At 43.7% G+C, this 65772-nt stretch overlaps 1 protein-coding gene across 1 annotated transcript; it reads right to left on the bottom strand.

Annotated features, from left to right (window-relative positions):
* Positions 1-5749: 5749 nt before the first annotated feature.
* On the bottom strand, positions 5750-50410 carry LOC138369404 (uncharacterized). The gene is made up of 3 exons (XM_069332641.1): positions 50273-50410; positions 6358-6581; positions 5750-5919 (listed from the first exon to the last, which is right to left on the bottom strand). Exons 1-3 carry the CDS (start codon positions 50315-50317, stop codon positions 5787-5789), a joined length of 402 nt encoding a protein of 133 aa, XP_069188742.1. The 5' UTR covers positions 50318-50410; the 3' UTR covers positions 5750-5786.
* Positions 50411-65772: the final 15362 nt, after the last annotated feature.

Here is a 65772-nt window from a genome sequence, read left to right as displayed (position 1 = left end):
ACACTAGAGCGCGTTTCGTAAAACTTATTACATTTTCAAAGACTTTAGCTTACACATACACAACTGAATAGAACTTACACATCTTCGATTTGTTTATATCTTCATTTAAGTGAGGTGGATGGGGTGAGTTGGTATTAATAGGGTATTAAATTCCTAAACACAAGACAGAACACGAAACAATGGGAATTGAATGGAAGTGATCTGTAGAAAGCCTATTGGTCCATATTTCTTGATGCTTCTATATTGGAGCGGAGTCTTGAGGTGGGTAGAATATAGTTGTGCATTAATTGGCTGTTGATTGCTGGTGTTAACTTCTTGATGTGTAGAGCCTCCTAGACGTCAAGCTGCCTGCTATCGCTGTATCTATCGATGATTTCTGTGTTGTTTACTAGGATTTCTCTGGCGATGGTTTGGTTGTGGGAAGAGATTATATGTTCCTTAATGGAGCCCTGTTGCTTATGCATCCTTAAACGCCTAGAAAGAGATGTTGTTGTCTTGCCTATATACTGGGTTTTTTGGAGCTTACAGTCCCCAAGAGGGCATTTGAACGCATAGACGACGTTGGTCTCTTTTAAAGCGTTCTGCTTTGTGTCTGGAGAGTTTCTCATGAGTAGGCTGGCCGTTTTTCTGGTTTTATAGTAAATCGTCAGTTGTATCCTCTGATTTTTGTCTGTAGGGATAACGTTTCTATTAACAATATCTTTCAGGACCCTTTCCTCCGTTTTATGAGCTGTGGAAAAGAAGTTCCTGTAAAATAGTCTAATAGGGGGTATAGGTGTTGTGTTAGTTGTCTCTTCAGAGGTTGCATGGCGTTTCACTTTCCTTCTTTTGATGTCTTCGACGAAACCATTGGAGAAGCCGTTGTTGACTAGGACCTGCCTTACCCTACAGAGTTCTTCGTCGACTTGCTTCAATTCTGAGCTATGGCTGAGAGCTCGGTCAACATAAGCGTTAACAACACTCCTCTTGTACCTGTCTGGGCAGTCGCTGTTGGCATTTAGGCACATTCCTATGTTTGTTTCCCTAGTGTAGACTGCAGTGTGGAAACCTCCGCTCCATCCCATCACTGTTACATCTAGAAGATGTAGCAGTCATGGAAAGCCAATCAGTCTTTCATGGAAAGCCTGACAGTCAGTCAGCCAAAATAGAAGCATGAAGAAATATGGGTCAATAGGCCCTTTGCAGTTACTTCCATTCTTCCCTTTAATTTACCCAATTTGTACCCATTGTTTCGTGTTCTGTCTTGTGTTGAAAGTGTGCTCTATCTTGTGTTGAAGGTTTTGTTCTCCTCATCCAAAACTGTTGTAACATATCACCTCACAAAAATGTGTGTGTGTGTGTGTGTGTGTGTGTGTGTGTGTGTGTGTGTGTGTGTGTGTGTGTGTGTGTGTGTGTGTGTAGGTGTGTGTGTGTGTGTGTGTGTGTGTGTGTGTGTGTGTGTGTGACGTTGTGTTGGAATTGAGCTGAGTAGTTTACTATCCTGTTCATTTCATAAGTATAAGTATAGATGCCACACCTGTGACAGGTAAAACTATGCTTTTCTTGAAAAACAATGCCATCTTTTGCATGTAAGAGCAACACACATGCTATACTAAATGTGTTACAATTCAATTTCAATGTTTCTGATTGCATTGATAAATTTAATTTTCATAGATTTTGATTTATTTTAATTTTCATTTTCATTTTCATTTAATTATTTTGTGTGAATTGCATTAGAATTGAGATGTTATTTACCATTCTGTTCATTTAGTGAGTATAGTTTATTTTTTTATTTTTTCATATTTTCATTATATTTGTTAACTGTTTTTCATATATTTCAGTGATGGGACCATCAGATCACTTGATGTTCCCAATTTTCTGATGGGAACATCAGACGATTTGGGAAGGCATCGGACTAAAAAGTGGGGAATAGAGAGGACGACGAGGAGACGGAAGTGAGAGATAGTGGGGAGGACGAGAGAACAAGAGAGGGGGGTAATGGTGGGGATGGACGGGGGACAGGGGAGTTTGGGATGGTGGAGACGAGGAGATGGGGGAATGGAGAATGTGGGGAGGACAAAGGGACAGGGGAGGGGGGAATGGTTGGGAAGCCAATCAGACGGGTGAGGGGGAAATGGTGGGGAGGACTGGGGGACAGGGAAGGTTGCTGTGGCTCAGCAACGCGTGGCCGGGTACATGCTAGTAATTCAATAAAAAATAAAATAAATCGAAATCTATGAAAATAAAATATATCAATGCAATCGGAAAAATTGAAATGAAATTGGTGACATATTTAGTATAGCATGCATATTGCTATTATGTGCAACAGACATAATGTGGCACTGTTTTTCAAAAACGCATGTTTTAACCTATCACAAGGGTAGCATCTATATAGTAGGAACATATAAAAAGTTGCGCCTATTCAAATGCAACATTGTGTCAAAATTTCAAGGCACTCAGTGAAGAACTTTCCGAGATTACAGCGTGTGTTGCTCTTCCGTCCAACAGATTTCTCTGGTTTAAATAATAAAAAATGTTTTTTTCCTGTCACAGGTGAGGCATTTATTTAGTAGATATATATACAGACGCGGCTATTCGAATGAAACGTGTGTCAAAATTTTAAAGTAATCGATAAAGAGGTTTTGAAGATTTCACTCACATGAAAAAACACATGAAAAACACAGTTTTCAGAAAAAGCATGTTTTTTTTTAGTCACAAACGTGACATCTATATGGTATGTATATATAAACTTGGCCTGACACGAATGGAACGTTGTGTGAAAATTTCAAAGCAATCGGTGAAGAACTTTCGGAGATTAGCGGTTATGCACAAACGAACATTTCCATTTTTATTTATATAGGCTAGCTGAACCCGCCCACGCATTGCTTTGACTCAACAATGAATGTGCGTTGTTGAGCCACAGCAACCTTCCCGTGTCCCCCATTCCTCCCCACCATTTCCCCTTCCCCTATCCCCTCGTCCTCCCATTTATTCCCCCACTCCCCCATTCCCTTGTACTTCCTACCATTGCCCCCCTCTTCTGTCCCCTCTTCCTCCCTCCACCCTCCTGTCCTCTTGTCCTTTCTACCATTCTCCATTCCTCCCCTACTCTCGTCTCCCACCATCACCAACTCCCCCGTCCCCTCGTCCTCCCCACCATTACCCCCTTCCCTGTCCCCTCGTCCTCCCCACCATTACCCCCTTCCCTGTCCCCTCGTCCTCTTTTTTTTTTAGGGGGGGGGGGGGGAAGAGTAAAGAGGATGGAAAGGCATAGGTGAAGGAAAGTTTAGAAGTGGGAAATACAGTGAGAGTTATGAAAGCAGGTGAACTGTCCACCTTACTGACACGATGTGTGGGAGTTGACAGCTAAGCTAAGCTTGCTCTCTATTGTCAGGGAGCTGTGAGTGACAGGAGAGAGCAAGTTTAGCTCCACTCCCCTATCCCTTCGTTCTCCATACTATTCCTTCCTCCCCGGTCCCCTTGTCTTCCCCACTATCCCCCACTCCACCGTCCCCTCGTCCTCCTCACTATTCCTCACTCCACCATCCCCTCATCCTCCCCACCACTCTCCCACTCCCCCATCCCCTCGTTCTTCCTACCATTGCCCCCTCCCCTGTCCCCTCTTTTTCCCCCACCATCCCTCACTCTCCCGTCCACGCGTCCTCCCCACCATTCCCCACTCCCTTGTCTGATGCATTTCCAAATGATCTGGTAGTCGTTTCCGAAAATTGAGAACATCAAATCATTTGATGTTCCCAATTGGGAAATTCTGTAATGGGAACATCAAATCATTTGATGTTCCCATTACAGAAAAATATGAAGAACAGTTAAAAACCAAATGAACAACAATTAATAAATAAAAAATAAACTATACTCATGAAATGAACAGTATGGTATACAACACAGCTCAATTCCAATTCAATGGCACACCAAATAATGAAATGAAAATCGAAATAAATCGAAATCACTGAAAATTCAATTTATCAATGCAATCGGAAACACTGAAATGGAATCGAAACATATTTAGTATAACGAGTGTAGCTCATACGTGCAACAGATGGCACTGTTTTTCAAACAAAGCATGGTTTTACCTATCACAGGTGTGGCATCTATATTTATACTCACGAAATGATCGGTATGGTAAACAACACAACTCAATTCCAATGCAATGTTCCACAAAATAATTAAATCAAAATTAAAATAAATCGAAATCTATTAATATTCCATTTATCAATGCAATTGGAAACACTGAAATGGAATCATAAGATATTTAGCATAGCATGTGTTGTTCTTGCAAGCAACAGATGGCGCTGTTTAAAAAAAAAAATGTTTTTACCTTTCACAGGTGATGCATCTATATAGTAGGTATATAAAATCCTGTGCATGTTTGAATGGAACGTTAAGTCAAAGTTTCAAAGCAATCGATGAAGAACTCTCGGAGATTACAGCATGTATAATAATAATAATAATAATAATTTTATTTAGGTAAGGTACATACATAAAGAGATTTTACAAAGTTTGTTGGCTTTATAGATAGAGCTAGTACATACAATGCCTAAAGCCACTATTACGCCACTATATAAAGCCACTATTACGCCACTATCACTATTATTATGTGTTGCATTTACGTCCAACAGATGGCACTGTTTTCCAAAAATAATATGTTTTTTCCTGTCACAGGTGAGGCATGTATATAGTAGGTATATAAAAACACGCGCCTATTCGAATGCAACGTTGTGTCAAAATTTCAAAGCAATCGGTAAAGAGGTTTTGAAGATTTCACTCGCATGAAAAACAGTTTTCAAAAAACGTGTTTTTTCCCGTCTCAGACCTGACATCTATATAGTATGTATATAAAAATCCGCCCGGATGCGAATGGAATGTTGTGTGAAAATGTCAAAGCAATCGGTGAAGAACTTTCGGAGATTAGCGATATTGAACAAACGAACATTTACATTTTAATTTATATAGATAATTATTATTATTATTATTATTATTGAGAAAATTAATTGGTTATATAAGCTTAGTATAAGTTATACTGAGCTTGTAACCTAATATAACTTATATACCTTATGTAATTATGGAACTCATATAATTATATAACTTATATATCATTTTGCAACTTATATAATTGTGGTATAACTTATACCGTGAAATAGTATAAGTTACATAACTTGGGACTTCACTGAATTGACAGGAAGTCTGGAGACTTCTACTAAAGCCAGTCCAAGTTTAACATACAACCCCTGAGTACTATATTGCAGATAAAGTTGTTAATAAACCATATGCTCCAACTTCTCCTGCAGAACTAAATCACACTAAATTGATTTATCAATGAGAAAATCAATTGGAACAACACGATGACTCAAACCAGCAGTCAGTGAACTCACATCCGTGCATCTTACTCTTGTACCACGACATGGTACAGGGGTAAGGTGGATTAAGTGAACTCTATGCTTGCATAACTTACACCATGCTGTGGTACAGGGTTGCGGTGCATGGCTGGGTGTTCCGCGGGTCGCTGGTTGACTCTATGGGTCACCTCATTGCTCCAAATGGTTTTATCGTCGATATATCTCGTTATTGTGATTTCTTTGTGTATTATTAATAGTATTCATATATTCCACACTTGGGAGCAATTGAAGACTTAACCTGGGTTTCAAAAATTTCATATGTTTTTGTTAATGGTCCTTTTAAATAAAATTTTAACATTGCTCAGTATGGGAGCGGTGTAAATAACAAAAGATGATGGTAAAAGTGAAAAATTCAATAATGCCAGAGCTTTATTTCTTACAATTTCTTGACACTCACTTAGAGAACTTGTCGGGGAAGAGCGGGAGGCTGGAGGTGAGAGCGAGGCCTTGGTGGGGCGTCCAGGAGGCCACCTTCAGCGCCTGGGCGCCCCGGGGACTGTACGGAAGGTGAAGGTACACTCCACACCTGTGACATAATATGTTCACAACTTTTGCAGGCACAGTTAAGTCTTATAATTTTCAGATTTGTCTGTATGTCTTGGATGAGCGACCACAGACAGGTATCCACCAATCATGGTATTATGGGACAGGTATCACTGGGTCAGGTCTCGTGGGATGATCGTGCAGGTAAAGATCTTACTGTGATAGGAAGCATGTTTAGTGAAGAAATTTCACTGAGAGAGATCATTTGTAATGTAACTGATAGAGACAGAGAACTGGTGAAGGGAAGAAGTTAATTCAAGACAGAAGACTTGAATTAAAAAGATAAATTGATAATTAATGTGAGGTAAACAAGTACACAGAGTCCTGTCTTCAGAGTAGATATACCAGGAACGTCTTTAAGGAATAATCGAGAATAGCTTCATATAACTTGTTTGAGACAAATGAAAACAATGACGCTAACCTGGAAGATTTCTTCGAGTTTATTGCAACGAGCATGACGGCGTTCATCTTGGAGTAGGTCCTGCTGAGGTCTGGATTATTGACCAAGGAAGCGTTGGTGACAGCGAGGAGCCTGGTTGCTGGACCCACCAAGCGGCCATTGAGGGACCACTGGGCGAAGGCGGCGAGGAAGGCGAGGTCGTCGCTCACCACCACCACCGTCACGCACCACGACACCTGCCGCAGCTGTTGACGTTAACATGGTAGACGTTATGTTGGAGTGACCTGCCTGCCTCAGTGGTGGTGTGAGAGTGACCTGCCCGCCTCAGTAGTGATGTGAGAGTGACCTGCCCGCCTCAGTAGTGATGTGAGAGTGACTTGCCCGCCTCAATAGTGATCTGAGAGTGACCTGCCCACGTAAACAGTAATATGACAGTGACCTACCCACGTCAGCAGTAAAGTGAGAGTGACCTACTCACGTCTGCAGTAATGAGAGAGTGACCTACCCACGTCAGCAGTAATGTGAGAGTGACCTGCCCACATCAGCAGGAATTTGAGAGTGACCTACCCACGTCAGCAGTAATATGACAGTGACCTACCCACGTCAGCAGTAATGTGAGAGTTATCTACCCACGTCAGCAGTAATGTGAGAGTTATCTACCCACGTCAGCAGTAATGTGAGAGTTATCTACCCACGTCAGCAGTAATGTGAGAGTTATCTACCCACGTCAGCAGTAATGTGAGAGTGACTTACCCACGTCAGCAGTAATGTGAGAGTGACCTACCCATGTCAGAAGTAATGTGAATGATCTACCGACATCAGCACTATTGTCAGAGTGTGTCCAACCCACGTCAGCAGTAATACGAGAGTAACTTACCTTTGTCACTAATAATGTGAGAGTGACCTAACTACGTTATGCTTTATGAGAGAGTGACCTACCCACGTCAGCAGTATTGTGAGAGTTAACAACCCACATCAGCAGTATTTTGAGAGTAGCCAACACTCGCCAGCAGTAATGTGAGAGTAACCTACTAGCATGAGCATTAATGTGTGAGTAATCTACTAACATCAGCAGTAATGCGAGAGTGACCTACCCACATCAACAGAAATGTGAGAGTGACCTTCCAAAATCAGCAATAATGTGAGAGTAACCAACCCCACGTCAGCAGTAATATGAGACTGTTAACGAAACGACACACTAGAAAGTGAAGGAACGTCGACGTTTTGGTCCGTCCTGGACCATTCTTAAGTCTATTTTTGACTTGAGAATCGACTTGAAAATGGTCCAGGACGGATTGAATCGTCGGCGTCCCTTCACAGTCTAGTGTGTGGTTTAGTCAACATATTTCAGCCATGTTACTTTGACTCCTCATCTGCAAAGCGAGATTGATCTACCAACGTCAGCAGTAATGTGAGAGTGACCTACCCACGTCAGTAGTGATGTGAGATGACCAAACCACATCAATAGTAATGTGAGAGTAACGTACTAACATCAGCAGTAATGTGAGAGTCACCTACCCTCATCAGCAGTAATTGGAGATTACTGTTTGGTACTGAAATTGGTAGTCACAGATTAAGGTGAGAGAAGAGAGGAGGAGGAGGAAGATGTAAATGAACAGCTCACATGGTCACATGACCTTAGTGAATCAGATCGTAGGAGAGTAGAACCCTTGAAACACAAACTGTAACTGTCCCTATTTTCGGCTTGTTACAACTTGTAATAAAGTTGTTACATCTTGGCTTAACGTGTTTATGACGTATTAGAACGTTGTTACAGCTTGCTATATTGGCTGGTATAACTGGTTAGGAGGTGTTAAAACTTGTTCGAACGTTGTAGCAACATCGTAGTTTCGGTGTGTGTTTGGCGGGATGGAAGTGGCTACTCTCCAAGCCCTCCATGTGGCTGCTGCCTGAAGTATACTAAACTGATCGAACAACAACAATCATTACTAGTCTTCCAAGATAACTCTTTACTTGCTACTTTAAAAGTTCTAGGTATAGCTGACATCTAGCCTTATATAATATTAGTATTCAATTAACACAGAGTAAACTAGCTCTGTGAGCAGCAAGGTTATTCCTACGTCTGGCAGGGAAGACGTGAGCAGCAAGGTTATTCCTACGTCTGGCAGGGAAGACGTGAGCAGCAAGGTTATTCCTACGTCTAGCAGGGAAGACGTGAGCAGCAAGGTTATTCCTACGTCTAGCAGGGAAGACGTGAGCAGCAAGGTTATTCCTACGTCTAGCAGGGAAGACGGGAACATAAACAAAAGCAAGGATACAGGTCCCTTGAATATAAGTCTTATATTGTTAATTAAATATTCCTGTTACATAACCCAACCCAGCAATTAATGTTTTATAATTGACTTTATCCAGAACCCACACATAATCCCTAACAGTCAGGACCTATCACTTCCTAAATACTTAAGTAACTGATCCCTGTGAATATAAAAGAACCTTTTCTGACCCTGGTTTCCTGGGGCCAGATTCACGAAAACACTTACGCAAGCACTTACGAACCTGTACATATTTTCTCTATCTTTGGCGACTTTGTTTCCAATTATTAAACAGTTAATGAGCTCCGAAGCACCAAGAGGATGTTTATAACAATAACAACAGTTGAATGGGAAGTTGTCATACATGTAAACTGTTTAATGAATGTAACCAAAGCCGTCAAAGATAGAGAAAAGATGTACACGTTCGTAAGTGCTTGCGTAAGTGCTTTCGTGAATCTGGCCCTTGGCAGAGTCAATTAAGAACCCAGGGTAGTATCAGGTGCCTTCCAAAATCAGCAGTAATGTAAGAGTGACCTAACCACGTCAGTAGTAATGTGAGAGTTACCAAACCACATCACTAGTAATGTGAGAGTATCCTACTCACGTCAGAAGTAATGTGAGAGTGGCATCCCTTCATCAGCACTAATGCGAGAGTAACCTACCCACGTCAGCAGTAATGTGAGAGTGACCTTCCCACGTCAGCAATAATGAGATAGTGACCTACCTACATCAGCTATAATGTGAAAGTAACCTATTAACATCATTAGTAATGTGCGAGGGACCTACCCACATCAGCAGTAATGTGAGAGTGACCTACCAGTATCAGCGTTAATACGAAAGTGACTTACCCACGTCATCAGTAATGTGAGAGTGTCTTACCCACGTTAGCTTTAATGTGATCCTGACCTATCCACGTCAGCAGTATTGTGAGCGTGGCCTACCCACATTTTCAGCACTGTGAGTGACCAAACCACGTCAGGAGTAATGCGAGAGATACCTACTCACGTCAGCTGTAATGTGAGAGTGACATTCCTACATCAGCAGTAAGGTGAGAGTAACCCACCCATGTCAGCAGCAATGTTAGTCACCTACATACGTCAGCAGTAATGAGAGAGTGACTTACCCACTTCAGGAATAATGTGAGAGTGACCTACTCACTTCAGCAGTAATGAGAGAGTGACTTACCCACTTCAGCAATAATGTGAGAGTGACCTACTCACTTCAGCAGTAATGAGAGAGTGACTTACCCACTTCAGCAATAATGTGAGAGTGACCTACTCACTTCAGCAGTAATGAGAGAGTGACTTACCCACTTCAGCAATAATGTGAGAGTGACCTACTCACTTCAGCAGTAATGAGAGAGTGACTTACCCACTTCAGCAATAATGTGAGAGTGACCTACTCACTTCAGCAGTGATGTGGGTGTGACCACCAAACCTCAACAGTAATGTGTGAGTGACCTTCCCTCGGCCAAGGTATCTAAGTACCACCGTGGCCGAGTGGTTATAGCAGGCATCTGGGAAGCACCAGGTTGCCAGTTCGAATCCCTACATTGCCTCAAAATGATTTTCATTCCGGCGCCTGACAGCTGAGTGGACAGCGCTTCGGATTCGTAATCCTGAAGTTCCTGGTTTGATCCCCGGTGGAGGCGGAGACAAATGGGCAAGTGTTTTTTCATCCAGATGCCACTTTTCATCTAGCAGTAAATAGGTACCTGAGGCCAGATCACGAAGCAGTTAAGGAAGTACATACGAACGTGTACATCTTTCCTCAATCTTTGACGGCTTTGGTTACATTTATTTAACAGTTTACCAACATGAAAACTTCCCAATCAACTGATGTTATTGTTATAAACAGCCTCCTGGTGCTTCGGAGCTCATTAACTGTTTAATTATTAAATTAATAATTATAAACAAAGCCGCCAAAGATTGAGGAAAGATGGACAGGTTCGTAAGTGCTTGCGTGAATTCTTCGTGAATCTGGCCCCTGGGAGTTAGACAACTGCTACGGGCTGCTTCCTGTGGGTTAGTAACTAAAAGGAAGCCTAGTCGAGGACTGGGCCTCAGGAACGCTATGCTCCGAAATCACCTCAAGATAACCTCAAGATATACCCAGGTCAGTAGTAATGTTAGTGACCTACCCACATCAGCCGTAATGTGAAAGTAACTTACTCCCGTCAGCAGTAATGTGAGAGTGACCGTACCATGTCAGCAGTAATGTGAGAGTATCCTACTCACGTCAGAAGTAATGTGAGAGTAACTTACTACCGTCAGCAGTAATGTGAGAGTGACCGAACCACATCTGCAGTAATGTGAGAGTAACCTACTAAGGTCAGCAGTAATATGAAAGTGACCTACACACGTCAGCAGTAATGTGTGATGGACTCACCCTCATCAGCAGTAATATGAGAGTTACTTACCCATGTCAGTAGTAATGTGAGAATGACCTACCAACACTAGCGATAATGCACGAGTGTCTTACCCACGTCAGCTTTAATGTGAGAGTGACCTACCAACACTAGTGAGGTTGAGGGCTTGAACCACACTACACCTGCGTCAGGTGTGTCAGTGGAAACACCTGACACCGGTGATGGTATGGGAATCATCTCTAAGGGAGAGATGAGTGCCACCTCCCCCACGGCAATAGTCCTCATTAGAATAATATATAGGACTGGGCCCGTGTTTGGCATGTGGGTAGAGAGGAAAGAGGGGGAGTATGTGTAGCAGTAGGTGTGTGTAGCATATGTGTAGGTGTGTAATATTAAAAGATACGTGTAGTTAGCGTAGAGTTAAATAGGATATGTAGATATATAAATAGGTAAATAATAATAGTATGTTGGAAAGAGTAGGATATGTTGAGTGCAGAAAGGGTGGGGGTGGGCCCTCCCATGTGGGGATGAGCCTAGGAGACTGATTATTTTTAGGTGAACGTTTAGGGAAGGGCGTTTGAAGCAGGTGAGGAGGGGAGTTTGGAGGGGGAGTGTTACGGCCACAATGGGTCGCAACCGGGTTCTTTTCTGGTGGTACTAAAGTTCTGGTATCCGGCCCCAAGTTAGTAGTGGCTTTCAAGGAGTGAGCTCGGTATTACAAGTAAAACACACTGGGGGAGGTGCATTGAATACTACACTTCATTAATTATCAATATATTCATATATAATCATTTTCCCATCACCACATATATAATCCTAGAAGAAGTATTACTACACTTAATATGTACACAAGTGTCTCTCTCATAGGACACGAAACGCTCCTCGATGCTCAATCGATGCAATCTTGTCAGCTACTGTGTTTCCTCAACACACAGTACCGTCCTCAACCAGTACTGGGAAACACCAACGAGTCTACCCTAGCCACGGGCCAGCCAAAACACAGTCTCACTAGGTGCTCTTCGTGCACGCCCACAATCACTCTCCAGCCTGGTGCTGGCAGAGAACATCAGCCTCGCGCTGCTGGGCCTCTTCATGTACAAATACAAGGGTAGCGAACTCCTGGCAGGAGCTTCTTGCAACTCGCTGGTTACACACCTTCGTAGCACTTTACTATCATTCGTCTCTTCCGCTAGCCAGCCCCGGGTATGCCGAATTCTGTCACTGCCACTTCACAGGCAGATAGTAGAACACTACACAGTTCTTCTCCGGCGGCGGCTCACTGCTTCCGTAAAGTAGAATGGAGTAGAGAGATATTGGCTGCCCTGGGTAGACTGACTGTCCTAGTACCACAGCAGCCTAACGTCGACTCTGTGGACACAGACACGCCATCAGTACACTGGTCTGTACATGGGACACTTGGAAACAACACTTACAGACTCTGACATAGACATACAACTCCTCCTATAACAGATGGCGCTGATTTTCTAGGCGCCACCTCACCAGAGGTCAGCACCAGCTACCTCTCGAGCTGACTAGGACAGGAATCTTGCGCCTCTTGCTGGTATAATCCTGTCACTACTAGATGGCGTCGTCCAATCTGTGGGGGGTTATCTTGAGGTTATCTTGAGATGATTTCGGGGCTTTAGTGTCCCCGCGGCCCGGTCCTCGACCAGGCCTCCACCCCCAGGAAGCAGCCCGTGACAGTTGACTAACACCCAGGTACCTATTTTACTGCTAGGTAACAGGGGCATAAGGTGACAGAAACTCTGCCCATTGTTTCTCGCCGGCGCCCGGAATCGAACCCGGGACCACAGGATCACAAGTCCAGCGTGCTGTCCGCTCGGCCGACCGGCTCCCTATGGCTCCCTCCAAGGTTTAGGGAGCGGACTCACAGATGGCGTTCACGTCGCTGCTCCGTGCTCCGACGATGGAATCGGGTTCGTAACAGGGAGGGAAGAGGGCCACCCAGGAGCTTTGGCTGGCTGGCGGAGATGGTGTGCCTTACACTCTTGTTTTTTTTTTAAATATATGTCTGTGGAATGTAGGAAAGAACAGATGTAAGTGTGTATATTTTACTAAAAACGTGTAAAATTCTTAGCATAATCTTCACTGTTGCTATCCTCAGCTTCCTAAACCTTCTACACCAGGTGTAAGAGGAGCCATTAGTTAGGTGTCATTCACGGTTTTCACAGTGGCGCGTCTCGACGGCCACTAAAATGTGAGAAATGCATCCATAATATTTTATAAACTAAGAGGTACCCCCACCCCATAACCTGCACCCTCACCTTCCCTCCCCGCTCCTTCATCCTTCACCTCTAAGGAGTAGCCCAAAGCTAACACATGACCCTTGTCACACGCCACATAGGTGCATGACCCATACCACATATCACATGGGTGAGATTGCACCTCCCCAACGATTCCCCTGCCCCTGCTACATCACACCTTTCAACGACCCCAGTGGGTCAAGCCATGCCCTCCCCAAACCCACCTTCCCATCCCCCCTCCCCTACTACCCCTTCCTACTCCCCTGCCCCTTCTACCTCATTGCCTTCAATTCCATCTACTCCATCCCAGCTTCCACTGCACCCCTCTTACACTCACTCCCAAACCCCACCCAACCCTCACCCCTCCTATGCACCTCCAGCCCACATTTAACCCCCTCACCTTGTGACCCCTAACACCTTCCCCTATCTCCCTCTTCCCCTCTTCTACCCCAAAACCCCCACCTACCCCCAATTCCCTCCTAACTAATACACCCTCTCTTCCACTCCCAGCACTCATGCTCCATTCTCCTCTCAGCCCTCTGCCCTCAATATCCCTCTCCCCCCCAACCTCTCAACCTCTATCTGACTCTCAGTCGCACTCAATTTCTCAACCCCCCTATGCTTTTCAGACCCCTAACTTTCAGACGTATTATGCCCTTCCTACCCCCCCCTAGATGCCCAGACCCCATTCGCCTACCAGGCACTCCCAGGCACCCCCCCATTCACCCAAACAGCCCCCACTCGCCCCCCAGACACCCCCCAGTTCCCCCCAGACCCCCCTGTGAAAGGGGGAACTCTGACACCCGAGTTTCCAAGAAGAGTCTCAAGGTTTGGTACAACAATGCTGATGGGGTAGCCAATAAAGCAGAAGAGATAAAAGAAAGAGTTAGTGAGGCAGACCCAGACATAGTGCCAATTGTGGAAACTAAAATAAATGGCATGATCTCGGATGCAATCTTTCCAGAGGGGTACCAGGTGATAAGAAAAGAAAGGACACAGAGACAGGGAGGAGGAGTGGCACTCCTAATAAAGTGGAAATGGAAGTTTGATGAGCTGGAAAATCCGGGTACCAATGAAAGCACGAGCTTCATACATGGAACTCTGACAGTGGATGGGAAGAAGATTGTAATCTTGAAACTATACAATCCCCCACCAAACAGTAGAAGGCCCAGGCAGGAGTACGGGGACAGCAACAAGACATGTATAGATGAACTGCAGAGCGCAGCAACTATAGCGCATAGAATGAGAGCCAAGCTGCTGGTCATGAGGGACCTAAATCACGGAGAGATAGATTGGGAAACGAGGAATCCCCATGGCGGACAGGAGACCTGGGGAGCGAAACTGGTAGACGTTATTGACATGAATTTCCTAACACAGCATGTGAAGGAAGATACTAGGGAAAGAGGAGGGGATACGCCTAGCCTATTAGATCTCATTTTCACCCAGAATGTAGAAGACATCGAGCAGTTGGAACATGAAATACCACTAGGAGCGAGTGACCATTGTGTCCTAGTCTTTGACTACATGATGGAGCTTAAAATTGTGACCAAAGGACAAGAGATCCGGGTGAGGAGACTTGATTACAGAAAAGGGGACTACAGAAGGATAAGGGACTACCTGGGAGAAATGCAGTGGGAGGAAGAACTTAGAGGAAAAACAGTGCAAGGTATGATGAACTAAGTCATATTGAAATGCAAGGAGGCTGAAGAGAGAATTATTCCAACAATAAAGGAAAAAGCAGGAGGGAATATAACAACAAATGGTTTAATACACAGTGTCAGGAAGCAAAGGTGAGAAGCAGGAGGGAGTGGAGGAAGTACGGAAGACAAAGGACAGAGGACAACAGGATTAGATGTAACAGAGCTAGGAATGATTACATTAACATAAGACAGTCTCCGTGGTGTAGTGGTAAGACACTCGCCTGGCGTTCCGCGAGCGCTATGTCATGGGTTCGTATCCTGGCCGGAGAGGCTTTACTGGGCGCAATTCCTTAACTGTAGCCTCTGTTTAACGCAACAGTAAAATGTGTACTTGGATGAAAAAACGATTCTTCGCGGCAGGGGATCGTATTCCAGGGACTTGCCCGAAACGCTACGCGTATTAGTGGTTGTACAAGAATGTAACAACTCTTGTATATATCTCAAAAAAAAAAAAAAAAAAAGACGAGTGTCGGAAAGAAATTATGAGAATGATATTGCAGTCAAAGCGAAAAAGCAACCTAAATTACTACATAGCCATATAAGAAGGAAGATGTCAGTAAATGACCAAGTAACAAGACTGAGGAAAACAGAAGGGGCATATACAGAAAGCGACAAGGAAATCTGCGAGGTACTGAATGCAAAATTCCATGGAGTGTTCACAACCGAGCCTGAGCAGCTCCCATTGTTAGAAGCGATTACCCTAGATGAAAGACTAACAGATATAGAGGTGACAGCAGAGGAGATAATGAAACAGTTGACAACATTGGATGCAAATAAAGCTGTTGGACCAGACAAAGTATCACCGTGGATACTTAAAGAGGCAGCACAGGCTCTCAGCGTGCCTCTAGCAATGATCTTTAATGAGTCACTTATGTCGGGGGAATTGCCCAGTTGCTGGAAGGAGGCAAATGTCGTACCGATTTTCAAGAAAGGTGATAGGGAGGAGGCACTTAACTACAGGCCTGTATCACTGACAAGCATCCCCTGCAAAATACTTGAAAGAATAATTAGGCTAAGACTTGTTCAGCACCTGGAGAGCATTGGGTTTGTAAACAAGCACCAACATGGGTTCTGGACAGGGAAATCACGCCTAACAAACCTTTTAGAATTCTATGATAAAGTAACAAGGATAAGGCAGGACAGAGAAGGCTGGGCAGACTGCATATTTCTTGACTGCGAAAAAGCCTTTGATACAGTACCGCACATGAGACTGCTATACAAACTTGAGAGGCAGGCAGGAGTAAGCGGAAAGGCTCTAGTATGGGTGAAGAACTACCTAACAGGAAGGAGCCAGAGTGTAATGGTAAGGGGCGAGAAGTCGGACTGGCGAACAGTAACAAGTGGAGTACCTCAAGAATCGGTGCTGGGACCAATCCTCTTTCTAATTTACGTAAATGATATGTTTACAGGAGTGGAATCATACATGTCAATGTTTGCGGATGACGCAAAATTAATGAGAAGAGCTGTGACAGACGAGGATTGTAGGATCCTCCAAGAGGAATTAAACAGGTTACAGAGATGGTCAGGGAAATGGCTACTGGAGTTTAACACCAGTAAATGTAAAGTTATGGAAATGGGATCAGGTGACAGGAGACCAAAGGGACAGTACACAATGAAGGGGAACAGCCTACCTGTAACGATTCGAGAAAGAGACCTGGGAGTGGATGTGACACCTAATCTAACTCCTATGGCACATATAAATAGGATAACGACAGCAGCGTACTCTACACTGGCGAAAATTAGAACTTCATGCAGAAACCTAAATGAGGAGGCTTTTAGGGCGCTTTACACTGCCTACGTGAGACCCGTCTTAGAGTATGCCGCGCCATCATGGAGCCCCCACCTGAAGAAACACATAAAGAAACTGGAGAAGGTTCAGAGGTTTGCGACGAGGCTTGTCCCAGAGTTACGAGGGATGGGATATGAAGAGCGTCTGCAGGAACTGAACCTTACGACACTAGAGAAAAGAAGGGAGAGAGGAGATATGATAGGGACATATAAAATACTCAGAGGAATTGACAAAGTGGAAATAGATGAAATGTTCACACGTAATTATAACAGAATGAGGGAACATGGGTGGAAACTGGAAACTCAGATGAGTCACAGAGATGTTAGGAAGTTTTCTTTTAGCGTGAGAGTAGTGGAAAAATGGAATGCACTTGGGGAACAGGATATGGAAGCAAATACTATTCATACTTTTAAAACTAGGTGTGATAGGGAAATGGGACAGGAGTCATTGCTGTAAACAACTGATAGCTGGAAAGGCGGGATCCAAGAGTCAATGCTCGATCCTGCAAGCACAAATAGGTGAGTGCAAATAGGTGAGTACACGCCACATAGGTGCATGACCCATACCACATATCACATGGATGGGGGGAGCAGGCGTTCGGGCGGCCTAACTCTTTGATAGCTGAACTGTGACTGAAGTAGATAGGCGGGAGCGGGGAGTATTATGTCAATAATACCCCCACCATCCGGTGGGATGGTGGGGGCCGGTCGGCCGAGCGGACAGCACGCTGGGCTTGTGATCCTGTGGTCCTGGGTTCGATCCCAGGCGCCGGCGAGACACAATGGGCAGAGTTTCTTTCACCCTATGCCCCTGTTACCTAGCAGTAAAATAGGTACCTGGGTGTTAGTCAGCTGTCACGGGCTGCTTTCTGGGGGTGGAGGCCTGGTCGAGGACCGGGCCTCGGGGACACTAAAAAGCCCCGAAATCATCTCAAGATAACCATAGCCCATCGCGCCCTCCCTCAAGCTCCTTACACTAAACACTGAGTGTGTTTTATACCAATGAATAGAATATTATTTATAATAATAAGGTAGGAGCACACACACATTCTGTTTATTTGCGATAGTTTAAAAAGTAAGGATGTCGAGTAGGCAGTTCCATATTTATGTTTTTGTTAGGGTTTTTCAGAGTAAAGAAGGAGGTGTGTGTATCTGTTCCTCTCGCCACCTCAGCTTTCATAGTTGCCTGTCTGCCCAGCTTATCAGTCACAAGAAGTCTCCTCTTCTGAGCTATGGGAGTTCAACAACTGGTGGCTGGAGGCAGTGACTCGAACATCTGGAGTGTACAACCTCTAGGCTAGTAGTGTGTTTTATATCAGAGAAGCAGGCGCTACAGCCCCGCCCCTCCCCCGTTCACTTGACACCCCCTCAGGTTTGGCACTTACATGCATGTCTCGGTATTCACAACAGATAAGTAGTAAAGAGTGTAAACCCATTTTATATATAATTTTATTCTTTTATTAAACACTAAGACCTTTACAACGAAAATATTAATACTATTAAAAAAATTTGCAAACATCGTTCTTTCCCCAAATGACTTTTAAGAGTAACGAGCCTCGTCACATACCAGTCTACGACTTTACACAATCAGTAAACACTTACCGACTTGGTTGAGTGAGACAACATATAGTCGGCCTTGATGATCGTTTTATTACTTTAAGATGAAAGGCTTTAAACTAAGCTAAAGATGTACATAAAAGAAATGATTCCCACATTCAGTAAACACCTACTGACTTGGCAGTCTGAGACAACATATAGACGGTCCTGATGATTGTATTATTACTTTAAAGATGGAAAAAACTTTAAACTAAAATGGAAATAAAATTTAAATTTTTAAATTTTGCCCCGAGGGGCGAGTTTATTGGGCAGCGCCACTCATATTGTGAGTGGACATACCGCCATAGCAGCATGTACAACACTCCCCAATAGGAAGAAAACCCGCTCGGTTGTTCATCCTGTCACATGTACCCAGACACAGCTGGGACTTGCTTAACTGTCTCAAGTGAACAGCTTCTCAAACAAAAAGATTAACATCTGTCAACCCTTAAAAGCTTACGTTATCTTACAGGTACAAAATGGGGGAATTTTTTAAGAACAGTCTCAATATTTGACAAATAGTGTTTTTCTAACTCAAACAATGGGGGGTTTATTATTCTACACATATTTCTAATGTCTCTCAAGTGTTCACATACACGTAGATAGTGGTCACGGTGGTGTCCATCACTCTCACCACAGATTCTGCAACTTCGCTGATCAACTGTTTTTCCATTCCATATCTCCATGAATATTTGTATCCAAGACGGATTCTCGCTATTACTGATTCTCTCCCTCGTCCTCTTCCTCTTCGTCCATAATGATTGGGATTGCCAGCTGCAAACATATTGTACCATCGTACAGATTCACTGGTTTGTGCTTCTATCCTCTTTTCCTCAGTTACCTTGTCATGGTGATGTTGCCTGACAGTGCCTCTAATTTGTAGTAGAGTCTTGGGTATGAAGTATTCTATATGGTCTTCTTCAGCGCCTTCAGCAGCCAGCACACCTGCTCGTTCATTCCCACATATTCCAACATGGGAGGGGATCCACAGAAACTTGATGACTCTTCCCTGATTGGTAAGTATTCTCGCAGCTCTGTTAATTTCAGCGACTATTGCAAGATTTTCTGCCCGATTTTTACTTAGGCTTTGCAGTGCTGCTTTTGAATCGGTGGAAATCACTGCACCATTAGTGTTCCGTTCAAGAAACCTTAACACCATAATAACGGCAGTGAGCTCTGCTTGTGTTGAAGAGGCATAGTTCTCAATAAGCGCTTTTTTTCATTTCTGCGTTGGAAAGCATTATCCTTAATTACCGTGTATGCTGCACCAGCCCAGCCATTGACAGGATTAGATGACCCGTCAGTGTAGATTTCATCTAGCTCATCACCGGCTTCATTATAAATTTCCTCGAGATACTTGTGCCTCATTTCTTGTGGTATCATGTTGGATTTTTTCGTTGTCATTTCATTGATGATAATCTTGCATGAGTCATCCTCCCAGGGATGTAACCTCTCTACAGGCAGGAGCTCACGGGCATCCTAAAGCAGGTGAAGCTCTTCGAGGTAGCAGACTGATCTGTGATGCCATTTTTTGCTTCTCCTGTTTACCCCTGAAAGTAGCACAGAACTCAGTTTTTTCTTAGCAATATCATTGTAATGGAGATCTCTGGCTGTTCTAATTGCAAGCTTAACATTCAGCTCCTTAATTCTGCTTTTAACACTGGGGAGGGACAACTCCTCTCGTAGATTAGACGTTTTGGAAGTTCTTGGAACTCCAAGAATGATTGTCATGGCTTCATTCTGAATGCTCTCGAGCCTTTTCATATCGTTTTGGGAGTAGGTGCATAAGACTGGTGCGGCATGGTCTATGACGGAGCGCACATAGGCTGTGTACATCATTTTAATCACGGCAATAGAGGCTCCATGCCCATTCCAGGTCATGGCTTTCAGTGCCCTGAGTCGACTTTTGCATGTTCCTATGAGTTGGTTGAGCTTCTCTTTCTTCCCCTTGTTAGAGCCGACAGTGACGCCAAGGTACCGATAGTGGTCAACCCATTCAAGTGTTACACCATTAATTTGTAGTTCTTCATTTTCTCCCCGCTTGCGATGAGAGTATGCTTTTGTCTTGTTTGTAGAGAGAGTGAAACCGAGCTCAATACATTACCTTCCGAGGAGTTCAATGGAGTGTTTAATTTTTCCCAAGTTGGGAGCTTGTATTAGAACATCATCTACATATGCAAACTTGTTGTGTTCTTTCCAGAACGTCAATATTTGCAATGGCGTTCATAAGTACATTGAATAGTGAGGGGCTTAAGACCCCTCCTTCGCGGGTACCGAGTTCCATATTCACTGTTCCTGAGATTTCTCCATTAAAGCAGACCTTGGCTTTCCTCCCTGTGAGGTAGTTATCAATCCATTTTATGAGTCTTCCCTTGACGCCCATGCATGCAGGCTCCTCCACTATCACAATCCCCTGTGCTTTGTCAAAAGCTCCTTTGATGTCGACAAATACAGAGTACTTAGCTTTGTCATTAGAGCCAGGTAATTAACGATACAATTTGCTGTACTCCGTCCTTTAACAAATCCATTGACGCCCCTCCCCTAGCCTGCCTAATTTGTGCAACAGTCGGTTTAGAATGATCCTTTCAAGCATTTTACAAGTGCATAACATGAGACTGATAGGTCTGTAATTGCCAGGGTCATTGGGCTTTGGTATGGGAACAATTATTGCATGTTTCCATTGTGTGGGCAACACACTACTTACGAATGATTTATTAAACAGGTGGAGTAGTGGATTCCCAGACACTTCACACAGAGCATTGAGTATGTCGTAGGTGACGCCATCTTCACCAGGTGCTGTAATTTTACCCTTTTTCATAGCCCCTTTACTTCCTGGGCTGTGATTGGTTCCCCATACTCGTTATCACTAGATTGTGCTCTTGTTATCCTAATCCTTCTGCCATTATGCCGGAGGAGCTGTTCCCTGCTTACTTCTACAGGGAGGGAGGAGGATGATGCTGCATCACTCCACTTGTGAATTAGTTCTGCAGCCTTACCCTGAGGGTCTTTGTGAGCCGCAGGCCGGGTTCTACCTCCCTTAGCTATCTGAATTTTTGCCCACACTTGTCTTGTAGATGTTTCTCTTCCAATAGAGCTAGTGAATTCAAGCCATTGTCTTTCCTGCTTTTTAATCTTCTCTTCCCTGGCTACTTGACACACAGTTTTAATCATCTCTGTTGCTGCCAGTGTGATGGCTCCGGTACTCTCTACTCATGCTCCTTACATTTGCATTGAGCATCTTTATGTAGTCGTTCACATACCATTTTATTTTCTTCTTCTGAGGGATACTGCGCCCTGGCGTACGGCGCGGAACTCTGAGACAGTGCTCAATTTGGTTATGAAGGTCATCAACAAATGTAGCAGTGTCTTCTGGGATTTGGTATTCTGTGAACCAGTCACTCATCCTGTTTATGAAAAGTGGCCTCATATCTTATCCGAGCGATAACCTTTTTCTTTTATTTATCTCTTTCCATCTCTTGCACATGTCGACGGTGGTAATCAGCGTCCAGTGGTCACTAAATAAACTGTGCAGAATGTGTGTATTGGACTCTGTGTCCTGTGCATCCGGCAGGAAAGCATAGTCTAATCTTCCTCCTCTGAGGAGAGTTGGCTGTTCATCACCCAGGACTCTAAGGGTTTCACTTTCCCTGACATAGAGTGACCGTTTCCGTCTATTGACATTGGGCTGATGACAGTTGTCATCAAAGTGTGGGTGCTTGGCATTAGGGTAGGTTTTTCATTAACAAATTCAGGCAGTGTGTCAAGATCAAGTTTACTCTGTGACACATATAGGTTGATTATATGTAGGGCATTATTGTTTAAGTGATGGGTTGCCCCCGCGCAATTTATAGTCATCCTCCATGTGAAGATCATCAATCATATGTGCAAGTATGTGGTTGCTGACATAGGTAATAAGACCCCGTTTCCTGTCCCCAGAGGACAGGGACAACTTGTGATAACCGCTGAACCTTGGGTTGAAGTCATCACCCACCAGTGTCTCCTGTAGCATTATGACGTCAGTTTGGTGTTCACGAGCGTATTGAATGATGTCATTAAGTCTACTGCGAACGCCATTGCAGTTCCATTGTAGGATGGAAATGTACACACAAGAAATGATTCCCACATTCAGTAAACACTTACTGTCTTGGCTGAGTGAGACAATATATAGTCGGTCTTGATGATCGTATTATTACTTTAAAGATGAAAAACTTTAAACTAAGCTAAAAATGTACAGAGAAGAAATGATTCCCACATTCAGTAAACACCTACTGCCTACTGACTTGGCTGACTGAGACAACATATAGACAGTCTTGATGACTGTATTATTACTTAAAAGATGAAAAACTTTAAACTAAACTGGAAATGTTCCCACAAGAATGATTACCACATTCAGCAAACTCTTACTGACTTGGCTGACTGAGAAAACATATAAACCACCTAGAGAGGTTAACTTTAAAATGGTATTTGGACGAATAAAGTATTAAGAGTGATACATATTCTGGTTCATTGTAGGGAACGTAACCTATCTGGAATTCAGCATAAAGGGAGTGAATGGTCAGCAGGTGGACTTATCATCTATTAGTTTGGTGTAAACCCTTTGGGAGATGCTAAAATCATCTCATTAGTGAATGGATTGTCGCAAGCTCTATTCAAATCTGCTATTGTGTATTTAAAACGAAACATAAAGCTGCTATCTACGATTTCAGGGTGTAACGCTACGCGCTATGATAAACTGACTCAGTTTTTTTTATATCGTGTTGATCCTGGCAAAATTGAATCCAGCTATTTCACTTTTGCCTCAGCTGGAGAGAAGCAGCAGATGACACATATGAAACGAGCGGTGTAAATACCTACTTCAAACTAATGTTGGATGTTACATCGGTTACAGAATACATTTTTGGATAATGTAGACCTCAGAGTGTGCCTTGAACTACAACCAGATAAATGACTTGTACTCAGTGATAATGAACAAGCTAATTTAAAAGATAGTGTCAAGTCTACATGTCTATGATTTTCCACGTTACGTTACATTGTGTGTTACAAGGTCTAAAAACAGTCACAGTAATAGAACGAACAATGTTTGCATGTTAGTCATGTTACACTACGTTACGTTAGATAGACATGCTTTACATTTTAAAATTATATTTATTTTGGAACGCAGAAAGTTTTTTTTCCACGTTACGTTATATTGTGTGTGTGTGTTTTACAAGTACTTAACAGTTACACAGTAATAATTATTATTTGGTGTTGGAGGTAGAGGGGAGGGAGATTGAATAGACACGCTTACATTTCAAAATAATATTTATTTGGATAGAAGAACGCCGGTTTTCTGTGTTACGTTACATTGAGTGTGTGTTACATGGACTAAACACAGTAATAATTATTATTTGGTGTCAGATGTAGAGGTTAGGGAGATTGACTAACCATGCTTACATTTCAAAATGATATTATTTGGACAGCAGAACGCTGATTTTGCGCGTTACGTTACATTGAGTGAGAGTTGCAAGGACTAAACATTTACACAGTAATAGAACGATGTTTGCATGACGCCTCCGTTACGTTACAAAGTGAAAAACACACACACTAGCATTGTTAGATTTGTTATAAGAAGATTGAAGCCTGGTATACAACATATAGATATAGCATATATCTATATGTTGCATAGACATATAGCTCGTTACCCTTAAAAGTTTTTTGGGGAAAAAATGATGTTTGCGCATTTATTAAATATTATTATTATTGTCGTTGTAAATGTCTTAGTGTTTGATAAAAGAATAAAATTATATATAAAATGGGATTACAACCTTAACAACTTATTTGTTCTGAATACCGAGACATGCATGTAAGTGCCAAACCTGAGGGGGTGTAAAGTGAACGGGGGAGGGGCGGGGCTGGAGCTCCTGCTTCTCTGATGTAAACACACTGCTAGCCTAGAGGTTGTACACTCCAGATGTTCGAGTCACTGCCTCCAGCCACCAGTTGTTGAACTCCCATAGCTCAGAAGAGGAGACCTCTTGTGACTGATAAGCTGGGCAGACAGGCAACTATGAAAGCTGAGGTGGCGAGAGGAACAGATACACACACCTCCTTCTTTAATGTGAAAAACCCTAACAAAAACATAAATGAGGAATTGCCTACCCGACATCCCTATTTGTTAAACTAACACAAATAAACAGAATGTGTGTGCTCCTACCTTATTATTATCAATATTATTCTACTGATTGGTACAAAACACAACCACCGTTTAGTGTAAGGTGCTGGAGGGAGCGTGCGAGGGGCTATGGTGGGGGGTATTATTGACATAATACTCCCCCCTCCCGCTCATCTACCTCAGTCACAGCACAGCAATCAAAGAGGTAGGCAGCCTGAACAACTGTTCCCCCCCACTCATGTGCTATGTGATATGGGTCATGCGCCTATGTGCCGTGTGACATGGACCATATGATAGCTATGTGCTACTCCTTAGAGGTGAAGGCTCAAGGACCAGGGAGGGGAGGGGCCGGTAAGGTGAGGGGACCCCATTGTTTACAAAATATTATGTTTGCATCGTTCACACCTCAGTTACCTTAGAGACGCGCCGCTACGAACACCGTGTATGACACCTAATTAATGGCTTCTCTTACACCTAGTGTTGAAGGCTTAGGAGACTTAAGCGATAGCAGCGGCGGAGATTATGGTGAGAATGTTACACGTTTTTGGTAAATAAACACACTTCACTCAGCCATCTGTCCTTTCCTACATACCATAGACATTGTTTAAAAAAAAGAGAGTGTGAGGGACACCACCTCTGCCAGCCAGCCTAACCTCCTGGGTGGCCCTCTTCACTACCCCTCCCCACTCTTCCCTCCCCCCTCACCTTCTTCACACGCCTTTCCCTAACCGTACACCTAAAAACAGTTGGTCTCCTAGGCTCATCCCCTCCATAGGAGGGCCCACACTTTCCGCCCTCAATATAACCTTCACTTTCCTTAACTCTATGCTATCTACACATATATTTTCAAATTACTCACCTCCACATATGCTACACACACCTACTGCTACAAATGCCCCCCTACTCCTCTCTACCTACCTACCTTAATCCACAGGCCAAACACGGACCCAGTCCTACACATTATTCTACCTGAGGACTAGTGCCGTGCGAGCGGGAGCACTCATCTCAGCCTTAGAGATGATTCCCACACCTTCACCGGTGTCAGGTGTTTTCATGGACACACCTAAAGCAGGAGTAGTGCACGGTTCAAGTCCTCAACCTCACTACTACCAACAACTGCAGTATTGTGTTAATGACATACCCACGACAGCAGTAATGTAAGAGTGGCCGAACCACGTCAGCACTAATATGTAAGTAACTTACTCATGTCAGCACTAATGTGAGAGTGACATTACCACTTTAGCACTTATGTGAGAGTAACCAACCCACGTCAGCAATAATGTTAGAGTGACCTACTCACGTCAACAGTAAAGAGAGCGTGACCTACTAACATCAGCAGTAATGTGAGATTAACCTACCCATGTCAGCAGTAACGTGAGAGTGACCAACCCTCGTCAATAGTAATGTTAGAGAAACCTACTCTAATCAGCAGTAATATGAGAGTGACCTACCATGTCAGCAGTAAAATGGGTGACCTTCCCTTGGCCTGTGAGAGAGTGACCTACCCATGTCAGCAGTAAAATGGGTGACCTTCCCTTGGTACTGTGAGTGTGACCTACCCACGTCAGCATTGATGTGAGAGTTACCTACCCACATCAACAGTAATGGGCGAGTATCCTATCTACACAAGCAGTAAGCTAAGGGTGACCTACGCACGTCAGCAGTAATGTGAAAGTGACCTATCCATATCAGCAGTGATGTAACAGTGACCTCCAACTTTGACAGTAATGTTAGAGCGACTTACCCACGTCGGCAGTAATGTGTGAGTGACCTACCCACGTCAGCAGTAATATGAGAGTAACCAACCCACGTCAGCAGTAATATGAGAGTAACCAACCCACGTCAACAATAATGTGAGAGTGACCTACCCACGTCAGCAGTAATATGAGAGTAACCAACCCACGTCAGCAGTAATATGAGAGTAACCAACCCACGACAGCAGTAATGTAAGTGACCTACTAACATCAGCAGTAATATAAAAGTGATCTACCCAAGTCAGCAGTAATGAGAGAGTAACCTACAAACATCAGCAGTAATGTGAGAGTGACCTACCCACGTCAGCAGTAATGTGAGAGTGACCTACCCACATCAGCTTTAATGTGATAGTAACCTACCCACGTCAGCAGCAATGTGAGTGACCTACCCTCATCAGCAGTACTTTGAGATTGTCCTACCCACAAAAGCAATATTGTGAGAGTAACCTAACTACATCAGCAGTAAGGTTAGAGTAACCTACCCACTTCCGCAGTAATGTGTGAGTGACTTAATCAAGTCTGCACAAATGTGATAAGTGACCTACTCACGTCAACAGTATTGTGCAAATGACCTACCCACAACAGTAGTAATGTGAGAATGACCAATCCCCATCAGCAGAAATGTGAGTGATACCTACTCTCATCAGCAATATTTTGAGAGTGACCTACCCACGTCAGCAATAATGTGAGAGTGATCTACCCATGTAAGCAGTAATGTGACAATGACCTACCCACGTCCGCAATATAACTGTGCAAGTATTTTGCACTCTTTCATGTATAATTGTGAGATGTGTGTGTGTGTGTGTGTGTGTGTGTGTGTGTGTGTGTGTGTGTGTGTGTGTGTGTGTGTGTGTGTGTGTGTGTGTGTGTGTGTGTGTGTGTGTACTCACCTAGTTGTGTTTCCGGGGGTTGAGCTCTGGCTCTTTGGTCCCGCCTCTCAACCGTCAATCAACAGGTGTACAACTTCCTGAGCCTATTGGGCTCTATCATATCTACACTTGAAACTGTGTATGGAGTCAGCCTCCACCACATCACTTTCTAATGCATTCCATTTGTCAACCACTCTGACACTAAAAAAGTTCTTTCTAATATCTCTGTGGCTCATTTGGGCACTCAGTTTCCACCTGGGTCCCCTTGTGCATGTGCACCTTGTGTTAAATAGCTTGTCTTTATCTACCCTATCAATTCCCTTCAGAATCTTGAATATGGTGATCATGTTCCCCCTAACTCTTCTGTCTTCCAGCGAAGTGAGGTTTAATTCCCGTAGTCTCTCCTTGTAGCTCATACTTGTCAGCTCGGACACCACACTATGGAGAGTGGCAAGAAAAGTGCCTCTGCACACTCTTTCAGTATCCATGGTGAGATCCCGTCTGGACCAACAGCCTTTTTAACATCTAGATCCAGCAGGTGTCTCCTGACCTCTCTCGTAATTTCGAACTCTTCCAAGGCCGCCTGGTTTACCTCCCTTTCTCCTAGCACAGTGACCTCACCTTGTTCTATTGTGAAGACCTCCTGGAACCTTTTGTTGAGTTCGTCACACACCTCTTTGTCATTCTCTGTATACCTGTCCTCGCCTGTTCTAAGTTTCAATACCTGTTCTTTCACTGTTGTTTTCCTTCTGCTGTGACTGTGGAGTAGCTTTGGTTCGGTCTTGGCTCTGTTTGCTATATCATTTTCAAAACTTTTCTCTGCTTCTCTTCTCACCCTGACGTACTCATTCCTGGTTCTCTGGTATTTCTCTCTGCTTTCTGGTGTTCTGTTATTCCGGAAGTTCCTCCACGCCCTTTTGTTCAGTTTCTTCGCTTCCATACATGCCCTATTATACCATGGATTCTTCTGTTGCTTCTCGGATTTTTCCTTTTGGGCCGGGATGAACCTGTTTACTGCCTCCTGAAACTTTTGGGTAACATAGTCCATCACACCCTGTACAGACTTATCTCTGAGGTCTGTGTCCCAAGGTATTTCACTTAGGAAACTTCTTATCTGTTCATAATTCCTCTTTCGGTATGCCAGCCTTTTGATTCCTAGTTCTTTTTTGGGGGGAGATAATTCCTAACTCTACCAGGTACCCAAAGTTCAATACAGTGTGGTCACTCATTCTCAAGGGCGCTTCCATCTTAATTTCCCATATATCCCACTCATTTAGTGTAAATATCAAATCAAGCATTGCTGGTTCATCTTCTCCTCTCATTCTTGTTGGTTCTTTGATGTGCTGGCTTAGAAAGTTTCTTGTTACCACGTCCAGCAGCTTAGCTCTCCATGTTTCTGGTCCTCCATGCGGGTCTCTGTTCTCCCAACCTATCTTCCCATGGTTGAAGTCTCCCATAATTAGTAGTCCAGATCCATTCCTGCTAGCAACAGAAGCTGCTCTTTCTATTATGTTAATGGTGGCCATGTTGTTTCTATCATATTCCTGTCTAGGTCTTATGTCATATGGTGGTGGATTATATATGACTATGACTATAATTTTTTTCCCTCCATTTGTTATGGTACCTGCTATGTAGTCCCTGAAACGTTCACAGCCCTGAATAACCATCTCCTCAATATCCCAGCCTTTTCTTACCAGCAGAGCTACACCACCACCACCTCTTCCTTCCCTCTCTTTCCTCATAACGTAATAGTCCTTTGGGAACACTGCGTTCGTTATCGTTTTCGTTAGCTTTGTTTCTGTGAGGGGCTATAATGTCTGGGTTTTCCTCTAGTACCCGTTCTCAAAGCTCATTTGCTTTATTTGTAATTACATCTATGTTAGTGTACATTGCTTTGAGGCCCACTTTCTTCTGTCCCTTCTCAAATCGCCTCCTTGGTGAGTGTTCTGCTGGTGACTGCTGGTGACACCTGAAGGAAGAGAGGAAAGAAGACCATTGAGGGCAGCTAGAAAAAGAGTAGTGCTCAGAACACTACCCTGGGGCACACCTTCGTATTGCTGAAAAGAGACAGAGTGAGCGGTACCAAGTCGCACCCGAAAGGAACGACGCGAGAGGAAGCTGCGGAGAAAGAGAGGGAGATGACCACGAAGGCCAAAAGAATGAAGTTGGGATAGAATATGATATCGCCAGGTGGTGTCGTAAGCCTTTTCCAGGTCAAAAAGGACGGCAACAACGGAGGTCTTCGCAGCAAAAGCATTACGAATATAGACCTCCAAGTTCACCAGGACATCTGTCATGCTGCGGCACTTGCGGAAACCAAATTGAGAAGGGGAGAGGTGGTGATGGTGTTCCAGGAACCACATCAGACGAATGTTAACCATACGGTCAAAGAGTTTGCAGACACAACTTGTGAGGGCAATAGGGCGAAAGTCCTTAGGGGAAGTACCCAGAGACCCCGGTTTGCGAACAGGGAGGACAACGGCATCGAGCCAGTCCTCAGGGACTGACGACGACTCCCAGATCCGATTATACAGACTCAGTAAATACTGAGACGTGCACGGAGAGAGATGGCGAAGCATCTCATAATGAACACCATCGGAGCCCGCCGCAGTAGAACCGCAGAGGGCCAGGGCAGAACGAAGTTCAGAGAGAGAGAAGGGATCATTATAGGGAAGCCAAAGACGAGTGCAGAAATATAAAGGACGAGACCCAAGGACAGGTTTACGAAGAAGGAAAGATTGGGGAAGATGAAGACCAGAGCTAACAGAAGAAAAGTGGGAACCCAGTTCGGAAGCGACCTGCAACGGGTCCGCCACAAGAGTATCATGGAGGTGAAGGACCGGTGAAACATCGGGAACGAACTTACCCGCTATCTTGCGGATACGCTTCCAGATCTGTGGCAGAGGAGTTTCGGATGTAATTGTGGAGACATAAGATGCCCAACATTCACGCTTAGCTGTACGGATGGCCCTACGGGCCACCTCACTCACTTTCCGAAAGAAAAGAAAAGAATCGGCCGTCTGCCGACGGCCGCCTCATACACATTGAGGCGTGGAGAGAGGGGCTGAGGTGGAGGGAGGTGTGTGAGGAGGGTTGAAGAGGGGGTTGTCGGCGTCACGCCTCTCACAGCTGATGCAGGGAGGCCACCACGATATTGATATTACTCTTCTGCGCTAAAGCGGCTTTCCTTTGCTGATAAAGACGGCGACCGAGTGCCACATTTGCTGCTCTTATCATCTGACTCTTCCTCTTACATGTCATTGTGCAGTAAACGCAACAAATGAGATATTCCAGGAGGGAGAATGGAGAGCGCGTCGATAGAGGATCCTCACTCACCAGGACGCAACATGTGACTGGTGGCTTCTACAGGGTTGCCAGATCCAAATTGCTAAAAGTAGCGAGCTGACGGCCAAAAAGTAGCGAATTTGCAAGTAGAGTAGCCCAATTTTTTGTTTAGTCAAATCGAATCAAATGTTTATTCACGTAAAAGTACATACATACAAGATGAGTTACAAACATAATGTTAGATTTCTAGATAGCGATAGTACATACAATGCCTATAGCCACTAATATGCACAGCTTTTCGGACAAGGTGTGGGGAAAAAACACTTAAGTCTAAAACATAATACTAAGTGAGATCAAAGCGTAAACTGAGTTGAAAAAGGAAAAAAGGGGGAAAAACTATGGTTAAAATATTGACCGATACGGTTTTCAAAGTAATATATTTAAAGATATAAAGTATATTACACAATTTTTAATGGTTTTATTTATATTAGCATATATAAAATAAAAAATATGAGAATATGATAACTTACCAATATTTGCTGTATGAAGTATAATGGGTGTGGAGTCCTGCCACATTTTCACAGTTGAAGATTATCAAGGAGATCTTCTTCGTATCTATCCATAATCTCGTTCTTGTATATTGCTGAATCATACTTAAGCATTGACATGGGTGGTTCAAATGATGAACAACAAGTTTCGTTTTCTTCAAGATATGTTTTAATTCTCAAGATTGATGTCAAAAGCTCAAGTCCCATTCGATTTCTCAGTTTAGTTTTCACAGACGTTACTCTGGAAAATACCCGTTCAACCAGGGCATTACTGATTGGTAAACTGTATAATTTTAATGCAAACTGAGCGAGGTCAGTTAGTATGAGATCGCCAGCAGCGTTCTTGACAGTTATTGTCTTGGTCCAAAATGACGATCCAGATGTTGGAATTTGTCCCTCGCAAATGTTGGACCAGTCAATGCTTAACAGTAGGCGCCACTGACATTCAATTTCACTAAGCTTAGACTGGTCAGCTAGTGCCAATTGAAGTTCTGAAAATGGTGGCCGTGTGTGGCTAAGGCTAGGTGATAGATTTTTCACCTTTTCAAAAGTTTCAGCATTACTTGGAATACGAACAAGAAGCTCTTTGCAAGCTCTCACTAAAAAATTATGGCATCTTTCTTGAATATTTTGAAACTTTTCCTGGGTTATAAAATTGTTTTGTCTATTAGTGGCCAGAAGTAATGAAAATTCGTAACCAAAGTCCACTTTCTCCCGGGGCAGATATATGGAATTGAAGTCCAAATTTACATCGAGCTTTGCATGATGAGGATGAATGATTCTTCTGAGCATTCCAATAGTAAAATATTCTAAGCCAGTGTGAAGGCTACACTGATCTGCTTCATCTTTTTGATAAAGTAAATTCATCCTTTCAAAATCATTTAGAATTGGTTTAAGAAATGTGAAATATAGCTCATTGGAGGGACCAGAGTACATTGAAAATAGTTGCCTTGCAAGATATTTATCACAAGATGAAGAAGCGATTTGGAAATGAGTTGTTAAAGACTCCCACTAATCTAACAGCCGCTTTACACTGCCGCTCCTTGCCAACCATCGTGTTCCTGATAAAGGTATTAACTGTAAGGGATCTTTCCCATCATTTATCAATCTGTAATTTTCTAGATAACTTTCTCTTCTTAATGAAGATCTGTGGAACCAGCTGTAGGTTTCTCTTATCATCTAGTCGATGTTGGAAGGCAATTCGTCACATGCATGAGAACACGCCAAGTGCAAGGAATGACATGCGCACTTGATAAGAAACATATTAGGGATATCCTTCTTCATCAAGGTGTAAAGTGAATGATGAGCTCCACACAGATTTGATGACCCGTTCGTGCCAATTGCAAAACATTGCTTTAAATCAACTCCAATATTGCCAAAATAATTTTTGAGGTGTTGATACACGGCTTCAGAGGTTGTATTTGTGACTGAAATTAGTACCACAAACTGAGATGAAACCCTATTTTGTCTAGCATTATAATATCGAACACAGACACACAAATGTTTTTCACACGCAATATCAGTCGACTCATCTATAATGAGAGAGAATGATGTCTTCTTCAGATCATTAATTAGTTCATTGAACAGGGCTGGTGAAATGACTTTCTTGATAAGAGCACTACACTTTGTTCTGTGTAACCGCAAATTAAAGGAGCTCGCGCAAGACGTTGACGGCATATCTTACAAAAGTTCACTCAAGTGATCAATGGACTTAATAGAAGAATGACATGCAATACATACAGACAGACGACATTCAAATTTAGTAAGTTTATCTTCCTTCTTTGATAGAACAGACTTGATGCTCATCTGCTGATGACTTACCTCCGATATATTTTGTCTGTGTTTTAATGTTTCACTGTGTTTCTTTAAACCACTTCTATGAGCTCTTATCTCAGTTCTACAAACTTTACAATATGCCTTATTTCCATCTTCTTTCACTTCAGCCAACCACTTTCCAAACACGGTATCCTTAAGCCAGGACATCTGAAACGCTTCCTGGTATTTAGACCACTTCCCCATTTTACACTTCTTTATCTTAACACTTAAGCAAGTTCTAAAAGTAACAGCGGTAACTTCTTTTCTATATGCGGTAACTTGTGTCGAACTATCCTTCTGGAGGTCAGAACTCTCCTGGTCCGTGATAGTTACTGATAACTGACCAGTGACCACTTTATCGGCGGGAGTCAAAAACATGGAGCTTACACTTAAAAACTTACATGGAGCAATATATTGTGACAAGAGTTATCTTAAACTAACTTAAGTTAATGCTCAGATGAATATGCATAACAGAGATAATGTAATTATTACTTCATGCAGTAATTAAAATAAAACAACAAAGGGAAATGTTGGCACGCCCAGCAGCAACTAACTCCCACGGACACTTGCCGCCTAATGTACAAACAATTATAAATTAACATACTGTTACCCACTTATAATCATCACAAACCACTTTTTCCACGGGATCAGCTGAGCACACAAAGAAAAAAACAACTCTTCCCACGGTTGGTAAGTTGGGCATATTCCAACATGCGATGAAATATATAAACACACAACTTGCATACAAATACATAAATGTACATACATGTAATCATATTATACGCATATATAAATGTACATACATGTAATCATATTATACGCAAAGCATATAAGTACAAATTAATTTATTCAATTACGTATCTGTTAGAGGTACGTAACAGTCCCCAGGGGGTCGGTCTCTGACCTGACCTCCTGCGGTAAGTGGTCTATTCAATCAAGCTGTTGGACGCGGCTGTGATTTGTACTCATGACATTATAAAAAGCATTATAATGACATTAATAGCCCAAAATAGCCCAATTTGCTTTTAATGTAGCCCAAAAAGTCGCAAGTAGCGAAATTAAAAGTTTGGGAGCGCGGGGCTCTGAAAAGTAGCCCAATTCGCTACTTGTAACCCAATCTGGCATCCCTGGGCTTCTACCTCACTCAGCCCACTGGGAGGAGACGGTTGCCAATGAGCAATTTATTATTCATACAAACAGAGTTATTTCCGACGTTATTACGAAAAATTTGACGTTTATAATTTACGACATAATACCTTCTGCACGCCACAGCCACGGGGCACCGGATTCTGCACAATTACGCATGGAAATGTACCATATATACATCAATTTATATCGTAAAATTATTCGATTTGCACCACAGCGTTGCCAGAACTACGAAGTATTTTTATACATATTTCATAGTTTTACGATTTTTCCCGAATTTTTTCGAAATATACCCCCTTATGCTTTACTAGATATGAACTCCATGCTGGGGCTGCATACTCCAGGATGGGTCTGACATTGGTGGTATACAAAGTTCTGAATGATTTCTTGCACAGGTGTCTAAATGCTGTTCTTATGTTAGCCAACCTGGCATATGCTGCTGGTGTTATCCTCTTGACATGGGCTTCAGGGGACAGGTCTGGCATGATATCAACCCCCAGGTCTTTCTCTCTCTCTGACTCATGTAGAATTTCCTCTCCCAAATGATACCTTGTAACTGGCCTCCTGCTCTCTACACCTATCTTCATTACATTACATTTGCTTGGGTTAAACTCTAACAACAATTTGTTCGACCATTCCTTTAGGTTGTCTAGGTCTTCTTGAAGCCTCAAGCAGTCCTCCTCTGTCTTAATCCTTCTCATAATTTTGACATCGTCAGTAAACATTGAGAGGAATGAGTCTATACCCTTCGGGAGATCGTTCACGTATATCAGAAACAGGATAGGAATGAGTACAGAGCCCTGTGGGACTCCACAGGTTACATCACGCCAATCTGAGGTCTCAACCTTCACTGTAACTCTCTGCTTCCTATTGCTTAGGTATTCCCTTATCCACTGGAGCACTTTACCAGTTACTTCTGCCTGTCTATCCAGCTTATGTACCAGACTCTTATGGGGGACTGTATCAAAGGATTTCTGAAAGTCCAAAAAAATGCAGTCCGCCCAGCCTTTTCTTTCTTGCTTAATCTTTGTCACCTGATCATAGAATTCTATTAAGCCAGTAAGGCAAGATTTACCCTCCCTGAACCCATGTTGGCGATTTGTCACAAAGTCCCTTCTCTCCAGATGTGTTACTAGATTTTTTCTCACGATCTTCTCCATCACTTTGCATGGTATACAAGTTAAGGACACTGGCCTGTAGTTCAGTGCCTCTTGTCTGTCACCCTTTTTGTATACTGGGACCACATTAGCCGCCTTCCATATTTCTTGTAGGTCTCCCGTCTCCAGTGACCTACTATATACTATGGAGAGTGGCAAGCAGAGTGCCTCTGCAAACTCTTTCAATACCCATGGCGAGATCCCGTCTGGACTAACAGCCATTCTCACATCCAGATCCATCAGGTGTCTCTCTTGACTTCATCTTTCGTAATTTCAATCCCTTCCAAGGCCGCCTGGTTTACTGTTCCCTCTTCTAGCGCAGTGACCTCACCCTGTTCTATTGTGAAGACCTTCTGGAACCTCTTGTTGAGTTACTCACAAACCTCTTTGTCATTCTCTGTATACCTGTCCTCACCTGTTCTAAGTTTCATTACCTGTTATTTCACTGTTGTTTTCCTCCTGATGTGACTGTGGAGTAGCTTTGGATCGGTCTTGGCTTTGTTTGCTATATCATTTTCATAAGTTTTTTCTGCTTCCCTTCTCACACTAACATACTCATTCCTGGTTCTCTGGTATATCTCTCTGCTTTCTGGTGTTCTGTTATTTCGGAAGTTCCTCCACGCCCTTTTGTTTAGTCCCGTTGCTTCCATACATGCCCTGTTAAACCATGGATTCTTCTTTTGCTTCTCGGATTTTTCCCTTTGGGCCGGGATAAACCTGTTTACTACCTCCTGACACTTTTGGGTGATATAGTTCATCATGTCTTGTACCAACTTAGCTCTGAGGTCTGTGTCCCATGGTATTTCCCTTAGGAAACTTCTCATCCCCTCATAATTCCCCTTTCGGTATGCCAGTCTTTCGTTTTCTAGTTCTTTTTGGGGGGAGATAAGTCCTAGCTCTACCAAGTACTCAAAGATCAATACACTGTGATCACTCATTCCTAAGGGTGCTTCCATCTTAACCGCCCTTATATCCCAGTCATTAAGGGTAAATATCAGATCAAGCATAGCTGGTTCATCCTCCCCTCTCGTTCTTGTCGGTCCCTTGATATGATGGCTAAGAAAGTTTCTTTTTGCCGCTTCCAGCAAGGTTGGAATCCCCCATGATTAGTAATCCAGATCCATTCCTACTAGCAAGAGACGCTATTCTCTCTATTATGTTAATGGTGGCCATATTGTTTTATGATATTCCTGTCTGGGTCTTCTGTCATTTGGTGGCGGGTTATATATGACCGCGACTACAATTTTTTGTCCTCCAGTTGCTATTGTTCCTGTTATATATTCACTAAAACCTTCACAGCCCTGAATAACTATTTCCTCAAAATCCCAGCCTTTTCTTACCAGCAGAGCTACACCACCACCTCCTCTTCCTTCTCTCTCTCTTTCCTCACAACACAGTAGTCGTGTGGAAACACTGCATTTGTTATGGTTTTCGTTAGATTTGTTTCTGTGAGTGCTATTATGTCTGGGTTTTCTTCAAGTACCCATTCTCCAAGTTCATTTGTTTTATTTGTAATACCGTCTATGTTAGTGTACATTGCCTTGAGACTCACTTTCTTCTGTCCCTTCTCATGTTTCCTTCTTGGTGAGTGTTCAGCTGATGGGGGAAGCTGTTCCATGGGCATGAGATGTGGGATGGGTAACGGGGTCTCAGAGGATACTGGAGTGAGGGGTGGGGGGTCAAGTGAAGAGGGGGATGGGGAGGGTATGGGATGAAGGGGAGGGAGGACAGGGGGGGAAAGGGGGGGAAAGTGGGATATGGAGGATGGGAAGTAGGGTGGGTGTGGGGTGAGTGGGGGGGGGAGGGAGAGGTGGCTGAACATTTCAGTGGGGGCATGGAAGATTCAGGGTAGGGGAGGTTTCTATTCAGAGAACGGTGGTGGAGTTGCCCTTCCCTCTGGTGTTACTGGGTTGCTGGTTGTGGGTTCTCCCCCTTACCCCTGGGAATGTTGTGTTGGGAGCTGTATTTTCCTGGTTTTCTCCTCTCTCCTGGCGCTTCTTTCTTGCTTCTGCAGCCATGGCTCTCTCCTCCCTCACTATGTCCATCTGCAGAAATACTTTTTTGAATTCTCCCACATATTGCAGGTGGCTCTTCCTTGTTAGAGTCTTCTCCATTGTGGCCTCGTTTGCAAACACTATCTTTAACACACAGTCTCTGTCCTTGTTGTACCAGCCCATCCTGAAAACCTTCTCAATTCTATGTTCAGTCCCTTCCATCTCGAGCCTCCTTAGTATTTCATTTGCTGCTGCTCTGTCCTTATCATTCCATTCTGTCCTATTAGAGCCTTCCTGCTCTTTAATACCCAGAGCTACCACTGATCTCTTTCTTTCCAGCAGCTGACTAGTGGCCTTTGCTGCCTCCTGTGAGGTGGCTGCTTTCATGGCTACCTCCCTCACTGTGGACATTACTTCCTTGTTCTTTTTTAGCATTTCCGCAAATGTTGCTTGTACTATGGCAGTCCCTTCCAAAGTACCATTTTCATCTTCTCTTTGGATGATTATCTGAGCCTCTGTCTCGGTATTGTTCTCTTTAAGTGTTTTAATCTCCTTTTTTGCTGCTGTCAGCTCGCTTTGCAGGTTGCTTATTATATTATTCCTTTCCTGCATCTCTCTTCTGATACCCTCCAAAACCTGGCCAAACACTTCCATCATATGGTCACATTGACTTTTCCCTGTTCTCATAGAAGTCCCCGCTGCAATGTTTGTCCCTGTTCTTACTATGTCTTCATAGGGTTTGCCAGGAGGGCTGCGCAGAGAGAGATAGAGAGAGAGAGAGAGAGAGAGAGAGAGAGAAAGAGAGTTAGCCCTCTCTCTTGCGATGAGAGGGAGAGAGAGAGAGAGAGAGAGAGAGTTAGCCCTCTCTCTTGCGATGAGAGGGAGAGAGAGATGTGTGTGTGTGTGTGTGTGTGTGTGTGTGTGTGTGTGTGTGTGTGTGTGTGTGTGTGTGTGTGTGTGTGTGTGTGTGTGTGTGTGTGTGTGTGTTTGTGTTTGTTTGTGTGTGTGTGTGTGTGTGTGTGTGTGTGTGTGTGTGTGTGTGTGTGTGTGTGTGTGTGTGTGTGTGTGTGTGTGTGTGTGTGTTTGTGTGTGTGTGTGTACTCACCTAATTGTGCTTGCGGGGGTTGAGCTTTGGCTCTTTGGTCCCGCCTCTCAACCGTCAATCAACTGGTGTACAGATTCCTGAGCCTACTGGGCTCTATCATATCTACATTTGAAACTGTGTATGGAGTCAGCCTCCACCACATCACTGTGAGGGAATCTAGATCACCTCAGCTAGTTTTCCTAGTTTCTAGGTTAGGCTAGTCGCTCTAGAAACTGAAGCTTTCAAACTAACATATACTTGTGGGGGTGTTGAATGAAAGCTTATGTTATGGACTATCATTTGTGAGTAGTCAGAAGTCTGTGATTGCTCTGTAGAGAGAATTACAGAGATTTCTCTGTTTCTGTGAAATAAAATGAGGAGGATACTTGACTAAAACCGTTAGAGGTAGGGGGGAGAGTGGGGGTGAACGTTGCCCCCCCCCAACATGTGAGACATCACGCCATTGTCTTTAGGCCTCCCCCTCCTTGTGACGTCACGGGACACTCGAGGGTGAGTGAGGCTGTGATTGGAGTAGGCATGTGTGCTCCAAGCCGAGTTTTGGCGCGAAGAGCTGTGATTGGTAGCGGCACGAGGGAGCAGTGCCGGGTTTGTGTTGATTGGTCAAGACAAGGTAGGGGGGGAGAGATGGGCATTTGAGTTTCCCTGCCCGCCAAAGAGGGAGTTTGAATTGGGCGGCAAGCGGAGGAAGAAGTGACTGGTGGAGGTGGCAGGCCGGCCACCTCCCCCCCCCCCGTTAATCGCTTCTGTCGTCCAAATTTCTCATTGAGCATGGCACTCCTGCCATCAGGGGTTGTGACAAGGCCCAATTGGCGTGAATTGGGGCCATGGATTTACGGAAGGAACAGTAAAAAGCTAAAGAGACAGTTGACAGTGTTCACCCATGAGGCAGCTGGCAGAGCCTCATGGTGTAACAGGTGGTTTGAATAACCTGTCTAGTGTTGTTGGGCAATTAGCAGAATCGAGCAGGGCCTCCTAGTGTAATTGTGGTGTGATTACAGGCCCATGTTGGACTTTGAATTCCCCCAGGCTGCGTCAGAGTGGGGACGCCGCCGGCCATTGTCACCCCAGTAGAGTGTAGAGCAAGGCAGGCTCTGGTTTGTTGGGGTTGTTAGTGATTCCCCATCCGCATGTGTACGCCTGTGGGCGGCAGCCTGCCAGCCCGAGGCACCCATGTGCGCGGCTACTCCAGGCCGCCCGCGGCAACCTGTGGTCACCCCCAGGCCACCCGCGCGGCCAAACCCCCACCCCACCCCGCGCAACAGCTCAGCCGGGTGGGGTGCTATGACGTCATGCGCTACCCGTGGCCACCCCCAGGCCACCCAACTGCATGGCCCGGCTCGGCTCGGCCCGGCGCGCCGGCTACCCCCCCACCCCACCCCCCTTCAGCTCGGGAGGTATCATGAGCATGTGGGGTATGCTGACGGCATCATTATGTTGCAGGTTTGTGCAGTATTGTTATCAGTTTATACGATATTATTGCCCTAGGAACTGTGTAGAGGGTTAAGTGACCTCTAGGATTATTCAGGGGAATTCACAGTACTTAATGAGAGCAGGCAATTGATGGGAATTGCCTTGCTGAGGTAAGTGTGTGTTCACAGTAGTCCTTTGCAATGGGTGCAAGAAAAGGGGGGCAGTAATATTGGTATACTCTTGTGTGTTGCACAACCGTGTCGTGTGTCATTGTGTGGGCACAGTAATTAACGAGTTGCAGTAGCCACAACCTTATGTGGGCAGTGCATTTGTGATGTTGCATGCCATTGTAGTGTGACCTATGTAACACTGGGGTTACTTTGTTTCTTTAAGTTGTGTTGAGGACTTAAGGATTCAGTGAGTTAATAATTGGGGAACTAACTGGATAAGGGGTGCACACTTATTGTGGAGTGAGTGAGAGCTGTTATGAGAGAGAACAGCGTTGAGCTTGAGTGAGATACGTCTCGGGAGCAATTAATTGTCCGTGTGACAATTAATTGACCACTCTAGCTAATTATGTAATTAGCCTTCTCATCATGAATTCACATAGTGGGAGAGGATCTGTCAGAGGCTGTCAGTATTTGTGTTAACGTAATTTGTTCGAGACTAATTACCTTTCTGGGGTATAGCTATTAGTGGCTCAGGTTAATTAGTGGAGTAATTAACATCTGAGAGCTCCGATGACTCGGTAAAGCGAGGTCATGGAGCTAGCATAAACCGTTGTATTACTCATATCCTGTCTGAGGACAGTGGATTAGTGGCACATCTTGTTAATTAGGGTAATTAACTCCTTTCCCGTGAATTCACAGTGTTTGATGAGACCTGCTTAGGCAGTGCGGAGTAAGACGTATTCATGGATGATTAATTATTGGTCCTGGTGACAGTTAATTGATCAGAGCTAATTAGGGTAATTAACACTTACTAGTAATTTTTTTGACACAGACTGTTGAGAAGTTACCAAGTTAGGGTAGGCTTAGTTAACGTAACTCAATGGGGATGTAATTAGTGGTCCGCTTGACCTTAATTGAGAATTACACACTGAATGCTTGCAAGGAGTCAAGTGTGATGTAATATATGTTTGAGTTATTGTTAACAAGAGAGACAAGTGTTAATGATTAACGTAGAGTATCATCATGATGTTGTCTAGTGGGAGACAATTGTTTGTGATTACCGTAGTACTTTGTTGCTGACTGCTGCGATCAGTCAATTAACGTAATTAATCACTTAAGGCAATTTCTTTTGGTTGTCGTCTGGTGACGAGAGTAGAGTAATCTAGGGATTTGTGGAGCTGTGTCCCAGAATCCCGCCTTGCCTGTCTTTGTTACTGTTTACAACAGTGCAACTTCTTGTAGGGAGTTGCAAAGAGTGTTCACACTGGGTTGTGATAGGGGGAGGGGTCACTGTTGGACTACCCACCTAGTTACGTGGGTCTGTCCTGGGGGGCGGGAGGACCATTAAGCTTGTGATTATAGTAGCTGTCAGGGAAACCGAGACACTATTGATTGCATGCTTGTGTCTTCAGTGGATATCCTTCATTTGTTCAGTTAGTTCATGTTGTCAGCCCGAAGTGTCAGCAAGATGGAGCCTGCTCTTATTTCTCGAGGGGCTGTTGAATAGCTGTGTTGCAAATGCCACTTGTTGGACAATAACGTAACCATTCGCTGTGGTGTAACTTAGTCTGTGATATTTTTCTTTGATTTGCAATATTGCGTCATCAGTGGGCACACCTGTGTTCAGGTTAGTTCAGTATGCAGCCTCACAGCAAGGGTTGCTATTTAGCTGTTTGTTATCGTGCCACTGGATGGACATTAACGTAACGTAAACTCGGTAATGTAGTAGTTAGTCTCTTGTTATTAATAAATTGTTATGTTATAGAAAACGGTCTTTGATGTCAACCCTTCAACCATATTATTCCACCATATTTCTGCATATTATTAAATGTTGATGTGATCTTGAAATGACGTCTGTTCTTGGGAATTCGAATTCCAATTCATAGCGCCACATCAAAAAGAAAAATTTGATTGTGGGAACCCGTCGGTTACCCTTTATTAGTTTTAACGTCCTGTTTAACTAGGAGGAGCCAGCGGCCAATTGTGGACAGGTTTTCACCCCTGGTGGTGGAGGCCTGGCGGTTGGCTCCCGCTTTTCCTTTTTCTATTGGACTCATGCTTAACTGCCGTGAGCAGACTTTAAACTTGTAGTCCAAATCCTAAGGGAGGTGGACTATAAGTTTAAAGTCTGCTCTTTAAAGTGACTGTAGTCTTTAAAGACTACAGTCACTTCCTAGTGAATTCCATTTACAAACTAATCTGACACTGAAAAAGTTCTTTCTAACGTCTCTGTGGCTCATTTGGGTACTCAGCTTCCACCTGTGTCCCCTTGTTCGCATCCCACCAGTGTTGAATAGTTCATCTTTGTTTTCCCGGTCGATTCCCCTGAGGATTTTGTTGGTTGTGATCATCTCCCCCCTTACTCTTCTGTCTTCCAGTGTCGTAATGTGCATTTCCCGCAGCCTTTCCTCATAACTCATGCCTCTTAGTTCTGGGACTAGTTCTGGGACTGATGTTAGCCAGCCTCGCATATGCCGCAGACGTTATTCTCTTTATGTGGGCTTCAGGAGACAGGTTTGGTGTGATATCAACTCCTAGATCTTTCTCTCTGTCTGTTTCATTAAGTACTTCATCTCCTATTCTGTATCCTGTGCCTGGCCTCCTGTTTCCACTGCCTAGTTTTATTACTTTGCATTTACTCGGGTTGAACTTCAACAGCCATTTGTTGGACCATTCACTCAGTCTATCTAGGTCATCTTGTAGCCTCCTACTATCATCCTCTGTTTCAATCCTCCTCATAATTTTTGCATCGTCGGCAAACATTGAGAGGAACGAATCTATACCCTCTGGGAGATCATTTACATATACCAGAAACAGTATAGGTCCAAGGACTGACCCCTGCGGGACTCCACTTGTGACGTCTCGCCAATCTGAGACCTCACCCCTCACACAGACTCGTTGTCTCCTGTTGCTTAGGTACTCCTCTATCCACCGGAGTACCTTCCCTTTCACTCCAGCCTGCATCTCCAACTTTCGCACTAGCCTCTTGTGTGGCAATGTATCAAAGGCTTTCTGAAAATCCCAAAATATGCAGTCTGCCCACCCTTCTCTTTCTTGCCTTATTTTTGTTGCCTGGTCGTAGAATTCAAGTAACCCTGTGAGGCAGGACCTGCCATCCCTGAACCCATGTTGATGCTGTGTTAAAAAGTTCCTTCGCTCCAGATGTTTCACTAGTTTTTTTTCGCACAATCTTCTCCATCAGCTTGCATGGTATGCAGGTTAGGGACACTGGCCTGTAGTTCAGTGCCTCCTGTCTATCCCCTTTCTTGTATATCGGGACTACGTTAGCTGCTTTCCAAATATCTGGCAGTTCCCCTGTTGCCAGTGATTTGTTATACACTATGGAGAGTGGTAGGCACAGTTCTCTTGCTCCTTCCTTTAGAACCCAAGGGGAGATTCCATCTGGGCCTATAGCCTTCGTCACATCCAACTCTAGTAAACACTTCCTTACTTCCCCACTGGTAATCTCAAACTCTTCCAGTGGTTCCTGGTTAGCTATTCCCTCACTTACCTCTGGAATTTCTCCTTGCTCTAAGGTGAAGACCTCCTGGAATTTCTTATTCAATTCCTCACACACTTCCTTGTCATTTGTATTGAATCCTTCCGCCCCTATCCTTAATTTCATAACCTGAACCTTTACTGTTGTTTTTCTCCTAATGTGGCTATGCAATAATTTAGGCTGAGTCTTTGCCTTGCTTGCGATGTCATTTTCGTATTGTCTTTCTGCCTCTCTTCTCATCCTGACATATTCATTCCTGGCATTCTGGTATTTTTCTTTGCTCTCTAGTGTCCTGTTATTCCTATAGTTTCTCCACGCCCTTTTACTTTGCTGCTTAGGTAGCCTACATCTCTGATTAAACCATGGGTTTCTCATCTTCATTTCTCTGTTTTCCTTTTGGACTGGGACAAACTTGTTTGCTGCGTCCTTGCACTTCTGCAAGATGTAATCCATCATATCTTGGGCCGTCTTTCCCCTGAGCTCTGTTTCCCATGCTATATCTGTTAGGAATTTTCTTACCCCTCATAGTTTCCCTTTCGGTATGCTAACCTTTTGGTTTCGGTATCCCTCCTCGAGTTCAATAACCTTTCTTCAATCAAGTACTCAAACACCAGTACACTGTGGTCGCTCATTCCTACTGGGTCCTCAAAACCGATTTCTCTTATGTCGGAGTCGTTCAGAGTGAAGACTAGGTCGAGTCCCGCTGGTTCGTCATTGCCTCTCATCCTTGTCGGTTCTCCGACATGCTGGGTTAAAAAGTTGCTTGTCACCACCTCCAATAGTTTGGCTCTCCACGTGTCCTCACCTCCATGCGGTTCCTTGTCCTCCCAGTCAATCTTTCCGTGATTGAAGTCGCTCATGATGAGCAGGTGGGATCTATTTCTACAGGTAGCAAAGGCTGCCCTCTCAATTATAGTGTTAACTGCCATGTTGTTGTTTTCATACTCTTGACTGGGTCTCCTGTCATTTGGTGGAGGGTTGTATATTACTGCTACTACTATTCTTGGTCCTCCCATTGTTATGGTGCCTGCTATGTAGTCTCTGAACTCCTCACAGCCCGGGATGGCCATCTCCTTAAAACTCCATTCCTTTCTCATGAGTAGGGCCACTCCGCCTCCTCCCCTACCTTCCCTCTCTTTCTTATTACTGTATACTCCTGGGGAAACACGGCATTCGTTATGATTCCAGAGAGTTTTGTTTCAGTGAGTCCGATTACATCTGGGTTAACTTCTTGTGCTCCTGTGTGTGTGTGTGTGGTGTGTGTGTGTGTGTGTGTGAGTGTGTGTGTGTGTGTGTGTGTGTGTGTGTGTGTGTGTGTGTGTGTGTGTGTGTGTGTGTGTGTGTGTGTGTGTGTGTGTGTGTGTGTGTGTGTGTGTGTGTGTGTGTGTGTGTTTTGTGGTGAAGGACTGAATGTTCGGGTGAATGTGAGGGTAAGGATTGTGCTCTTAGCTCTCTCTCTCACTCTGAGAGAGAGAGAGAGAGAGAGAGAGAGAGAGAGAGAGAGAGAGAGAGAGAGAGAGAGAGAGAGAGAGAGAGAGAGAGAGAGAGAGAGAGAGAGAGAGAGAGAGAGAGAGAGAGAGAGAGAGAGAGAGAGAGAGAGAGAGAGAGAGAGAGAGAGAGAGAGAGAGAGAGAGAGAGAGAGAGAGAGAGAGAGAGAGAGAGAGAGAGAGAGAGAGAGAGAGAGAGAGAGAGAGAGAGAGAGAGAGAGAGAGAGAGAGAGAGAGAGAGAGAGAGAGAGAGAGAGAGAGAGAGAGAGAGAGAGAGAGAGAGAGAGAGAGAGAGAGAGAGAGAGAGAGAGAGAGAGAGAGAGAGAGAGAGAGAGAGAGAGAGAGATATACACATGACAGCTCGCTCGCTAGCTCAGCATCTTCACTTAGTAATGGTTATATTATACCTGCGAAAATGAAAAAAGAAACAATGTGTTAACAAGCTGGAAAAGCAAACCCCAAGGTGCCGTGATTTGCCAGGGACTGAGCTTGAGCTAAGAGGTATACTGGATGGCACACTACAATTTCCAAATAGTATTGTCCTGTATTTTGAAAAGGTAGGATGTAAGCTTACACCTCATTCACTGGGGAATACATATATACATACATTATTTGGTGAATGCACTATTAGAAAGCTTGGTCCAACAAAGTGATGTAATGAATACCTGTTTACCTGAATTGTATTATTTATTCAGAAATAGAGAAGTGACTGTGATACTGTAATATCCCAAGCAAGTGTGATTATGACTTATCAGCCTACCTGGCGGCTGTGGACAGGTGGTGGCGGTGGTGAATGCACTTTGTCATTTCCTGTTAAATATTACAGTTTTGAACTATATATATATATTCTCCCCCTCCAAGTGAGATGCTCTGTCCCCGCCGAGCAAGCGAGCGAGCGTGGCTGTCACTCCACCGAGCAAGGGCGTGGCTGAGACAGCAGGTAACGGTCATTTTGTGGTCTTGGGTAATATTTCTGGTACCCATTAATTTGATCAGTATTTGTTTAGCCTTTGTGCGAGTAACACCTTACGGCTCCGCTACGCTTACGTAAGTTTACATTATTTTACTGTTAAAATCTTTCTTATCCATTGCTAGACCTATTCCTTAAGGTTGTGTGTTTTATTATACATCAATCTCCCCACTCCTCCTGCACCTCCTGCTGCGCCTCCTCCTCCTCCTCCTGCAGCTGCTTCCTTACTCTCCCCTTGATCCTCCACCTCCTCCTCCTCCTCATCCTCCTCCTACTCCCCCTTATGCTGCTGGTGCAGCTCCTCCTCCTACTTCCTTGCTCCTGCTGCTGCTCTTCCTTGAAGTTCCGTAATCATCCGTCTCCTGCTTCCTTTACTCTTTCCATATTTAATCCTTATTCTTCCTGTATTCTATATTGTTCTCCCCCCCCCCCCACCTCTTCTTTCCATCTTTCTTCTTACCACTCTCCTAAACACATCTGCTCCTAAACACGATCTCTTTCTCTCTGTCAAAAAGTTTTGGGGGCAGAGCTTACAATCTGTATGACCCTTTCACCCACTCACTTGCATCTTCAGACTTCACTCTCCTCCCACTTCTCCATCTACCAATCTCATCCTCACATTTCAACAGAAAATTAATCTTTTCTAAAAAATTCAACAGAAAACGTTAAAATTCACCTAAAAAAAAAAATACTTACAGCGTTCTCACAACAATACACACCTCACTTGAACACTACTTATCCTATATTTAATGTACAGCGGGCATCACGTCTCCCTCAAGTCACCCAATGTTGCCCCAAAAATTCCCGCAACCTTATTACAACTTTCAACGTGTCTGAAACCACTCCATCCAAAATGGAGGGGACAGGCTACGTCGTAAAACTCCCTACTGGTGGCAGCTTATATTATAACAGGTAAAGTAAAATTAACATCAATACCAACATCAGTATAACATCATACATAGAACATCAGTCAGTCTACTCTCCCTACTGTCTATATTATTTCCCCTCCTACATCACACTACTCCTCCTCCTTCCTACTCTCCTTCCTGCCTCCCCTCTTCCCGTTCGCTCCCCGTTTTCAATTACCGCTCACCTCTCTCTGCCTCAGGTCCTGCCTCAACCTCCCGCATGTTCTATCCACCCATCCTTCATTCCTCCTTCTACCTTTACTTTGCTTTAATTGACTTTTCTAATTTATTCCGACCCTCCCCCCCCCCCGTTACAGCAATAATGTGAGAGTAACCTACTAAAATCATTAGTATTGTTAAAGTGAATTACAAACATCAGCATTAATATGAGAGTGACCTACCAGCATCAGCAGTAAAATGAGAGAGACCTACTCACATAAGCAGTAATATGCGAGTGACCTACCCACGTCAGCAGTTCTGTGAGAGTGACCTACCAATATCAGCAGTAATGTGAGAGTGACTTACTAGGATCAGCAGTAACATGATTATAACCTACAGACATTAGCAGTAATGGGGGAGGGACCAACCCCTATCAGCAGTGATGCAACAGTGACCTCCATCTTTGACAGTAATGTTAGAGTGACCAATCCACTTCAGCAATAATGTGGGAGTGTCCTATCCAAATCAGCAATAATATGGGAGTAACCTACTAACATCATGAGTATTGTGAAAGTGAATTACAAACATCAGCATTAATATGAAAGTAACCTACCCACATCAGCAGGAATGTGAGAGTTATCAATTAATGTCAGCATTAATATGACAGTGACCTACCAACGTCAGCAGTAATGTGAGATTAACCTACCCACGTCAGCAGTAATGTGAGATTAACCTACCCACGTCAGCAGTAATGTGAGATTAACCTACCCACGTCAGCAGTAATGTGAGATTAACCTACCCACGTCAGCAGTAATGTGAGATTAACCTACCCACGTCAGCAGTAATGTGAGAGTGTCCTTTCAACTTCAACAGTAATGTGAAAATGACCTTCACACGTCAACAATAATGTGAGAGTGGCCTACCCACATCAACAGTATTATTAGAGTAATTTACTACAACGGAGTATTGCGAGTGTAAACAACAAACATCAGAATTAATATGAGAGTGACCCACCCACATCATCAGGAATGTGAGACTTACCTATTAATATCTGCATTATTAAGAGAGTGACCTACTCACGTCAGCAGTAATGTGAGTGACCTACCCTCGACAGCAATAATGTGTGGCTAACCTACCCACATCAGCAAAAATGTGATAGTGACCTACTCAGTCAGTAGTAATGAAAGAGTGACCTACTCAGGTAAGCAGTAATGAGAGAGTGACATACCCACGTCAGCAATATTTTGAGAGTGACCTACTCACATCAGCATTATTGTGACAATGACCTTCTCACGTCAACAGTAATGGGCGTGACCTTCCCTCGTCAGATGTAATGTGAAAAAACTACTAACATCAGCAGTAATGTGTTAGCGACCTACTAACATTAGTAGTACTGTGAGAGTGACCTGCCCACATCAACAGCAATATGAGAGTAACCTATCCATATCAGCAGTATTGGAAGGGTGACCTACCCACGTCAGCAATAATGAGAAATTCACCAACCCACTTTAGCAATAATCCGAGATTGACCTACACACGTCAGCAGTAATGTGAGATTGACCTTCCCACTTCAGAAGTAATGTGAGAGTGATCACGTGGAAAATATTAGAGGGGCTGGTCCCAAACCTGCACACAGAAATAACATCACATGTGACCAGAAGACATGGCAGGATGTGCAGAATACCCCCGTTGAAAAGCGGAGGTGCAACAGGTACTCTGAGAGAGAACTCTATCAACATCAGAGGCCCGAGACTGTTCAACACGCTTCCGCTACACATAAGGGGCATAACTGACAATCCCCTCACAGTGTTCAAGAGAGAACTGGATAAGCACCTCCAAAGGATACTTGATCAACCAGGCTGAGACTCATACGTCAGGCTGCGAGCAGCCGCATCCAACAGTCTGGTTCATCAGTCCAGCAACCAGGAGGCCTGGTCGACGACCGGGCCGCGGGGACACTAAGCCCCGGAAGCACCTAAAGGTAACCTCAAGGTAAGGTACCCACGTCAGTAATGTGAGAGTGACCTACCCATAACCCTACCCATAACAGCAGTAATGTGAGAGTGACCTAACTACGTCAGCAGTACTGTGAGAGTGACCTACCCATGTGAGTAATTATGTGAGAGTGACCTACCTACGTCAGCAATAATTAAAGAGTGACCTACCTACATCAGAAAAGTGTGAGAGCTAACTACCTAGGTCAGCAATAATGTGAGAGTAACTTACCCACGTCAGCATTTTGTGAGAGTAACCTACTAACATCAGAATTAATGCCACGGTAATTTACCCATGTCAGCAGTAATTTTTTATTTTTTGCAGGGATATTCCTGCGCGGGCCCTAAGCCTCTGGCTGGCCCACTAAGTGTTGCTTGTTTCTGTTTTACTTGGGCGGAGTATGAGTATTTATTACTCGTATGGTCGCTTCAGTAAGATTTTGCCATATGTGTTTAACAACTTCTTCTGCTCTATTGAATCTAAGTTGAAATCTTACGTTTTCGTTATGTTACGTTTTCGTTACGTTTACGTTATGAGTTGATTTCAACTCATAAGTTTTCAACTTCAAACTCTATTACGTCCGCAATAATGTGAGATTGACCTACTGGATTCAGCAGAAATGTGAGAGTAACCTACTAACATCAACAGTAATGTGAGAGTGACCTACCCATGTCAGCAGTAATGTGAGAGTGACCTACCCTCATCAGAATTAATGTGAGAGTGACCTGCCCACATCAACTGTAATGTTAGAGTGACCTACTCACATTAGCAGTAATGTTTGAGTAACCTACTAATATCAGCAGTAATGTGAAAGTGATCTATTCACTCCAGCAGAAATGTGAAAGTGACCTACCCACGTCAGCAGTAAAGTGAGAGTGACCTACGAACATCAGAGAGTAACGTACCCAAAGATTAAATAATATGAGGGTGAAGTACCCACATCAGCATTAATGTGTGAGTGACCTACCCACATCAGCAGTAATGTGAGAGTAGCCAAACCTCGTCAGCAGTAATGTGAGAGTGACCATCGTACGTCAGCATTAATGTGTGAGTGACCTACCCACATCAGCAGTAATGTGAGAGTGACCTACCCACATCAGCAGTAATGTGAGAGTGACCTACCCACGTCAACAGTAATGTGAGAGTGACCTACCCACATCAACAGTAATGTGAGAGTGACCTACCCACGTCAACAGTAATCTGAGAGTGACCTACCCACGTCAACAGTAATGTGAGAGTGATCTACCCACGTCAACAGTAATGTGAGAGTGACCTACCCACGTCAGCAGTAATGTGAGAGTAACCTACCCACATCAGCAGTAATGTGTGAGGGACCTACCCACATCAGCGGTAATGTGAGAGTGACCTACCCACATCAGCAGTAATGTGAGAGTGACCTACCCACGTCAACAGTAATCTGAGAGTGACCTACCCACGTCAACAGTAATGTGAGAGTGATCTACCCACATCAACAGTAATGTGAGAGTGACCTACCCACGTCAACAGTAACGTGAGAGTGACCTACCCGCCGAGCCTGGTCGACCACGTGGGGAAGCTGCGTCAGCGTCATGTTAGCGTCCTGGCCGTCCGCTGCCACCTCCCACACTGACACACTCGAGGAACTCAGTAAATGATCCCGATGAAGGTTTAACAGATTGTGCTGTAAAGAAATGGAATTCCTTCATTTACTAAAAATATTTTAAAACAATTGGTTCTCCATTTGTTTTAGTTTGGCTTATCAGGAGTTAATATTCCATATGAACTAAAAAAATTATAAATGAAGAATGTACGGTCTTCTGCTAAATCCGCTATTTATTTTAAATTCTCCGATAATCTGATAATTGTTGAGAAGAGACATAAATATATGATTTTCATTTTTAATGTGTGAATTTTGTGCTTTTCACTCAGTGAATGTGTTCAAACTTTGTATATATATGTAAAATTAGTAAACAGTTCACCTAACGCTACACAAATGATAAAACACTTATAGTAGTAGTGTTGATTATTCCTTGTGTTATTGACATCAAGAATGTGCTTTAATTCGAGCATCATACTTATAAGATATTGCTTTAGATACGAATGTTTATTGCACAGACAAAATCATAATAATACTAAGGATATCAATACGAAATAATTAAATGCATAACACATTTCCCCTCTGTAAGAAACAGAACAATGATGACAAAACCACACGTCGGAAAATTTAGAAACGACAACATTTCGGTCCGTCCTGGACCCCTATCAAGTCGTGTCAATAATTATATGGACTTGATAATTGTCTAGGATGGACTGGTGCGTCGTCGTTTCCACATTTCCCGAAATGTGGGTTGCTCATCATATCTTCTGCCATTTTATTGTGACTCATCACTTGCAAGCAGAACAATGTCAATTTGTCTTTCACTTCCATTAAAATTTTATAAAAAAAACTGTTTTAACTTCGGCATTAGTCAATATAACTTACTGGAGATTTGCACACATACTCTCGAGCACGCCTCAGTAATTACACTTTAACCTTAATAGTCCACTGACCGTATTCCTAAGCGAATTATGAGGATGACACGATGGATGACTGTTTGCCCATGGTTGGTTTCGATATCTAAAGTATGATACCTATTTGCTCGCCATAGTCAGTTCTCGGCACTAATTTCTATGTTTTAGTTTTCATGACGAAAGGGCTTGGTAAGGATTGGGGAGGTAAAAGGATGAGGACTGGAAACGATTGGGACGAAAGTTCGGTGTTCTGTCCGTCTTGGACTGGAACTCAGTTTGTTGTTGTAGTTTATTGTATTCACCTAATCTTAACCAATCTTAACAAACAACACAGAAATCATCGATAGATACAGCAATAGCAGGCGGCTTGACATCTGCGTGGCACTACACATCAAGATGTCAACACCAGCAATCAACAGCCAATTAATGCACAACTATATTCTACCCACTTCAAGACTCCGCACCAATATAGAAGCATCAAGAAATAAGGGCCAATAGGCCCTTTGCAGTTACTTCCATTCTTCCCTTTAATTTACCCTATTTATACCCATTGTTTCGTGTTCTGTCTTGTGTTGAAAGTTTTGTTCACCTCATCCACAACTGTTGTAACATATCACCTCACCCAAATGCGGGTATATAAGATGAAAGCTGTTAAAATTATAGCATAGTAGAACTCTGTTTAGTGTTTGCAGGTTATAGTTGTGTGTGTGTAAACTAAAGTCTTTGAAAATGTAATGAGTTATTACGAAACGATTTGAAGTGTCACGTCAGACTAAAAATAAAAATGAATTTTGGAGAATTAATTTTTCAATTTTCATTGACAGTGAAAAGAAACATAAGAAATATTGAGAAAATTCGTGTTAGAATTATTAATCTTACTTTTTCGGTCATATTTAATAATACATGTTTACAAGAAAGACTGCTACCAATATATATGTATATGTATATATATATATATATGTCGTACCTAGTAGCCAGAATGCACTTCTCAGCCTACTATGCAGGGCCTAATTTGCCTAATAAGCCAAGTTTTCATGAATTAATTGTTTTTCGACTACCTAACCTGCCTAGCCTAACGTTTTCGGCTACCTAACCTAACCTAACCTATAAAGATAGGTTAGGTTAGGTTAGGTAGGGTTGGTTAGGTTCGGTCATATATCTACGTCAATTTTAACTCCAATAAAAAAAAATTGACCTCATACATAATGAAATGGGTAGCTTCATCATTTCATAAGCAAAAAATTAGAGAAAATATATTAATTCATGAAAACTTGGCTTATTAGGCAAATAGGGCTTTGCATAGTAGGCTGAGAAGTGCGTTCTGGCTATTAGGTACGACATATATATATATATATATATATATATATATATATATATATATATGTCGTACCTAATAGCCAGAACGCACTTCTCAGCCTACTATGCAAAGCCCTATTTGCCTAATAAGCCAAGTTTTCATGAATTAATATATTTTCTCTAATTTTATATATGTCGTACCTAGTTGCCAGAACTTACTTCTCTGCCTACTATGCATGGCCCGATTTGCCCAATAAGCCAAGTTTTCATGAATTAATTATTTTTCGACTACCTAACCTACCTAACCTAACCTAACCTAACTTTTTCGGCTACCTAACCTAACCTATAAAGATAGGTTAGGTTAGGTTAGGTAGGGTTGGTTAGGTTCGGTCATATATCTACGGAAATTTTAACTCCAATAAAAAAAAATTGACATCATACGTAATGAAATGGGCAGCTTTATCATTTCATAAGAAAAAAAGTAGGGGAAATATATTAATTCAGGAAAACTTGGCTTATTAGGCAAGTCGGGCCTTGCATAGTAGGCCGAGTAAGACGTTCTGGCTACTAGGTACAACATATATATATATATATATATATATATATATATATATATATATATATATATATATGTCGTACCTAGTAGCCAGAACTCACTTCTATGCCTACTATTCAAGGCCCAATTTGCCTAATAAGCCAAGTTTTCATGAATTAGTATATTTTCTCTAATTTTTTTCTTATGAAATTATAAAGCTACCCATTTCATTACGTATGAGGTCAATTTTTTTTTATTGGAGTTAAAATTAATGTAGATATATGACCGAACCTAACCAACCCTACCTAACCTAACCTAACCTATCTTTATCGGTTAGGTTAGGTTAGGTAGCCGAAAACGTTAGGTTAGGTTAGGTTAGGTAGGTCAGGTAGTCGAAAAACAATTAATTCATAAAAACTTGGCTTATTAGGCAAATCGGGCCTTGAATAGTAGGCATAGAAGTGCGTTCTGGCTACTAGGTACGACATATATATATATATATATATATATATATATATATATATATATATATATATATATATATATATATATATGTCGTACCTAATAGCCAGAACGCACTTCTCAGCCTACTATGCAAAGCACTATTTGCCTAATAAGCCAAGTTTTCATGAATTAATATATTTTCTCTAATTTTATATATGTCGTACCTAGTTGCCAGAACTCACTTCTCTGCCTACTATGCATGGCCCGATTTGCCCAATAAGCCAAGTTTTCATGAATTAATTATTTTTCGACTACCTAACCTACCTAAACTAACCTAACCTAACTTTTTCGGCTACCTAACCTAACCTATAAAGATAGGTTAGGTTAGGTTAGGTAGGGTTGGTTAGGTTCGGTCATATATCTACGGAAATTTTAACTCCAATAAAAAAAAATTTACCTCATATATAATGAAATGGGTAGCTTTATCATTTCATAATTTCATAAGAAAAGAATTAGAGAAAATATATTAATTCAGGAAAACTTGGCTTATTAGGCAAATCGGGCCTTGCATAGTAGGCTGAGAAGTGCGTTCTGGCTACTAGGTACGACATATATATATATATATATATATATATATATATATATATATATATATATATATATATATATATATATATATATATATATATATATATATATATATATATATATATATATATATATATATATATATATATATATATATATTATTAAATATGACCGAAAAAGTAATATTAATAATTCTAACACGAATTTTCTCAATCTTTCGTACATTACGCTTCACTGTTGGAGGTAAATAAAAAATTAATTCTCCAAAATTCATTTTTATTTCTAGTCTGACGCGACACGGGCGCGTTTCGTAAAATTTATTACATTTTCAAAGACTTTAGTTCACAAATACACAACTGAATAGAACTTACGTATCTCAGATTTTATATCTACATTTGAGTGAGGTGGGAGGGGTGATGTGGCATTAACACAAGACAGAACAAGAGGGGATATTAATAGGGTATTAAAAGTATCAACACAAGACAGAACACAAACAATGGGTATTGAATAGAAGTGTTTGTAGAAAGCCTATTGGTCTATATTTCTTGATGCTTCTATATTGGAGCGGAGTCTTGAGGTGGGTAGAATATAGTTGTGCAATAATTGGCTGTTGATTGCTGGTGTTGACTTCTTGATGTGTAGTGCCTCGCAAACGTCAAGCCGCCTGCTATCGCTGTATCTATCGATGATTTCTGTGTTGTTTACTAGGATTTCTCTGGTGATGGTTTGGTTGTGGGAAGAGATTATATGTTCCTTAATGGAGCCCTGTTGCTTATGCATCGTTAAACGCCTAGAAAGAGATGTTGTTGTCTTGCCTATATACTGGGTTTTTTGGAGCTTACAGTCCCCAAGTGGGCATTTGAAGGCATAGACGACGTTAGTCTCTTTTAAAGCGTTCTGTTTTGTGTCTGGAGAGTTTCTCATGAGTAGGCTGGCCGTTTTTCTGGTTTTATAGTAAATCGTCAGTTGTATCCTCTGATTTTTGTCTGTAGGGATAACGTTTCTATTAACAATATCTTTCAGGACCCTTTCCTCCGTTTTATGAGCTGTGGAAAAGAAGTTCCTGTAAAATGGTCTAATAGGGGGTATAGGTGTTGTGTTAGTTGTCTCTTCAGAGGTTGCATGGCTTTTCACTTTCCTTCTTATGATGTCTTCGACGAAACCATTGGAGAAGCCGTTATTGACTAGGACCTGCCTTACCCTACAGAGTTCTTCGTCGACTTGCTTCCATTCTGAGCTGTGGCTGAGAGCACGGTCGACATATGCGTTAACAACACTCCTCTTGTACCTGTCAGGGCAGTCGCTGTTGGCATTTAGGCACATTCCTATGTTTGTTTCCTTAGTGTAGACTGCAGTGTGGAAACCTCCGCCCTTTTCCATGACTGTTACATCTAGAAAGGGCAGCTTCCCATCCTTTTCCATCTCGTAAGTGAAACGCAGCACGGAACTCTGCTCAAATACCTCCTTCAGCTCCTGCAGATGTCTGACATCAGGTACCTGTGTAAAAATGTCGTCAACATACCTGCAGTATATGGAGAAATAGCAACATCGACCATAGTATCCGTACCCGCATTGAACAACACCTCGACATCCTCACAGACCAACATCACCTCAGCACTGAAACAAGGATTATCAAGAAACTAACAACATTATATGGAGGACCTATGGCAATTCCACGACCAAGAGATGGCTTCCTGAACCTTGCAGGAATTATCCTCACTGAGGACCAAGTCACTCTCCTAAATCTGGGCATAAACTGTCATGTTATGTCCAGACCGAGTGAGATGGCCCGGAAAGTAGAGTTGGAAATTCTGTTGGACGACATATTCGACCTCGAGACACAAAAGAAGGTCACTACCAAAGATGCCTTACAAGCAGAACTTATTGCAGAAGGAGGAAAGAATCGAGGCAACTACAGAAGCACCATACTGTCCCCCGAGCTTAAAGCGGCAGCTAAAAGCCTTCGTGAGAACAAGGAGATAGTTGTCAGGAGAGGTGACAAGTCGCCAATATATGTCATTCTTAAAAAAGACGAATATCTGGCGAAAATGAACATCATACTCTCTGACCAAACTAAGTTCCAAAGGGTAACGAAGGACACTACAGCCGAATTAAAAGCAAAGGTCAACAAACTGATCGAAACTGTGAACGCCAAGAAATCCGGACTCCACCTGCCAAAGATCATTGGGGAATATAAACCTGGATATGCGTATGGAAATGTCAAGACGCACAAGCCTGGAAACCCACTTCGGCCAATCATTAGCCAGATACCCACACCCACGTACAGACTGGCGAAGCGACTCAACGGCCTGCTGACTCCTTATGTTCCTTGCGCCTTCAGCCTGAAGTCTCCAAAGGAATTTGTTGACTTACTGCGGGGCACACGGGCCACAGGGATAAGAGCCTCGTTGGACGTAGAATCGCTGTTTACCAACGTACCTGTGGACAAGACAATCGGAATGATAGCCGACAGAGTGTATCGTGATCCAGCCTGTACTCCTCTTGACATACCAGAAAATATTCTGAGGAAACTACTCCAAGCTTGTACTAAAGAGGCACCCTTCTTGAGCCCGGATGGGCACATGTATAAGCAAGTAGATGGGGTCGCCATGGGTTCTCCCCTAGGTGTCCTGTTTGCAAACTTCTATATGGGTACCATCGAGCAAAAAGTCTTAGTCGACATGAACTTGAAACCGGCCATATACTGCAGGTATGTTGACGACATTTTTACACAGGTACCTGATGTCAGACATCTGCAGGAGCTGAAGGAGGCATTTGAGCAGAGTTCCGTGCTGCGTTTCACTTACGAGATGGAAAAGGATGGGAAGCTGCCCTTTCTAGATGTAACAGTCATGGAAAAGGGCGGAGGTTTCCACACTGCAGTCTACACTAAGGAAACTATGGGTACATTTGATTGTGTTTTGTACTCTGTATTATGTTTAAGGTCCTCATTTTTACCGTACCTGAGTACCTGGCATTTATCACTGTTAAACATCATGCTATTTTCTGATGCCCAGTCGAAAACTTTATTAATATCAGCTTGAAGTTTTTCAATGTCTTCAACCGAGGTAATTTTCATACTGATTTTTGTGTCATCTGCAAAGGATGATACGAAGCTGTGACTTGTATTTTTGTCTATATCTGATATGAGAATAAGGAAAAGCAGCGGTGCAAGGACTGTACCCTGAGGTACAGAGCTTTTAACTGCACTTGGACTAGATTTTATATGGTTGACCGTTTCTCGCTGAGTCCTGTATGACAGAAAACTGAGTATCCAGCGTTCTACTTTACCGGTTATTCCCATTGACTTCATTTTGTGTGCTATCACGCCATGGTCACATTTATCGAAAGCCTTTGCGAAGTCCGTGTATATCACATCAGCATTCTGTTTTTCTTCTAATGCCTCAGTGACTTTGTCGTAGTGCTCAAGTAGCTGTGAGAGGCACGATCTTCCCGCTCGAAATCCATGTTGGCCTGGGTTGTGAAGGTCATTGGTCTCCATGAAATTGGTGACCTGACTCCTAATCACTCTCTCAAATACTTTTATGATGTGCGATGTTAGTGCAACTGGTCTATAATTCTTTGCCAATGCTTTGCTCCCTCCCTTGTGTAGAGGGGTTATGTCTGCTACTTTAAGTGCATTTGGTATCTCCCCCGTGTCCAAGCTCTTCCTCCACTGAGTGCCTGTGCTACCGGCACTTTGCATTTCTTTATAAATATTGAATTCCATGTGTCTGGACCTGGGGCCGAGTGCATGGGCATATTTTCAATTTCTCTTTCAAAATTTAGTGCGCTCGTGTTTATATCAGTTATATTTACAGGGGTTTGAATATCCCGCATAAAGAAATTGTCTGGATCTTCCACCTTCATGTTGTTTATTGGAGTGCTAAACATGTCCTCATACTGCTTTTTTAGGATTTCACTAATCTCTTTGTCATCCTCCGTGTATGAACCTTCACTTGTACGAATAGGTCCAATACTGGCAGTGGTTTTTGCTTTTGATTTCGCATATGGGAAGAAATATTTTGGATTTTTCTTTATTTCCTGAATTGCTTTCTGTTCTAACTGCCTTTCTTCAGTTTCATATGAGTGTTTCAATTTCTGCTCGATTTCTTCAATCTCCCTATTTAAATTATTCCTTCTTTGACGGGAAATTCCTGTCTGCATAAGCAGTTCCGTTATTTTTTTTCCTGCGTTTATAGTGTCGTCTGCATTCTCTTTCTACGTTAGATCTCTTTCTGGCTTTCCTCAAAGGAACATGTTTCAGATAGACTTGATACGCTTCTGAAGTCAGTTTTTCTATTCCTTCTGTAGGACTTGTATTACTTAGAACAGTTCCCCATGGAATGTTTGTAAGCTCCCTGTTTATTATCTCCCAGTCTATCCTTTTATTATTAAAATTGAATTTACTAAATAGCCCCTCTCGCTTTATCAACGTTTTAGGTCTATTCTGAGTATTGATGGTCGTTTGCACTTCAATGAGCTTGTGATCTGAGTATTTGGTATCTGATATCGTAATGTCTCTGATAATGTCTTCATTGTTCGTAAAGACCAGATCTAGAATATTTTCATTTCTCGTTGGCTCCGATATCTGCTGATTGAGTGAAAATTTGTCACAGAATCTAAGTAGTTCTCTAATCTGTGGTTGGTTAGGTCCTGATAGATTTCCTAGTATAATATATTTGTTTGCTATTTTCCACCTGAGACTAGGCAAGTTGAAGTCACCTAGGAAGATAATATCAGGTATCGAGTTCTCCAAATTATCAAGGATATTCTCTATTTTGCTTATCTGTTCTGTGAATTCCTCAGCCGTTGCATCTGGCGGTTTGTATATTAGAATAATCACTAAATTTATTTTCTCTATTTTTAATCCCAGTACCTCTACCACCTCATTTGTAACGTTTAGGAGCTCCGAGCATACAAGGTCTTCCCTAATATACAGACCCACTCCTCCATGTGACCTAATTTTCCTATCACACCTGTATAGGTTATATCCTGGAATCCAGATCTCACTGTCCAACAATTCCCCTGCATGGGTTTCTGTGAAAGCTCCAAATACTGCATTTGACTCCATGAGGAGGCCATTTATGAACTGTACTTTGTTGTTTGTTCTTGTTTTCAGTCCTTGTATGTTGGCAAAGATGAATGAGGTTACTCTATTAGTGATAGTTTGAATGGGAGACTTTTTCGGCAAGCCCATTATTCGTGGACATAATGAGTTTGTTCTGACCAGTACTGATTGTTGTAGGGCAGTTGTCTGTCGTAGTTGTAGTTCCCTTTCGGTGGGTAATTGTATCTGTAATTCTGGAATGCAAGTGGATCTGGCATCCAGTTCCATACACTCTCCATGCTGCTCCTTTTGAATTCTCTGCCGGTCTGGTATAAAAAATTTATAGAGTTTCCTCCAAATTCATTATCCTGCTTGCCACTCTTTATGTAGCGTTCCGTGCCTTTCACGTGAAAGTGTGGGCAGCTGAGGTCATAGCATTTTCTGTCCTCCAGTGAGGTTTGGCACATGTCAGGATGGAAAAACCTACATATTGATCCAAATCGACACTCACCTTTCCTAAGCATATTTAAACATTTTTTGGGATGTTGGTAACTGCATTCTAATCCTTTCATATTACCAGCATATCTATGTCTGCATATGCCCTTTGGATAAAATTTGCATAAGTCTGTCCTTCTGTTCTGAATTGCTCTATCGGGAACCGTCGTAGTGTCTGTACCTATCGAGCTGTCAGTACTGTCTGGTACACTTTCTAGTTTACTGTCATCTACATCCTGGCCTACTGAGTCAGAGTTTACAACTTCCTGAGTTTCAGCCTCAGTTTCATCCCTGACTATAGCCTCTGCCCCTTGTATATTAGAATTGTTGTTCCTTTCCCACTCCTTCTGGATGGCTGGTAGGCTTCCAATGAATGATGTTTTCCGATCATACGTCATGTTATCTAGAAGGTTTTTTAAGATATTCCAAGCTATTTTAGGACATCCCAAAACTCGACATAGAACTCCATCGGAAATCCATCTGACCCTGGAACCTTACCACGACGAAAGGACCGCATAACCTCCCAAAGCTCCGAAGGGCCTACCTCTGGCACAAGACCCACACAATCCATATCCGACAACCCCGGTGCACAGTGTTGGAGGAAGGACTCCATCAACCCCTCATCCCCCGCAACCACCCCATACAAAGACTCCAATTCACCACGCACATAATGCAAAACCGCCCCCGTGTCCGACAAAACTGAACCGTCCGGCCGATGAAAACCTTCCAACAAAACAGAGGCATGCCCCACCCGTTCCCTCCGCAGTAAAAACTGCGAGAGCTTCTCACCACACAACCGTTCCTCCACCCCAGCCCGCACACGTATCCCCTCAGCCATCTCCTTCCTCAGCTCACAAATGAGATCCTTACACACCGAGATCTCCCGAAACCTATCTAAACCCTGATTCAGCAACCCATATAGGCGAAATAACCGTGCCTGCAAGACCCTCAACAGACCAAACTTTCCCGACGCCCCCCGCTATGCCAGCACCCGAAAAAACGACCGACATTCCACCTTAGCCCACTCCCACCACTCCAGAACCGAGGGAAACTCCCCCTTCCGAGAGCCCAAAACAGCCCACCAGGCCCGGAACTGGGCACACACAACAGGGCACTTCAGCAACCCACAATTCAGTTTCCAACCAGCCACGGCCAACCCGCACCTGGCTGCGAATCCCCACCTGCAACATCACCATGCAATGGTTCGAGAACCCCACGGGAACCGTCCGCAACGAAAGAACCGAACCACCCCCAGTAGGCATGTAAAAACAATCAAGGCGAGAGCAAGCCCCACGCGAGAGAAAAGTGTACTCCAAAGGACCCCCTTGCAACACAGCCGCATCCCGAAGCCCGCAACTCTTCAAGGTAGCAGTCAAAGCCGGCGAGATATTTGCCGGACGAAGACTATTGCTATCCCGCGGCAACGTAATACAATTAAAATCCCCCCCAAAAATCATCCCCCTCGTATCGTGCAGCAAAAAATGCAGCACGTCACGGGAAAAGAAAACCTCCCGGTTCTGCCTCTGCGCCGCCCCAGATGGCGCGTACTCATTCAAGAGAGAGACCTCAGACCCCAAAAAGGACACCATAACTAACAGCACCCGACCACCCTCGTCCATCTCCATGTGAAGCACGGAAATTGGGGCCCGCTTAGAAAGCAGGATCAACGTACCTCCACGCAAGCCACGCGAAGGGTTTAACACCACCGTAAACCCCTCAGTCAACACATGTAACAACCCCACGTCCTGCACATTGTGCTCCTGCACAAAAGCCACATCCACCCTCCACTCACACAGCATCGACACCAGGCCCAATTGCACAGCCACAGAACGCAAACCATTCACATTCAGCGAAGCAAACGTTAATTTAGGATCCATTGGGAAAATAGATAAACCCTATCGAACCACAAAACCGTCAGACCGGTCCAGCCGACACCCCGTGCATGGAAGCAGTAGCAGCCGCCACTGGATTCCCAGGCGACGGAGACTCACTCCCCACAGGGGGAGGGGGGAGACCAGAATCCTTCCGGAACTTCATCACAAGGCTGTGATCATCACTGCCACAGTCCGCCGGATCCACCACAGCCCACTCCGGGCTCCGAACCCCAGGGGACCCACATAAGAGATCACCAGGAGGGTCCACAACACACCCTCCACCGCCGGCACCGACGGGTCCACTACAGACACCGCCACACCCTCACCATCACAGACACTCGCACCAGGCTCTAAGCTCCTCACCGAAGGCCCTCGGTCCCCTGAGCAACCACTCCTGCCCGTCTTCCGGCGCTTCACCTGAGAGCCAGGTTGACCCGGGACAGCAGTGGTGGAAGGACGACGAGAGGGACGGCCCCGTTCCAAGAACTCATCCACGTCAAAGGGTTCCACACCAAGGGCAGAAGCACATACCAATCCAGGCGCACCAGAATCTGGCGCGACATCATCCACCGGCGACAAAACAGGGCCACGCCCAACTGAAGCGTCAACATCGACGGCTATGGCAACCAGAGCCGGATGCACCTCCACATGCGTGACCACCGTGTAACACTGTAAAAGTGTTTGGTTTAGGTTAATACATACATAGAGTACATGAGTCACAGACAAGGATCGGAGAGGCGCCAGTTGTCTGCCTGAGATCTCACACCTCAAAGCGTTAATGACCCCAAGTGACCTGAGGTCAGATCATGAGAATTTCACCTTGCTTCCGCTAAGCTTATAATTGTAGTCTGGTAGCCTTCAAACATGCCGACGTTTAAGGAGTGGCTTGGTAGTGCCGGAGGCTATCTACTTGTGGGCGGAGTTAGCTACTAGGTTCCCCAATATAAACTCGGAGAGCTATCCAGCAGGGAGCATTAACGAGACAGAACAGCACACGAGCCAGCAGAGAGAGAAGACAGCCCTACCAGGGAGGCTGTCGGCCGGCAGGGGCGAGACAGTCTCTGTCAAGCTACAGACCCCCCCCCCCTCTCTATTCAACTTAGACTCAGTCCTCGGTGAGTGAACATTTAGGTGACTTGGTCGTGTTTACATATGTTGTGTGATGATCAGGGGCAGTCAAGTTGTAGGGTTCTCGAATTCTTGGATGATGACTCACTTTGCATATTAAACTGGAACATTTTAATTGAATTGCTAAATTATGATACTTCATGGGAAATATAATTATGAATTTATTATTTAAATTGTGTTTAACTTTGTTCCCTAGAGCTTAGAGTTGAGGTGAGAAAGCCTCGGGGATTATTGGTTCCCTGATTTTAAGGAGTACATGGTACAGAGGGAACATACTAATAATGAACTCATGATAACATCTTTTGAGAATTTTGTGATACAGGCAAGTTCCATTCCTTGTCTTGTATGTAATGATCATGAATGGATGGTGGCAGCATTTCTACTACTTCTATCTACTCTTCTACTTCTACTATCTACTCTTCTCCTTCTACCTATCTACACCTCTCCCTCCACCCCTCTCTAAACTCTCACTTTCAACTAATGACCCTCCTCGCCCCTCCCACCTCTCTGCCTCTCACCCCAAACCCTCACTAATTACTTCACATTTCATTTCTTTCCTCTCGTTTTCTCTTATACGTTTGTGGCAATGATTCAGATGTATTCTAGAGTTCTCTCTAGAGTTTCGGGTAACTGATCAAGTGACGGCGCCTTGTAGTCGTAGCACCTAGGTAGTCAAATACCTAGGTTACAAGGTGTTGAACGAGAGAGGTTGCCTTAGGAACTCTGGAGGTGCTCTAGAATAGTTAGCTAACTGGGGACGGGATAACGGACTAGAGAGAGCTGTTTCCCCCGGCCTCGTTAGTTAACTGGGGGGTGGAATAATGGACAAGATAGAGCCATTTCCCCCACCCCCCGTTACAATGATGGCAGCGGTGTTGAACAATGTTGTAGGTAGTTGGTGTTCTTTTAACATTGTTCAGTCCCACGTGTCTTTTTGCCGCTCAGGCGCTATCAGGGAGATCTTGACATGTGTTTATTATTCGCGATTTAGCGAGCTTTGTTCAGGTTAGGAGATGGTGATTCTCTGGTGTTGTGTTTAGTGATTTTGTGAGTTTTGTGGTATTCAGGGAATGTTCACCAGAACTTGCGTGTGTAGTGATTTATGTTAGTAATAAGATTTGGCGATTTGGGAACTTAGCGGTGTTGGTAGTGCAGGTCAGCTGAGTGTGACAGGTGACCTCGCATGTCCCACGGGGACACCCAGCCACCGCTGGTCTCCAGGTCAGTGGGGAGTGGCAGGTGTAGTTTTTAAGTAGTGGTTCTGCTCAGATTATTGCGATCGACTGTTTTACTCCATTTGAACGCAATAACCCGAGGTGTACTGGTATTGTACAGCATGCTAGGGGGAGGCTTAGTATGTCAGTAGACTTCACGTTGGGGACGCTCGACGTTAGATAGTCTGGTCACAGGGGTGGCAACAGTTTGGAGTTGTTTACCGGCGGAGAAGCTAGGGAAACACTCTGGGTCACGTAGGTGGCTGTAGGTTAAGGGTGGGAGTAATGGTTAATTATGTACTTAAGATTAGGAACGGTACAGTTAAGTTTAGGCTAGTGTTTTGTCTATTAGTGTTGATTTTTTTTGTGACAAGTTAAAAGTAGTGATGACCTTATTCTCTCTTCTCTAACTTTCCTCTGTTACTGTCTTATGTTCCACCAAGTCAATATCATTCAGAGTTAATTGGATTATTAAAATTTAAGTGTAGTTGTTGCCAGGAGGAGAGCTTATAATTGGACTGTGTGAACCCTATACAAACTACAGGGTCACACAACAAGATGGAACACGGATATTGTTGCCTTTCTGTTCACCCACAGGTGGGAGCCAGAAGAGAGGAGAGACGCACATACAAAAGAGGGAGACGGCTGCTGTGTACCATACTCACGGGCGTTTATCACCACCACCACGACCAGCCCACTACCTGGAGGTCATGGCTCCACCACCATCACCACCCCAGGGGACCCCAAGATGCAGCCCAAGATGTGGCTTTTGTGCAGGAGCACAATGTGCAGGACGTGGGGTTGTTACATGTGTTGACTGAGGGGTTTACGGTGGTGTTAAACCCTTCGCGTGGCTTGCGTGGAGGTACGTTGATCCTGCTTTCTAAGCGGGCCCCAATTTCCGTGCTTCACATGGAGATGGACGAGGGTGGTCGGGTGCTGTTAGTTATGGTGTCCTTTTTGGGGTCTGAGGTCTCTCTCTTGAATGAGTACGCGCCATCTGGGGCGGCGCAGAGGCAGAACCGGGAGGTTTTCTTTTCCCGTGACGTGCTGCATTTTTTGCTGCACGATACGAGGGGGATGATTTTTGGGGGGGATTTTAATTGTATTACGTTGCCGCGGGATAGCAATAGTCTTCGTCCGGCAAATATCTCGCCGGCTTTGACTGCTACCTTGAAGAGTTGCGGGCTTCGGGATGCGGCTGTGTTGCAAGGGGGTCCTTTGGAGTACACTTTTCTCTCGCGTGGGGCTTGCTCTCGCCTTGATTGTTTTTACATGCCTACTGGGGGTGGTTCGGTTCTTTCGTTGCGGACGGTTCCCGTGGGGTTCTCGAACCATTGCATGGTGATGTTGCAGGTGGGGATTCGCAGCCAGGTGCGGGTTGGCCGTGGCTGGTTGGAAACTGAATTGTGGGTTGCTGAAGTGCCCTGTTGTGTGTGCCCAGTTCCGGGCCTGGTGGGCTGTTTTGGGCTCTCGGAAGGGGGAGTTTCCCTCGGTTCTGGAGTGGTGGGAGTGGGCTAAGGTGGAATGTCGGTCGTTTTTTCGGGTGCTGGCATAGCGGGGGGCGTCGGGAAAGTTTGGTCTGTTGAGGGTCTTGCAGGCACGGTTATTTCGCCTATATGGGTTGCTGAATCAGGGTTTAGATAGGTTTCGGGAGATCTCGGTGTGTAAGGATCTCATTTGTGAGCTGAGGAAGGAGATGGCTGAGGGGATACGTGTGCGGGCTGGGGTGGAGGAACGGTTGTGTGGTGAGAAGCTCTCGCAGTTTTTACTGCGGAGGGAACGGGTGGGGCATGCCTCTGTTTTGTTGGAAGGTTTTCATCGGCCGGACGGTTCAGTTTTGTCGGACACGGGGGCGGTTTTGCATTATGTGCGTGGTGAATTGGAGTCTTTGTATGGGGTGGTTGCGGG

Source organism: Procambarus clarkii, chromosome 28 (genome assembly GCF_040958095.1).
Source record: "Procambarus clarkii isolate CNS0578487 chromosome 28, FALCON_Pclarkii_2.0, whole genome shotgun sequence".
Taxonomy (NCBI): Eukaryota; Metazoa; Arthropoda; class Malacostraca; order Decapoda; family Cambaridae; genus Procambarus; species Procambarus clarkii.
Note: the sequence above shows the minus strand (reverse complement) of the source record. Positions and strands in the feature narration are given on the sequence as shown.

Coding starts and splice junctions, on each gene's coding strand:
- LOC138369404 (XM_069332641.1), bottom strand. CDS start 50,317: ATGACGCTGACGCAGCTTCCCCACGTGGTCGACCAGGCTCGGCGG. Junction 6,582..50,272: donor TGGTCGACCAGGCTCGGCGG/GTAGGTCACTCT, acceptor TAACGTCAACAG/CTGCGGCAGGTGTCGTGGTG. Junction 5,920..6,357: donor AACTCGAAGAAATCTTCCAG/GTTAGCGTCATT, acceptor ATTATGTCACAG/GTGTGGAGTGTACCTTCACC.